This window comes from Watersipora subatra, chromosome 4 (genome assembly GCF_963576615.1).
Source record: "Watersipora subatra chromosome 4, tzWatSuba1.1, whole genome shotgun sequence".
Classification (NCBI taxonomy): Eukaryota; Metazoa; Bryozoa; class Gymnolaemata; order Cheilostomatida; family Watersiporidae; genus Watersipora; species Watersipora subatra.
In genome coordinates, this window is record NC_088711.1 from 39,035,425 (window position 1) to 39,096,372 (window position 60,948).

At 33.4% G+C, this 60,948-nt stretch overlaps 3 protein-coding genes across 3 annotated transcripts; all 3 read left to right on the plus strand.

The window, feature by feature from the left end:
• Window positions 1-31,540: 31,540 nt before the first annotated feature.
• LOC137394910 (uncharacterized) lies at window positions 31,541-35,084 on the plus strand. Its single transcript, XM_068081691.1, has 4 exons — window positions 31,541-31,666; window positions 33,303-33,523; window positions 33,857-33,963; window positions 34,795-35,084. Exons 2-4 carry the CDS (start codon window positions 33,312-33,314, stop codon window positions 34,803-34,805), a joined length of 330 nt encoding a protein of 109 aa, XP_067937792.1. The 5' UTR covers window positions 31,541-31,666; window positions 33,303-33,311; the 3' UTR covers window positions 34,806-35,084.
• A 16,029-nt stretch (window positions 35,085-51,113) lies between these two features.
• On the plus strand, window positions 51,114-60,543 carry LOC137394237 (uncharacterized). Its single transcript, XM_068080958.1, has 6 exons — window positions 51,114-51,342; window positions 52,468-53,137; window positions 56,877-57,512; window positions 57,819-58,125; window positions 58,551-58,619; window positions 60,422-60,543. Exons 2-5 carry the CDS (start codon window positions 52,504-52,506, stop codon window positions 58,576-58,578), a joined length of 1,605 nt encoding a protein of 534 aa, XP_067937059.1. The 5' UTR covers window positions 51,114-51,342; window positions 52,468-52,503; the 3' UTR covers window positions 58,579-58,619; window positions 60,422-60,543.
• LOC137393722 (uncharacterized) lies at window positions 53,132-54,336 on the plus strand. The gene is made up of 3 exons (XM_068080396.1): window positions 53,132-53,321; window positions 53,517-53,579; window positions 54,083-54,336. Exons 1-3 carry the CDS (start codon window positions 53,150-53,152, stop codon window positions 54,172-54,174), a joined length of 327 nt encoding a protein of 108 aa, XP_067936497.1. The 5' UTR covers window positions 53,132-53,149; the 3' UTR covers window positions 54,175-54,336.
• Window positions 60,544-60,948: the final 405 nt, after the last annotated feature.

Genomic DNA, 60,948 nt, shown 5'->3' on the forward strand with positions numbered 1-60,948 from the left:
ACCTTCCCTCATGTTTACCTTCCCTCATGTTTACCTTCCTCATGTTTACTTTCTCTCATGTTTACCTTCCAACATGTTTTCCTTCATTCATGTTTACCTTTCTCTATGTTCACCTTCCTCATGTTTACCTTCCCTCATATTTACCTTCCCTCATATTTACCTTCCCTCATGTTTACATTTCCTCATATTTACACTTCGTACATGTTTACCTTCCCTCATGTTTACTTTCCCTTATGTTTACCTTCCCTCATGTTTACCTTCCCTCATGTTTACCTTCCCTCATGTTTACCTTCCCTCATATTTACCTTTCCTCGTGTTTACTTTCCTTCATGTTTACTTTCTTTCATGTTTACCTTCCTTCATGTTGTTACATCTGTAAGTTGCATATGATATTTTCAATATAAACTATCTTTCTCCCATTCTAGACTAAGAGTGAATAGTTTGAATTGAGAGTGATAACGTTTGAATTAAGAGTGATAAAGTTTGATTTGCAATATTTAATTCAATCTGTGACCAATAGCTACATAAAACAACAATTTCGAAGCTTATTTATTTACCATATCGTTAGTAAAGGTAGTTCATGTTATCAGGTCATAAGTGAAATCATATTGAAAAGAAATTTTAACTCTGACAGAGTTCATTGATCTAGCTGTAATACCTCAATATCCTGAAGGGTAACTAACGCTTTGAATAAATACAAATATTCTATTCCGAGCTGTTTCCATCTTCTTCTTTGTCATTCTTCGAATGCCTCACTTTGCTGCCTCTGCTGTTTGGTCATAATGGAGTTAAAAAATTAATGATATTTTCTCACAATACTGTGTTTTTTATTTAAATTAGAAACTCACAAAGAATATTCTTCAAGCATTGTTTAACAGCAAAAAGTTAGAAGTTATTTTTTTGCGAAAAATGTTGATTAAATTTGGGCTAAACTATATAGGACCTTTGTATATGTGATACTATTATCTATTCCTATTTAACTACATTACAGTATACATTAGTACCCTGCAGTCTAGTCTTACCAACAAAAATACTATGTGGTCATCAACAAATCATCACTTCTAATACATGAAGTCTACCTTGTGATGCATCCATTGTTTTATGCTCCATTTGTACACAAAGAGCAATTATATAGTTTTCAGCACCACTTCAAAACAGGAAAGCATTTGGATGTGTAAATTGTGAAACCACTTAAACTAGACTTATTACATAGACTAGATGACTTAATAACAGTCATCTAGCTGAAGGAAATAGAGGTCTGTGATCTCTATTTTTAATAGATCTTTGGCTATAATTTCATCTCAAACAGAAATGTCTTTCAAAAAAGTTTTGCCACACAAGAATCATGAACAGAAATCGTTTATATGATTTGGTCAAGCAAGTCAAATGAATGATTCGACTACACACTCTATATCTCCAGTATGTTGAATAAAAATGTTTACTAATCTCTGAGCTAGTTACTGGCTCGGTGCAGCATTACGATTTTGCTTTTGAGTTATAGCATAACAAGATGCTGTCAAGCCATCATCAAGACAAAGGCTGGTCTATCAAGTATAAATAGTAATCCAGCTTCTTTACACACCACTTATGGTCCTCGTTAGGGCCACCAATGATTACACGAGTTGTACTTATGGTCCATGTTAGAGCCACCAATGATTGCAAGAGTTGTTCAAATCAACTTGCAAAAAGCAAATAACTAGGCTATCTCTTGACTTCTGGCTAGGTCAGTTACGTATGCACTTTAATTAAAAAAATGTGTTGCTATTTGCTGCTTATTGGAAACTCACTTCATAATAATCGTTCAAACATTTTGTCGTTAGTTGTGTATGGTTTGTGGTGTTTTCTACCAAAATAAAAGCAGTAAATTATTACTACTAGCAAATTTCTCTTAAAATGAGGTCTCATAATTCATGATGGCACTCATCAATTTGACAGTGCCATCATCAATGAGGTCTCTTAAATGATGGCACTGTCAAAGATATAATGTTGTACATTATTTAATGCAAATATCTTTTTGATGAACAATTGAGATTACGTTTTTATCTGCTACCACTTTCAGAATCACAAACCCACAAACTGATAAGCTGAAAATATCTAGAATAGCAATCATGCTTAACCTGCCCAAATCCTCCAGCAGCCCAGAGTGTGATTTTATGCCATATTTGAAATAAAAGTAACTCTTTAAACATCTACATTACAAGCAAACCAAACTTTCTTGTTTCCGGCACTGCTAGTACCTGAGGTTTAAAGGTATTTATTGCTGAGACTAATGATATAGTATAAAACAAGCTTAACACAAACGGGACAACAAATCTCAGAAAACTAGTCTAATCTGAGAACCTAAACTCGGATTAGAGTATTACCAAGGAAACAGATAAGAGAATGTCAGGACATCTGTTGTATTGATTGCAATTACTTCTTTCTGGCTTATGTCATACTGACAGCTGACATTAAAAAAGGAAATTGTGTTGAGTAGAATGACTTAAAAGTGAAAAGCCTGAATGAGGCTGTCATAAAACACCAACTTAAGTTTGTAGAGATTCAAGGAGGGAATAATTAGTTCATTCGATAAACTACCGTCTAATTATTAGACGGTAGTTATGACATTGAATAGCTGGATAGACCAGCTATTCAATGTCACATCTATTAGACTCTAATAGATGTAAGTTTGCTTAAACAACCTGATTTTTATATAACCATTGCATTAAATAATAGCCAATTACAAAAATGTAATATATAGTAGATATTACTGATTTGTGGAACATTGACGAGTGTTTGATAAAAACATGAATTCAACTTGAAGGAAATTAAAAAAAAACATTAGAAGTTTAAATGGTTTTGGTGCTTTGTAATGTTTCTACTTTAGGCTAAGTAGTTCTATCATGTATAAATTCACAGTTTAATAAAAGGTTGTATGCTCCTGGTAAAATAATTACATAAGTGTTAGCTAAGTTGCTTGGAAAAAACTACAAGTCGTCCCTCCCAGCTATAAAACATTTTCCTACCATAATAAGCTCATTACTCATCATGAGAAATAATCAAGCAATATCTCTATAAATATGTATTTCTAGAGATAAGATCAGATTATCATGACAGATTGTTTTTGCAGCTCCTTCAGGCTCTACTGCCCACCTTTCCAGAAAGTTCTGACATATTGACCAAAAGAGACATTTATGCAAATAACTGATGCCATTACTTAATGGTGTATGATAATGCAATGATGCCGTGATGCCGTGTACTATAAGTGTTATATATTATTTTAAGTTGTTTTCTGTACTAGTTTATATGTTTTATTGTCTTCAAGCTTTATGCATATTTTTTCTTCCTGTACACGTGTGCTTATATAAAAACATTCCCTTAGCAATTCGTGAGTTGATATTAGGTTGCGATAATCCCTGGCTGGTACAAGTTGTGTACATTAAAGAGCTGTGATAATCTCCGGTTGGTACAAGGGGTGTAAACTAGCAATTGTTAGAAAATTTTTCTACTTGGTGCAAATAAGTACATTTGAAGGCTATGGTAGCTTCTTGATGGCACAAGTGGTAGTATATCACCATGGTCACAACACTAGTAATATACAAAAATCAGCTCCACTAGTTGTATACAAATGATGTAGATCAAAATCTTTTGGTAATCCTTGATTTAGTACAAGCATCATACATTAAAGGTTGACTTGCAACAAAATTCACATTACAATTATTTAGTATCATAAGATTTACCATGTCTTACTCTGTTGTGTTGTGGATGCAAAATATATGGGAATGTGATTACAAGCTCTTAAAAGCTAAAAAACGAATAGTTAATCGCAGCCACAAGAGACCGCCGTAGTTTGGATTCACTTTCCAAAACGGCTCAAATGGGACGTATTTGTTACAGGATGGTTTCTGTTTACACTTTCATGCAACCTCATTCGTCGAAATATTTTTACAAATACATGTATACTTCACGCATTCAATAAAATCATGCCTATCGTGCTTACGGGTATGTTTTATTGTCATTTTAATGCTGTCACTTTTAGCACTGATATCTTATAACTTATCGTAAAAAATCGTTAAACTTTTTAACCTTAGCTCGAAGGAGTACATATCATTGTCTGATAATCATGATGAGCCTGTTGGTTACCTGGGATAATTGAAAAGTGCTGCAAAAATTGTTTGCGAAGTATTGGATCACGTGATCGGATTACGACTTGACGATTGAATAATGCCGAAACAAAACTGTATAAAGTAGCGAGTATCTATATTTAATACGGGGTATTTGGTAAAACCCGAAGTGTTTGTCATAAACTAGTGCTACGATAAGTTTTATAGTGAGCTTTTCATTGGCCTTTCAATACACGTAAGAACATCACGTGACAAGATGATAACCAAACTGTAATGACTGCGTCAGATAAATAAACAGATTCCAATCTACAGCGGCTTTTCGTTTTTGAGCTTTTAAGGGCTTGTAATCACATTTCCACGTATTTGGCACCTACAACACAACAGAGTAAAACATGGTGAAACTTTTGATACCAAATAACTGTAATGTGAATTTTGTTGCAAGTCAACTTTTAAAGTTTAATATAGCATTTTTGTATGTTGTATAATTGGTGCCGATAAAAGTATTGTAGTAATTTTATGGTTGATGTCAAAAACTATCAATCTCATGTTGGATACATATGCTGTCAATTAGGTTATTGTTGTGGCACTCAAGTTGGTATAAGTGATTTATTTTGGGTTCAGACAGGAACTATTGCAATTCTCAAGGCTGTGGCAAGTCATGCACATAAGGGTTTAATGATAATCCTTGGATGGTACAAAGTTGTGCAGGAACATTCCATAGCTGTTTGTTTCGTAATGTAAGCATTGCTATTTTGCTCTCAAAGAGATTTGTTTCCAACTCAACCAAAATACTCTTATTAATACTATCTATATTTTCTGAGTTTCGTTACTAAAACTAGAGATTCTATTAACCACAGATTACGGTAAGCGGATAAAGGGTTGCACGAGTCTGTACCCTATCAAGCAATAGCAAAATGTTTTAGTTATAACTTCTCAATCTCAATTTGCTCGATTTGATGAACTAAACCGACAGGTTTTAATGCAAATAAACAATAGTTGTCATGTCTATATAAGTCTCTAGTCATGCCACTTTTTTAAGCTAAAGTGAATTCACTTTCTTCAAATATGTAATGCGTTGATTACCAAATAACACTAGTTCTAGGACAACTGACCTGGTGAAATTACTCCTCCGGGCAACTGCCTCCAGACAAACCTTCTCCAAAACAACTGCCTCCATAGAACACCTGTCTTTATATGACAACTGTCCCTTTTTAATAACAAACTTCAAAAATCTTTTTTTTTTGTTGAAAAGCTATTTCTTCAGAAAAACTTTTTTAGTTTTCTGTTCAGGCTGCAATAATAATAATTTAGAATACAGAAAAAAGTTGTAAGCCCTTTATTTGCCAACTAGCCAAATGCCCGGCTTTGCATTGGCAGTAGAATAATTACTTAACGAATTTAAGTAACTTACCTAAAAAGCTAGATTTTTACTAATATCATTACTAAAACAATATCTGCGTTTCGAGCCAGCTCAACGATTGTTACGCGTAATGGTCAGCAGTGCTAGTTATTAACTCTGAGCAACCACTTTAAGAGTGACTACCTTAGCCAATGTAATGACTATTTGCCCAATGTATCTATGATATTCCATCTAGCTTGATAGTAAAGTCCACAGCCACTATATCTGGAGGTCCTGAGATCAAATCTAGTGACATGTGGATTTTTCAGTGGTAGATTTTAGTTACTATAACTAGACACAGGGTTGAATAAAACACAACATGGCAAAAAGACAAATATTGAAATTTATATACGTATGTAGATAGACACTAAATTAGTATTTTTGAACATTTTTCGGATAACTTTAGATTTTTTTTCGACATGTTGAAGAATGAGAAAGCGCTAACAAGTGTCACCATTGATCAAAGGATATCCACTGCCACCCTTAAAAAAGCGTTATCAAGATTGAAGTTGAAGAATAGTGAACATCGCCAAAGACTAAAACTTGCCATATATGTTAAACATTTTAAAATATAGCATACAATTTACCGTCTTAGTATTTATTCTTTTTAATTGCTATCATAACTTTGTAAACTGCTATTTATTAGGCTTTAGGCTTAGGATAGTTAGCATTTTGATTGCATTGAATGATTTTCTATGGGCAGTTGTCCTACATGAGCAGTTGCTTTGGGGCATTGTCGGGAGGCAATTGTCGGGCGGTAATTTTACTGAGGTTATTTTTCCTATGGGAGCAATTGTCCTATGGGACAATTGTTTTTGCGGCAATCGTCAGGGGGAGTTGTTAGGCGGTAATTTTACTTGGGGCACCATTTTATTTTAATTTTTTGTCCGGATACCAGTAACGCTATACCATTCATATTAAAATTTCATGTATATTTCATACTTTGTGTCATATGGTACAAAATAGCTTTTAACTTAAATTATTATATTTATTGCATTTTATATATTGTTGCGAATTCAGGACTTCCAGTTTGCACCTTCCTTTTATTCAACATGTTTGCTTACTGGCAGACCACTTTACTCTATAACTTATGCTTCAAGACTAGCAAGTACTGGCATGAACAAAAGTTTAAAAACTTAAGCTAGAACTTGAAAACTTAGACTAAAATTTGAAGTCATCTGCAGAGTATTTAATTATTGGTTCTTGCTTACTGATTTACCAATCTTTACCAATCTTTACCAATCTTCCCATAAGGAACTTACCAAAACATATATCAATATTTTTGATATTAGATTCACACTGAAGCACTTGATGACAAGAGTTACACTGACTTTTTTAACAAGCTTGTTATTTAGTTAGTAATTTAAAATGAAAATAAATTAATGAGTTGAGCCATGTCTCTGGAGAAACTTCTACTGGATATTTGTATAAAACAGGTACCTTGTGTAGCCCATTATTAAAATAACTCTGATTTTATCTGTTTGGCTGTATATTGTTAATATCATTATTCAGAAATATAATTTTCACAGTTGTTTGACTGGTCTTAAGCACCAAACAGTTATACTAACATAATTAAATACTATCGGATCGTTTTCTGAGAACTTTTCCTGTTTCTAGAAGTGCTGACTTCTGGATCGTTTTAAAAGACATGTCAGCCTTTATCTCAGCAAGATACAAGGTCAGTCAGATATCTTACGATTCCCAAAGCTCCAGCAATCATTACTATCACTTTTGGTCTTACACCCTACAGTTTTTTTAGTTCAAATCCTAATTCTTTGTACTTCTCTATTTTCTATTATTATTATTATTATTGATTCTCTCAGCCCTTCAGCAGAGTTATTGTCGGCATTTAGTTAGAACCTTTAACCTATGATTTCAAACACCATTCTTAGTATATTACTGCACTTTGTCTGATTCCTTCCTAATGTCCAGCACACCCAAATTTGGTTGCAGCTCTAAGTACTCCCACCACTGCAGGTATTACTGTTGCAGATGTTTTCCATAGTTTTCTTACTTCTCTTAAGAGTTTTGGAAATCTTTGCATCTTTTTCTTTTTTCTTTTTTGTCACTAGGTAATACAATATTTATAATCCATTTTTAATAATAATTAATAATATAATTTTTATTGACTTGCACCATGATTTCCAGTTTGCGGGCACAAATTATTATTATCATTAGATGTATAACAATGGGCACCTAATCATCTCGGTTGACTTCCCTTTACTGATATTTGGCTATAAATTTAGTGTAGGTGTAAAAAAATTGCCTCTATGTATATTGTTACATAACTAAAAAATAAGCAATATTGCAGTTGAATATTTATTTCGCTAACAAACAACAGTCATGCAAAATACCATATGTTTGGAAAACGCCTACGAAATTTATACTTGTGTGCATTGACAAAGTTACAAATTCTTCTTGTGGTTTGGTCTTAAAGTGCTGAATCACTGAGTGACGTTATTTGTTAGAGAGAATAGATAAAGTGCTGACACCGGAACACCTGACTTTCTTTCATTGTTTTGAGTCTGTTCAAGCTAGTCTATACGTCTGCTTTATAATTCTTCCCAAATTCTAAAATATTTTTATCTGTAAAATAACAGCAAACAGAGACTTAAAGTGCACAAAGAGTAATTTTGAACAGTACTTTTTTGAAGATATTTGCAAGCTTTTATTGTCTTTACATTTCATTTTACTATACAATTTTTTACTAGCTATAAAGTTATATAAATAGTTCTGATGCAGCCTAAATGTGATAAAGCTGTTACTTTGTTGCTCCACCTATCTCAGGTCTTTTAATAATTCCCTTCCTCATACACTATAAAGAAGGATTTAATTAACGCCAGAGAGAATAGTGTTTACTTGGTGTGGATTAACTTAATCACCTGTGCCATGACTATGGAAGTGCGCACTCAACACGTGATTGATGAGCGCCTCAAGTCTGTGAATCCATTTTAAGAATGTTTTGAAAGTTTAAATTTCAGCTGAAGTTGGACTATCGTAGCGCAGTCTCGATTTGTGGGATAATTCATAGTTAACAAATACATAAGGTACAGTATAGTAAAGACACATTTTAACATTTACATAAAACAATACATAAAAACAACAAAGTTAAAACAGTGACCTTAATCAACTTTATCAGATAAAATATTCACTCTTGTTCCTACCTCAAACTTTTCATCCTCAATATCTGAATTAAACAACTAAGCTGTTTTACTGCCCAGCATTCTGAGTTTTTCCTCATCATTGTCGAGTCAGACTCACTGACCAGTTGCACTTCAACATTGATGGTGGCTTTCAAGAGAGCTTTAACAAAAGAGTCTGACTTTACCATAGCCCATGTGTCCACAATCCACCCACATATGGTGATATAACAATCTCGATACTGCCCCAAGTTTCAGCTGAATCTCATAAGCTTTTCGCTTTACTAGTGCCATTGTAGGTGGGTTTGAAACTCACAAACTGCCAATAAAATTCTGTATCATCGGTTTTTTCGCAGATGCTCCTAAATTTAAGTCGATATAGTGCCTTTTAATCAACGACATAAACAGCTCCTACTTTTGTTATAAAGCCTATTTCACTTTCATAAATTGTATACTACAAAAATATATAAGAAAAAACAATTCTTACATTTTTAACAGTAATGTTTTAGGATTTTTATATATAGTTTACTTTACAGCAGTCTTTTATCTTTAATATAATAAATATTTACTATTCTCAAGATGGTCAACCTGCAACGATTGACTCCCAGATGTTGGGTTTTAACTGGGTTGCTTTGTAATTTTTGTATGTTGTGTCGTACAGGACTGGGCTCTTATTAAATCTATAAACAATTTAGTGTTCGTTTTGGTGATGGTTCAATCAGAACAAAATAGCAAAATGTTGTTGCTGTATGCTGGTGAACACTGATGCAGAAAGATTAGCAGCCAGAGCATCATATTCTAGGAAAAACCAACCTATCGAGATGTAGAGAAAGCGATTGTGATAGGGACAGTCAAGCGTTATCGCTCAGCACCAACTTGCTGGGCTAGTGCCACCACATCGCGCAATACAGTGCTACATATTGCCTAATGTGTATGAGCTTTTAGTCATACTAGCATACAATATTGTCCTAAAATGTTTTTACTATACTCTATATAATATTATCAACATTTTAATATATAAAACAGCTTGTTATCACTCCAATCGTACTAACTTTCAGTAGATTATTTTGAACAGTTATTATTGTGCCTAAAATGATGCTGACTTTCAATATAAGATATCTACACATGTAGCAGTGTTTTCTTTGCTCTAAATCATACAAGCTTGCAATGTGGTATTTTCAACAGTTACTGTAAACAAATGCATTTAATGTATTTGATTAGCTTTCCTTGGCCACATTTTGCTTTAACTCTCAAATATTTTTTGTTTCAGTAAATTCTCAAAGACTTGTTATTGCTGATAAAATTTTAAATAGCCTATTCTATTTCAATTGTTGTGATACTTGCGTATACCTTGGAAATACTAACGAGAAAATTATTTGGTTCCGGAGAATATGTGACAAAATAATTTCTTAGTCATTACAAAGCTAGTAGCAATATTGAGTAAGATTTAAGACACTCTTTAAATTTAGTTAAGGCAACGGTCTAGTTTAGATGAGGGCAGCAGTTGTTTGATTAGCTGTAGAGGGTATTTAACAAGTACCCTTTTTATAAACACATTTAAATAAAGCAAAAAGTTAATGAAGGACTGTCTGTGATATATGGGAGGGTGTGCCATAATTAAGAGGCTTTGTGTCTTCCTTGAAGGTTTAGACATTCCAGCGTCGTCCAATGGAGACCTCTTAAGGTACTTAATACACAATTCATCTTTCTAATCTTTACGGAATGTCAGTAAGCGTGACAAAGCGTTCTCGGTCATGCTAAGTAATTGGCATTTTGCTGCATCATGTTGACCATGTACAGGGTGCATTAGGACCAAGACATCGCTGTTAATGACAAAGCATAGTTACTAACTTGGTTGCTGTTTATCTATGCTTGCTTACAGTTTGTCATATGTTTGTCTAAATTAACAAAACACTCATACCTCGGTATCTCCTACAGGCTATCACTCGCAGCTATAATTAGCTACAAAATGAGCTTCACAATAGCGACAACAGTAGCAAGCAACCAGGATGCAACAGGTCTAGAACATCAGGTATAGAACACCTGATCAGCAAACAAGAAGTTTGTGGTCAATTCCGAGAAAATACAATGTTGGGAACAAAAAAGCCATTGACTCTCTAACCCCTCTCTTTCTTTCTGTCGCTTCTCTCTCTTTTTCTCTTTTTCTCCTTTTACTCTCACTCTCTCACTCTTACTCTTTCACCCTCTCACTTTCTCACTCTCTCTCTCCCTCTCTCTCTCCCTCTCTCTCCCTCTCTCTTCCTCTCTCACTCTCTCACTCATACTCTCTCACTCACTCTCTCACTCTTTCACTTTTTCACTATCACTCTTGTTCTCTCTCTCACTCTCTCATTCTCTTTTCTTCCTCTCTCTTTCATTCACTGTTTCTTTCTCTCTCGCTCTCTCTCTCTATCTCTCTCACTTTCTCACTCTCTTTTTTCCTCCTTTTCTCTTTTTTTACTCGCTTTTCATTTTCCAAATTACCAACTTACTGTAGATAGGCAACTCTGATAGGCAACAGATGCACTCTGATAGGCAACGGATGCACTCTGATAAGCAGCAGCCTCATAGGAATTTAGTGAAAAAAACTCCCTCAAGACTCAAAAGAGTATAAGAGCCATTGATGTCACAAATTAGCCTTTTAGAACTTTCTGTGGAGTTCTAAAGAGTGAATGACTTCTTCTTAAAGCAGACTTATACAAAATACTTGTAATGATTTTGCCCAAAGTCTGTGCACCCCCATTTCACACAGATAATGTTTTGCTGAATATGACGGTTTATGTTGCTGTATGAATTTATTATAACAAAAAAATTGGAAACTTTAATTATAGAGGGAGTCTTAAGTTACTAAACTTTTGTTAGAATGAGAACAGTTTAAAACCAAGCATAGCAATAAATTGGATTTCCATGCTTTAAATCAATTCATATTTTTTTACACTCTGTATAATAGAAACAGTAAAATCCAAATAAATTCGATCCTGATTCGCTGCGTAAAATTTGTCTAAAGGCATTCGCAGTGAGGCTACTATTTGGTGTCACAGAAATGCTCACTGCGGATGGATTCAAATTGAGAATACCCAGTTAAGCTCTTCTCAGTAGAAGTTTAAAAAATTCCACACATTCATCAGACTACTACGGGTATATATTCTAACAACTATTGTCAGCAATAGGTTGCTCATGCGACAATGATGAGATAACTACCTTTTTATTTACTTTATTACCTTATTCATTAATTAACTATACCTACTGATTGTGCAAATTTTCCACTGAACTAGTGCCGACCTTTTTTTAGGCTTAACTCATCTAACATAAAAAAAATTTTAGAATTGATTGTCGTTCATGCGATTTTTGAAGTAACAATTGTATATCGATTACTAAATTATGTTGCTGTTTTGTAATACAAAAGAACATTAATATTATTAATAATAAAAAATTCTGATCAGGTATCCTTGCTGAGTTAATGCAATAAGCGTGCAAAGCATTAATTAAAAAGTGACCTTGACCCGAAAGCAAGTCTACTTTAGCATGTTCTGTTTTGAGCAGTACATCACTAGTCTTGGACAAATCTATAATGTGTAACTCCGAATTGTTAAAATGGTAGGGTGCGAAATCATCGGCAGAGGTCAAATCTTAATCCATTCGGAACATGGAAACCCAGTGTTAATGAACTTACGATAGAGGCTCATATTAAAATTCTATAAAAGCCACTAAATACATGTACTTAGCATATTTAAAGGGCATTAAATCAGTTTTGATCAAGTTTTTGTTAAAAAAGATGCAACGAGCAGCTAATCATCTCATTTAAATTTCCTCTGCTGTCATTTTGGCTATAGATTTGGCTTTAAATTATAAAGAAATTCCAAAAGTTTTTTGACCCAATTTAAAAATAATGGTTTCAATTGATGATGTATAGACGTAGACTAGCAATAAGATATAAGTTTGCGCACAATATTTTATGTCTACATGCATTCATGAAACCAGTTTATAAAAAACAAGTGAAGGTTACCAAAATTTTGTCAATTTTATTTAGTCCCAAGGCTTCATTGTAATAGCTTAACGACAGACAATCAAACTTCAACAAGTTTCTGCTTGAATCTCTATGATGTAGTTCTATTGCAGAACTAAACATAGATATACTTTAGCTAGATTACCCTTTGCATGTTGATGGATAAATTCTAAGCTATAGCTTTACATAGTACCCTACAAGACAATATCATTCATGTAGATATGTTTTGAATAAGTTGTTTTGCCATGCATTTTTGTAGACTGTTTGTTTTGTTGATACGAGAATTAACTAATCTATGAATCCAGCTAGAAATAAAATGCAAAACTTTCCCGTGCATATAGCACATGTTTAACTTTTTATTTCACTGTTATTCTATCTGCGAATCAAGTCTTATATATATATACATATATATGTATATGTACTATAATATCTAAAACAGAATCATTATTGTCAATGTCATCATCTTCCGGTATTAAAGTTGTTGGGGGTGATTTCACAACAAAAAATTGCAAGAGCAACTTTTGACATGACAACGCAATGCTGAGTTTTGAAAGAACTGTGACAGCCTTGAATAATTTTGTAAATAATTGTGATGCATTAGCAATGGGCGCAAGTCCAACCCCCAGCAATGGTTGCAAAAGTGTTTAAAACTCAGCCGTGTTTATTGACTACGCTTGGCAACTAGTTTTTAAATAAGGTAAGATTTATTCTTCCTTTTGGACTAAAGAAAGCAACAACTAGTTATTTGAGGGCTTTAATTATTTGCAGGGTCGTTTCATGCAAATTCGCAAATTTTTAAATTCATCAAACAATATTATCATTTAAAGTAATTCATTTGTAGTAGCATTTGATTATAATTATCTTTCCTTGTCAAAGTAAGTTTTTGAGAGTCATTCTACCTTGTCAGAAAATTTCGTTCTGCTAAGTTATCAATCGTTTTGAGAGTCATATCTGTTTTTGAAAGTCATCCTATCTTGTCACTCTATGCCCAATTCATCTTTCCTTATTATAATCACTTGGTTAAAATCTTTGTAAGAATTAATACAATGAAAATAGGCTCATGTCATGATTTCCCAAAAATATTTTCATTTAGTGAAGCTACACTGTAAACATTTGTAGAGTTAGTCTTCCTGCATTTCAATATTTAGCCCTGAAATGCACAGTTTTGTGAGCAGAGGCCTTAATACATAAGTCAATGTTTTTTTGGAAGAGTACCCGGCAGCGTTATACCATTTGTCTGTGATTAATCATGTTATTACTGAATGAAGGGTACACTAAAAAACGTCAGATCTTGTTTCAGGGTATAATGTGTAGCAGTAAAATACATCCAGCCATGCTTGTGACAACAGCAGGCAGCAAAAGTTACAAAGCTACCATAAATATTTTGGTTACTTTGTCCTAATGACACCAACTATGTAAATTAGATCAGGAGCACATTTATAACTCCCAGATTGGCTAATTACATATTAAGCTCATGGGAATCTGGATAGTAATAACTCTAGCCCTCATGAATAGTAAATGAACAACAAGTGGTGGTTTTCTTCACATGTTCTTTACAGCAGTAACATAATCAAGTACTATCTTAGGTTTGTTTTGTAAGAGGCCAAACTTGCAGTGGTGCGTATTACTCTGTAAACTAAATAGCAAAAAATTTATTAAATTTCCATCCAAGGCCAAGATTGCTTCGCCAGGCTAAAATGTTTATATACCAACAAAAAAGTAAATGCGTAGACTACACCAAAACTTGCAGTAGATTTTTATTTAAAAACTAAAGTTATTACCACAGAGTTTACCAAACATGAAATAATATTAATAAACAAGCATATTAACTTATTTGCATTATTTTAATTAGCTCTATCATTATATTAACAACTTTTGAATGTTAACAATTTTAACAATGTTAACAATCTTTTACCTAATATCCATTCTCTTAGCAGAGAAAGTCATTTTAAACACTATTTGTCAATCTATTTATTCGATTTTAGTGGCTAACTTTTGCACTTTTTCTTTTTTTTGTTTTATTATTATTGCATGGTATAATTTGAAAAACATTTATATTAGAAATGAAATTATTGCCAATAAAATAATATGTAATATACTTATATATTTTAGTTTTATAAAGTGAGCGTAACACTTTTTTCAAATGTTAGGGTATTCGGTGAATAAAAGATACATACACACACTAATGTGACTAAAGGTTTTTCAGAGAGCTTCAAATATGAATAATGAACTACTATTATTGATTCACAAAAAGTGCACTCTTTATGATTGAGTGCAAAGACCCAACCTAAACCCCCCATTTCATATTTCTTATAATATAGATCGGCTTACTACATGAGCCACTTCTGCATCTACATTTATTTTATGTTCTTCTAGTGTACGCCTAGTTTTTCTTGACAAACTGTTTGTTTTGCAAACATGTTTTGCTCGCTCGCTCGACCGGGAACAACTCCGCAAAAAACAACAGTTTGCTAAGACAAGCTAGTGTACGCCATGATTTCAGCAATAAATACTTTGAACTATGCTCTTTATGGTTGGTTTTATGCAATTATATGTAGATTGTAAACTCCAATATAACTGTTGGTTTTCATTTGTCCCAAAACATTGATGACCTGTTTAGTTCATGGAATGAACTTGAAAGCCGCTAATCCTAATTAGATATTTTCCACTTTAGATTGAAGACCCACAGCTTTATACATTGGTCAGAAATCTAATCACATTTGTGTCTAAACATTTAATCAAACCTCACTATTAGTTGGTTGGTTTTAAGTACTAAAAATTCTGATACAAAAACTGTACATGATGTACCTGATGAACTGCATCATTTTTTGCGTGTGTAGAATGTTCCTGATGTAGCAGACAACAATAGTATTTATTATATATTTATAATTTACATAATTTATATATATTTATACAATATATATATAGTATTGTTTAAGGTTGATTGATAACATCATTAATTATATTAAGAAGTCTGGTAGAAGCATCAATTTTTTAACTTAGTAAATATGATCGCTAAGTCATCTCAACTTATATAAAACCTTGAGAAGTTCTTAAATGATTTTAATCATATTTCTATTTACTTCATTTTGTTTAGAGTGAGGATTTGTTTAATAAATGTGTCATTCCTAGACAGAATATGGAGAACCATGAACACTCAATAAAGATTATATTTGTAAAAATTACCAATTCACCCTATTCAAGTATCTTTTAACTTCTGATTGTTACTATAAGCATGACCCTTGACACATCAGAGCAAGTGTTTAGAGATGTTCTCTCAATGTTTACAGGGCCAACTTTAGGCCTTTTGCTATGAAGCTGTTAAATATAAAGGGTTTCATTGAGTTTCCTATGAGTAGTTGTCAGGATACCCAAAATAACAGCAGCTGCACACTGGATGCTTCTATCATCCAGACTTCTGTGAATCTATAAGTTGAAAGTCATGATCTACAAGATATTTGGAATGCGATACTCTATTGAGTGGTGGAGACAATCTATAAGTTTGGAGTTATTCGCTACAATATGTTTGGAATACTGAATAATTGATACATTCCTTACGTTATTGAGTGGTGGAGACTCATGTATAAACCCAATAATAACATTTTTATCATCTAATGAGTCCACCTGTTATATAGAAGTCAGCTGATTAGTGTAGCCAGTAACCTATAAATATTTAAAAGCACATTGTGTCTCATTTTAATGGTGCATAATTGAGGTCTACACATGCTGACTGTCATTGACTGTCTATGACTCAATAATAGTTTGTGATCATACACATTAAATATGTGAAAAAATATTAGTGTCATATAGATACCCAATACTCATATACCATAGCATAAAAATTTGAGAGTATGCAAAGTTTTCAATTGGTGTGAAAATAAGTCAGTGTTAGAAAAAACAGCAGTAAGTATAACATACCAGTGCCACCTGAATCAACATTTCAATTTCAGCAATAAGCTATTGTCCTATTGGCAGCATTCCCCTTAAATGCTCCAATCGTGTGCAAGCCTTTAGGTTTATATTCATTCACAATACAATAGCAAATGAACATGCATCTATGGATATGAATGTGAAAGACTATACTCAACTTTCAGACAGTTATTTCTGATAAATAAATTTATTGCGATGTGGAAAGACAAATTTTAGTTTATCTTTTAATTAGTTAACATGTAAATTGAAAAATGATCATAGTGCTATGTACAGTACTAGCAAGTAGCAATATCGCCAGCACTTGATTGTTACATAATTTTTTGTTCTATTGATGGTGGATTTTTAGATGCGTTTCATAAATTCTTTTAGCTCAGTATTCTTGAATACATCAAAAGAATATATTAACAAACAAGCTGAATTAAAACCCAAGAATTTTTTTTATTAACTTCGACCATTTTAAATGGTAGCTAGAGTTTTCTCTGAGTTGTTGAAATGAAAGGTCTTCCTTGGACAGATTAAAATTTTCATTGTAATTTCTGCTATCTGAAAGCAGCTTCATTTGAGATTCATGTAAAAAGTCTCACAGATGCTTCATTAATAAAAACTGACTTTTGGCTCAATGTTAAATTGTCAGAAATAATAAAGTGCAATATGGATGTCAAATCTGTTTTTTTGTGTTACAATAGCAGTTGTCTTAAATGTGCAAACTTTCCTGCAGTCACGAAATTCTGCTCATGTAATTAATGAAACAAACAAAATATTGACCAATATAAGTCTCTAACCAATGGCATTCAGCTTATTTGACTGAGATTCTAACCAATTGATTTAATTGGCCGCCTTTAACTGCCTCAGAATAGTTGTGCGAATCAGAAAAAAAGTTTCTTCTTAGGGTAATTGAACCCATGGCATCGAACTCCGTAGACTGACCTTTAGCCAACTGAAATTATTAGCCACTTTTCAATTCTTCAGCATAATTGTGCCATTCTACACTCTTTGTGCTTTATGACAGACAAGTGAACAGGTGAACTGACAATAGCCAATAATAATATTGATACTGCTAAATGCATGAGTGCATTGTCAAGTCAAACAAGAAAGCATACAAGTTATAACACACAATTTGATGACATCACTCATTGAGATTGATAATGATGGTGATGCAAAGTCAGTATAACAGTGTGGGTTGGTGCTGACAAAAGTTAAAGCATTTTATCATACGGACATTCAGGCATCTGCAAGCGTGTGAGAGGTAAAAAATACTGGGAAGTAATTTGTTTTATTTAATGGCTTTTTTAACTTTAATTTGTTGTAGATTCGAAGATGTTACTGCTGAACTTTCTCATGTTTATTAGTGATCAGTATATTGTGTTGTACTTAAACATTGCTATACTGATGTACAGCTACCAATTTTATTCAAGTCTGACATGAAATGAAAACTCATACTGTTTCTTTGCTCCCCTTCAATGTTCTTGAAACCACAAAAAACTATATACTCAAATTTTATTTTATTCATTTTAATATTTTAAAACTTAATCTCTTACCGATTGGAAAATGTAGGAGCTGTAATCAAACATTTTCATTCTGTCTTATTAGAGGACATCAAAGGGTGATCACTGCTAAAAAGTCTGGAACAAAATGGCTGTTATCAGCCAACCACAGTTAAGTATTTTCAAGAGAGTGAAGGTCAAACCTAAAATCTGTCTCAAACCTGCACTTACCACAAAAGCATGACTGATGTTACACTGACTGTTCATCTAGCATGTGCAAGAGAATTAAAGTGGTCCAAGTCACTTTAGTTAATGAGGCTGTTTGATTAACATTCACAACCTAGAATTTACAAACCAGATTTCGAGTAGCGAAGAAAATAGCAGATTGGTAGTGCTTTGCGACTGCAGTAGGAAACATGGATGATGAATAGCTCTGTGTAATTCATAGAACTAGCTGAAGTTCAATAGAGGTTTTTGTTGCTGGGAGATTTTCATTGTGTGTTGGTACACCTGAGAACTCTCTGTAACAAAGGTAGTAATCATACTCTCATCACAACAGACTAGCTATTCAAGTTTGATCTGGATAAAGTAATTTATACATTATCTATTATGGGACGGTTTTTTTAAGTTGATGCCTGTAAAGCTCAACAGGGGAGAAAGAGGCAGAAAGGAAAGGGGTTTGAGAGAAAGAAAAAAAGGAGACACATCATTAGCACACATCATGGAGTTTGACTATTTGGAGCTTTCTCACCATATACAATGCTGGGTGAGCTACGAGCTAATAACTCCATCTAAAAACAAAAGTGGTGTCTATTGTTTTTCTTTCTAGGTACATTTTTGGACTGTCGCAAGTAATATGTTATTCATAATCTTAGTTGACAGTCTTAGTTTTTGACCATTGAAAGAATTAGTCGAAATAACCAATTTAACAGAGACAAGCAGAAATTCAGCAGTGTAATAGTTATTTAAAAAATTTAACAAATCAACAAATTTGTTAAATTTCCTAATTTGATGGTGCACTTCATTAACCAGACACCCATATGATTCACTGATCTTGCCCAGAATGAATGCCAGTTGATCTGTTGATCTCGGGTAGTCTGTGGTCTTGTGTGGTCTGTCTGAGTTGCCATAGTGTTATACATTTGATTAGATGTGTTCTTGAAGTCATTTTTTGTCAACCTTTGAGCTAACAACATGTAGTTTTTTAGTTTTGTTTTCAATGCTGATACTTTTTTTTATTTGTATATTTTTTGTATATTTTTTGTATATTATTTTTTTTTATTTCGTTTCATCATTACGCCAATGTCATATACATATATAATCAAGAGTTAACCACAAGGAGAATCACATACTATTTAGCAATCTCTCGGATGAGTTATTAAGGTAAATGTTATATCTTTTATTTTATCTGTTCTATTTAATATGTGACCAATGGCTTCACAGAAGACCAACTGTATAATTAAGATATTTTCAATAACCATTGATCGACAATCAAATTATTGTTTGATTGTAGTTTCACGATGTTGACAAGCATAAATAATAAACTTGAATAGAATATATACAATACCTCATCGCTCCTATGTGACAACATAACCGTGAACCAGGTGATCATCTACACCAGCAATGTGATAGGAACTTTGTTAAGGTGCATTAATCCACAAAGGCCAAGTTTCATGGTAAAAAGATATTTGTTATTCTCACGGTTAGCTCAAAACTCAGTTGTATCTCGCACTGTACAAGATTTTTCTAATTAAGAGCTCAGTTAGAGATTGATTGGTTGGCACCCCATCAAGCGTTCCGTTCGCCCGTCACAAGAATAAATTATTACCTTTAATGACCTGCTACACCAAACCCGTGTGGAAATCATAACCCAATGATCCTTCCAATCTTTACTATCATCTTTACTATAATAGGACCCGTGTCCATCCATCTGTCTAAGGCCACGCTTCACGGTTCGGAAAAAACATGTCTTTCAACTTTCAGCTTGGTAGAGGGACACTCTATCACTTCCCTAATCAACTGCCTTGCCATAAATTGGAATGATTGTACTTATAACTATTACACCTAATGATCTTACACAGCGCACCAGATTGCAAGGGTACTAGTAATAATGAGGTGATAACTTCTAGCTGCAATTATCACCTCATTATCACCAATTACCGCAACTATCACCAAGAAACCTCACTACTGCTAGTTTAAAGCAATTTGCGGTAAGCAACTGATATACCTCAGGTGCTATCTACAGCAATACATTTTCATTGAATAACATTATCCTATGACCATATTTGCTCATGGTTGTTTCTGATTGACAATAAATACCAAATGAGCATGCCAAGAAAGCGGTTTTACTATCATTGGCTGTTTGATATAGAATAATTTTGTTTAACGCACAATAAAAAATTAGTACGTTTTAATTGTTTTGGTGAATGTTTGGGTGAATGCATGCAATGAATGGGTGAATGCATGCAATGAATGGGTGAATGCATGCAACGAATGGGTGAATGCATGCAACGAATGGGTGAATGCATGCAACGAATGGGTGAATGCATGCAACGAATGGGTGAATGCATGCAATGAATGGGTGAATGCATGCAATGAATGGGTGAATGCATGCAATGAATGGGTGAATGCATGCAATGAATGGGTGAATGCATGCAATGAATGGGTGAATGCATGCAATAAATGGGTGAATGCATGCAATGAATAGGTGAATGCATATCAACTTGTGTTTAGACTGGTTGATAATATAGGGTACAGAAATAGCTCATTTAACGAACCTAGAAGAATCCCGCTTTTTAACCTTTTCGATGTGAGGCTGTACTTCTTTTTTTATCAAGCATGCGAGTTGTTACTACACATCTAACAATAAGTGCGGGAGTGTGGAAACCAAGGTTGACCATTACCAGCACTTTTGCAGTTTTGTATGATATTTTCAAAAAAACCGCAGGCTTACGTTTAAAATTGCCAAACATTTTGCCTAACCTTTTCTTGCTCGCAGACGTGTTTCTCTTTAGAGATGCTAATAAATGTGAAGTATTTGTGGCATTATTGTCTGTCTTGTTTATTAAAAAAGATAGCACACAAGAAAACTTTGATGAAGTAGCAGTTTTTAGTCTGAGATATGCAATACCATAAATTATGGCATATAATTAGACCCGCCGTATAAGTCAAGGTTTTAATTTTGGTTTTAAATTCATGGTTTTTCTTTATACCTGCCATGTACATGTAAGTCAACCCTGTTTCTGGCTAAAATCGCTTGATCGCTACTAGTTCAGTCAGCATTAGAGGTGGCCAATGCATAGCCGAGGAGACAGCATTCAAAAATACTTTCAACAAAATTGCCTATGTTTTTGGTGCCATCGCCAATACAATAATTAACAATAAAAAAAGAAGACCATTCTAGTGAATACCAAAGGATACAAAAAAACAGCATTTCACCATCATATTGGCCTGTTTTGCTTGTAGAACAAAATTGCCCCCTCTCCTTCCTCTCTCTTTCCCTCCTCCCTTTCCCCCCTTACCCCAACCCCCAACCCCCCCCCTCATCGATACTGCATACATATTTAACAGAAAAACACTACTGCAAGACAGAGTTCTGTCAGGAACTGTAATTCATGTACAGAAAAAAATACGAATGGACGATATTGGATGTAAGAAATGAACTACCAAAGTACTGATTTGTAGGCAAATACTACGAAAAGAAGCATTAAACGCTAAAAAATGTTTTTCCAGAAACGAATCGTAGCAATTTGACAATTTGGATGGTGAAGAATGAGACTTTATGTTGACTTATGTTGAGCAGGATTACTAGCATTTTGCTAATTTATAGATAAATCCCTATCCCTAGATATATCCCTACCCTATGTAGTTTTGACTTGCAATGATTATTCTAACTTTACTAAAATTCAAATCATGAAAAACAGGCTGTACAAGTTGAGGATAAAATTTTAAGCTTGAAACTTGTTGTCAAATTTGCGACATATACACTAAAATTTACAGTGTAGAACATTTCACCCACAATCTTTAATTATTTTTACTTTATGGGCGTTTTTCATTCTAACTCACTCCTGTCAATCGTAGTAGCTTACATAATTATCTGGTAATTAAGTTTTTTTTAGACTTTAAATAATGGTTTAGATAATGGTAAATAGTGGTTTAAATAATGGCCTCACTTTCAGAATCGCATGTTCACATATATTCTCAATGGGATGTTCATGTTAATTACAGTCAAGAATTTGCAGCAGAACGCTGAGTATGCTCTAAACTGGAAGTTCGGTGATGACTATTATCTAAGACTCAGACAACAAATCACCTTATAAATTTTATTTCTACGGGAAGTGGAAGTCAATTAATCTAGTTTAGTTGTCAAATCAAACTTGTAGTATAGAAATTGCATTTACTAATGTAATTAATAGGAATACAGCTGATGAGTTTCTTGTGGATTAGTGGAAATTTTATTGGTGTATGCTTTTTTATTCTGACAGTCTATAAATGGTATTTGTGATATGTAGTAGAATTTACGGTATATAGAACACGTTCTAGTGCTATCCTGTTGGTGTTTTGTTTTAATATATTAAAAAATAAATGTAATATTATTATTAGAACAATCATTAAAAAGTGTTGTATTACTTAAATTGATTTTCACGGATGAGATTATTTGTCTAAAGGCTTGCTTAAAAATGTTTTATATTTTAAAAACATATTTTTCTGTTAAACTTAATGTGGAAAGAGATCAATTTGTTTCACAAAAGCTTGTTAAAAGAGGAAGTTTTAACCCAAATACTGTACGTTACTTAGGGTTTTCTTACATCGCGTGTAAACATTCTCTAGATTGGCCTATGATATAATATTATATGGTATAATATTATAACATGATACAATATGATATGATATAATATTATATGATATAATATTATATGATATAATATAATATGTTATAATATTTTGCATCTTAGCATGTTAGCTGAGTTTTGATGTTTAAATATATATTTTTTCCACTTTTTCATCAATTTTTTCTTAAAGGTATTTATCTGCCAAATAAGTTAAGCAAGCGAAATTGCTGTCCCTAAGTATGTTAGCAAATCAAATAAAACAAGTTTTAAGGACTTAAATTTAATTTACTCTATTAATGCAGCGGAAAACTGTATTACAATCACAATAAATCTTTCATAGTTGATCACGTTGATCACTTCTCTGTTCATAGATTGGCTATTATATACAAACCCTTCTATAGGTATGAGCTTAGAATAACTGAAGAATGTTTGATACATCATCATGCCACTGTAACCCAGTCTACACATTACTTAAAGTGTTACTAATAAGTAAATCAGTTAATTTAACAATATATATTACTGTAAAGGCTGATTCGCACTATACCGCAGTATGTCTGCGTTAATGCTACGGTACATTGGTAATCTTCTGTGATAACATAGTTCAAATTATTACAAACTTATCCACATTTATATCAGTGTATAGTCTACGACGTAATGTTCCAGCACTCAATCCTATTACTGAAACAAACCACTAGTCTTGCAGCAACTATCACGAAGGGAAATATATGTAGATAAAGCAATATACGACAGCCAATCACCATCGCCGAAGTGATGCACACTGTTCAGACTGATGTATATACTAGGCAAAATATGAAAATATGGAGAAGTTTAACAATTGCAATGTTTCCCGGCATATCTGCATTGCCTCGAAGATGTCGTCAGTTTAGGGTTTACATAGTCGGCAAATAATCGTCGAGAGGACAACCCTGACATACGGCGGGTACATGGTCAACCAGCTTTAGCTAAAATATGTTTAGTACAGCTCAAGCAAGATCATCTAACTTTCTGTTTTGCTTTGAAACTTTATTCGCTATGTATTTGTATTTTTTGTATCATTCATGTAGCTAAAACATAAAAACCAAATGTCAAAAAAATTTTAATGTTTTCAAAATCGTTTTAAATTAAATTAATTAATCTTTTTAAATTAATTAATTGTTTTAAACCGGGTTAAAAATGGATTATTGAAAACAACTTTCACAGCAAATAGAGGTGCAGCGATTATAATAACATTATTTCTAACCATGAGCTGTAGTCTATTCTCACTCATTGTTGTTGTAATTTTTTGTTATTTAGAGTGAGCTGCGATCAGTTTTGCTTCAACTAATTTGGCTTTAATCGCTTTGGCCTCAGCCAACTCGGCATCAACCAATTTGTTTCCAAGCAATTTGGCTAATAAAGAGAACTGTTGAGTTAGCTAAATTTAAAAAAAACTCAAACAAACGCAAACACAAGTATGAGAAAAGTATTTATTAGCTTTGCTAGTGGCACAGCCTTTCCTATATTGCTAGTGAAGTCCTTAAATTTTATAAGATTTGCTATTACTTTACTAGTATCTGAAGTTGCTTGTAATTAAAATCAAAACAATAAAATATAACTTAAATAAATTTAAATAAAATTTCTATTTATTTGCTTTTTTTAAACTGTTGATATCAACACTCAATATATCACAGGTCATATTTAGCTTTTTCAGAAGGTAATGAAGAATAAAAGTTGAATTGTCTTCTGTGCATTGCGAATCACTCTAAAAAATCACAATATTAAAAGCTAGTAGGGCCTACTGATTCTTCCATCTGTTGCTATTATAGAACTATTGAACTCAATAAATAAATAATTTTTAACTGGAAATTTTTTACTCAATTTCGTGTAAAGATGTATTTCAGAAGTACCCAACTCTCAGGTTCAGAGTTGGAAAAATGTATGATTTTTTTTAGTTGCGTTTTTTTCAATAGAGAAGCAATTTGGCAGTTGGATTTAGTTTAAGGAGTTGCAGTGTCAGCATCGAAATTTTAGTATAGCATACTAATAATGCACTATTATTCATAGCTTATGTCAATAAAGAAGAGAGAAGTTCATTTTTATACACTTCCGGCGTTTCATATGCTTAGAATAGACACAGTTCTGTTAATTCTTTAACAATTTTTTAATTGATTGTTTAAACATCCTGCCAATGATTGAATAGTTCATAAGATCTCTTTGTAGTAACCTGACTAAGCTTGTTTGCCTCAGACCTATCTGATACTAAATGTTGTAAATTTTAATAAAAAATGCTAAAACACTCAAAGTATCATGAAAAGTTACATTCAGCACTAGTTAAAAACTAAATATCGACGTTGGCCATATCGATAAAAATTAACTAACAGTAGTTTCAATAAAATTGATCAAATCTAGTAAGTTATTAACTACACAGGAAGACGGATTGCAATTAAAAGCACTAATACATATAAATCATGGACTATTAGTTATAATTTTTTTATATATTATGTAATTATATATTATATAGATTAGTATTAGGTTGTATAACAATGCTAACTACTTCTTATATGGTTTCACTGTTTTGTAATCTGGAGTTTAGCAATGTACGGTTAAATATAATAATAAGACAAACAATTCTAACAAAAATTCCTTCTCGAAAAGTTTTTTTCTTGCTCCTATTAAAATCGCATAATATTATTTGAAAATTAATATAATTTGCTAGTATCAAGCAACTTTTATTTCAAAGACAAATACATAAGATTTATAACCAGACAGATGGCTGGACCAGCTCACATCAAACACTCTTGACCATCTTTGTCAACGGAATAGCATCAGCGACACTAACAATCATATCATCTACGTAAACGCATCCTACAATATAATAATACTGAGTCTTATCAGCTTGATAGGCTAAGCCATAGACCTATTAACTATATGAACCATAGACCTATGAAGTATGAACCATAGGCTTATTAACTATTAAGTATAGTGAATAGGTCTATGGGCTGAACCTATTGTAAAGGAAGCAGCCTAGTTCCTCTACTTGCTCCACAAGGAAACAACTCATTTGATTGCAAGGCAATCTATATATTTCTCAAATATATACATTGCCTTGATCCTATGCTACCAAGGGGCTCCACCCCTCGGTAGCGTAGTCTATTCAGCAGCCAACATTTGGCCAACCGAAAGTATCAATGGGGCTGCGTCATCTGCAAAGTCAGGACTTGGTTCATTCGTGGCGTCAGTCGCCTCGGGGTTGGCTTCTCTCTTGCATCCAAGTCTGGTCTTAGCGATCGTTCACCATACTATCTTAAAAAGTTATATGCCTACATATTCAAAATTTTGGTATGATACAATACACATGGTAAAGTAAAGCACACCATCTGAAGCAGTTTTATGATATATGACTTTGGTGGGTGGCAGTTTAAACCGTTCGCATTGTAATGCTAAGAGTTGCTTTTGAAACCATGGAATGCATTTCAAGTAATAAACTATGACTTGATAGTTTGTTGAGGTCACTAATGTTATATACATATATACTACTTTTTAGAAATTCTTTTATTTCAAATAAAAATGATTTTCAAATTATGTCATTCAACAATAATAAAACAAAAGATCTGACTATATTCACTTAAAAAGGAGTATGTAAACAGAAAGAATTATCCGTGACCATTTCTCCTCATAACTTATACCTATATCGTTTCTCCTCAAACCACTGATTTATTTTTTTCACAACAAGATACTGATATTCTGTCAGGGAAGAGTTAATCAGGTAGTGAATAATTTATAGATGATGTCTCTAGATGCATGTCCTGCTTCCTGCTTACTTGGGCTTATCTATCAGATGAGATTATTTCGGTCAAACTCTTTTTGCTTCATGATATAAAAAGTCTACACCTTATGTAGTTCTTGCAGAGCAAATAAAGTGTAAGATGTGTGTATAAATTTTTCTGCATTGGTAATCATCATGCCATAAAAAATAAATAAGAAAAGACAGAAATCCAGAATTATTGAGTTGAACAAAAGTGTTTTCAAAGTTGGTAATTTAGTAGTATTGTGGAAGTCAGAGTAGGGGATTGTAAGTTGCAGTAAAAGAAACTAAATACAAAAATAAAATTATACAAGGTATAGAAACTTCAATAGTTCAATAATTTTTCAAAGATTTCTGTCTAAGATTGCTAACTGTGTGCAGCCAAAAGGGTTTTTCCTTCCCTTCACACATACATTGTATACAGCTTTTGATCATACAAGCCTAAAATATGGAGACTACTAGGTTAAATTTAATGGTGAGAGTTCAAATTTTAAGCCGCCTGCATACATATATGGCTAGCTTAGTTAAGGAGTCACAAATATACTGCCCTTGACAGAAGCAAGTTTCAGTAAGTCTATTAAAATTCTCCTAATTTGAACATCTTATTTAAGTTCTATTCTGAATGTTTCACAAAATAAAAGAAATATTTAGCTATTAAAGCAATATTTCTAACAGTTTAGTAGGTTCACAAAGTTATTGCTTTCTGTTGGATGGTATGAAAACCGTCAATAAAAACAATTTAGTAGTATTTGAAAATAGGAAGATCTACAAAACAACAGACATAGAAATATAAAACAGTAATTATATTTTCATGCTATGCGCCCTTGTAAAAGACTAACCTGTACATAGAAGTACATGTATAATGTGTTAGATGGCAAAATACAGCACTTGATATTAAGGACCATGATAGAAGCAATGTTAATGCCGGAGAGAAAAGTTTTTTCTAAGTTTAAAACACATATATAAAAGTGATGGGCAAAAAACAATATATATGGCTACGAATATGGTTAGCTTGTTGGCGTTGCTAACGTAATGAGGCAGGTAACGTTAAATGGTTTATACTCTGGCAAAATGTTTTGTGGATTGAATACTGAAATATGGAAGACACAGAGTTTACAAGTATATATAGTCAGACTAGCTAGTAACTTTGCAGTTACATTTAGATAAACACAGTCAGGTACAGTTTAGATTTACAACTTGACATTAAGAGTAATAGTCACCGTCTGCAATCCCTCATTTAACGAGTATGATGTCTGCTTGCTAGCTAATGCACTCTCAGATGGCCAATGAGTCTAATCCAATATTGGCAAACTTTAATAATTAGCATGGTAGTAATACCATGCTCAATTATTCCCATATGCAATAAGGCAGCCAATCGGTGAAGGTGATAGAGTGTTACTCTACCAACTATCTTTTTTTCACAAAGTTTACCCATATCTTTGGACAGGCGGACACGGCTATTAGTGTAGTACATATTGCTGGCAAGTTGTCATCACTATAAGCCCTACTCTGTGGGAAATAACTTAAAGGAGCTGATATACATGTATATTAACTAAAATAATCACATATGCTCTGTAACGTTTATAAATCTCATTCTTGTGTTTAGTAGGTTTAGTGAGAACTTAAAAGAAAGAAAATATATCCACCGAGTTATTGTAGATACCATAATCAAAGGCTATGTTATTGTAGTTATATTTTCAGGCCATGTTATTTGTTTTAGTAATTTTAATTGTATAGAAATACTTACCTCTCTCATCTATATATAAACCAAGTTTGCATATATATGCATGAAGGTGTTGAAAGATGGATGTTTGAATGAGTACGTGAGTAAAGATGTGAATATCGATGTGTGAGTGCGTAAAGTAGAGTATTTGCTTAGCTTGTATTAAAATATAATAAAGAGTCATAATTTCACATTATAAATATAACAAATAATAACAAAATTCAGCAATGCGTTTAAAAAAAGTTATTGTTAGAAAAAAATCCAGCTGCATTGTTACAATCCTTACAACTGAAAAACTCACCAATTTAACCAGGTAACTTGGTGATATTGGCAGCACATTAAATAAAAACTACAGTCTAGTTCTATAAGCTATTTTTAACATCTCTTTGAAGTTTTATACAATTACTTGCATTTTCACATTGATTTGAAAAGTTACCCTCAACATTTTAATAGGATTTTTCAACACAGCCATCAACTCTATCAGAAATTATTGTATGTCATTCCGTTAAAAAGCAATTAAACCAACACTTGAACCCTCAGTAGCTCAGTTTGAATCACTCGAACAGCTCTATTTTATGTATTTATTTGGAGTAATAGTTAATAAAGTCTTTAAAAATGTTTATATCTGTTTTAATATCTAATCAATAACTTGAAAAACCATCCTGCTCCATCTTTATTTACTAATTATAGAAGAGAGCATTCCAAGTTTTCCAGTCTCATCCAGTGAAGTGTGACAACTTCTTAGACAGGCTGTAACTTTATAAGTTCTTTATCTTGAAAACATTGAGATTGTATCACAAGGAATAAAAAAGTCATAAAATCTAATCAGGAAGTTGAACAAGATGGCCTTTTCCTTCTCAATGTGTTTATCAAAGTATTTTGATGACTGTTTTCTTCCTATTCTTTAGCGATGTGCCCATTGATAAGAAGGTGGTGATCAACTAACTGCCTATGCTATGCCAGCGTCTACAATTTGAGCGATGTTCTTTGTCTTGGCAGCAGCAATGTAACAGTAGATGTGCTAATCATTTTATCAAACTAAAAATGGCACAAACTTAACATTCACAACGTTTCTATGCTTCGAATGGGCACGGAGTTCCGTCCACTCTGAGTCATAGAAACAATACAATCCAAACGCTTTTGATGCCATTTTACTTTGCTAAACCTTTTCGTAGGCCCTCACTGTGAGAGCACTATTTGACATCACAGAAACCCTCACTGCTGATGGATCCTAATCAGTAATACTCGGCTATACTTTTTCCAGTGGAAGTAAAAGAATTTCAGCTCACAACTATGCGGGTCTCTGCTATAAAAACATTCTACTGCTACTCAATACCGTTTCTGCTTGAGTTTTTGCATCTGTTTTGAAAGATACATTGTTAGTATTATAAAAAATCTATAGTACAACTCCAAATCATTGAAGTGGTAGGATGCAAATTCATCGGCAGTGGGCAACTCCAAACTCAATCAAAGCATGAAAATGGCGTGATTTTTACCGGTAATTCAGAGCTGTTTTAGCAAATCATGGTGACTTCACATAAAAAAGTGATATATTTTGGTAAATTTTTTGTCATTTTTGTGTCAGTATTGCTGCTCTAAAGTTCTATTTTTGAACTTTACTCAGGAGTCAAGTGAGCATTTTTAACTGGATCTTTTTAAACTATTATCTACTTCCACAATCACTAGTTGAGGACCAAATGGAAATGTTGGACTAGAGCAAGCAGTAGGGGCAGCTGTATATACTGGTATTTAAACATCTCTGCTAGGTGTAAGAGTTCAGTTAATGTCGTCTCACTTCTGACCAAGTTTATTCAAAAATAGTTTTTATATCAATCACCAAGCTGTGAAATCTTCCACAGTCCTTCAGCTTCTGTTGTGAAAGATTAGGAGAAATTTGACTGGATTATGTTCAATGTTTAAACATCATTAATGTTATATTTTAGCACTGATATCCCATAAGACTCTCCACTCACTTTTACACGGTTTCTAAATTTTATAAAATATGTTTTTAAAGCTACCACTCTAAAGTTTTGTATATGCAGATGATGATGTGTTTCTTCACAGTGGAACGTTTATTATATCATCAAAACTAAATAAAATCATAGATTTTAGAGCATCTAGCAAATAAAAATTGTTTTTAGTATATGACAATATTAGAGAATAATTTACAATGACAAGTGGCAAGTAACAATGAAATCTAACCATTGTTAGATTTATTCAAAGGGCATCGACTATTAGTTATTTTAAGTCCATGTGACCCACTAAATGAACAAAGAATCAATAATCAAACGACTTGGTAACAAAAGCAATCAATTAAAATGTGATACAGTTCCTTGCAGCATACTAGCGTACAACCTTATTAAATAACAATATTCGATATATGTATCTAACTGCTAGGACCATTTTTCTGTTTAAAGCAATTTCAGCCAGCTTTTATAAAATAAAGTTATTACGTTCCAGTTTTCTTCTCAAAGGTATGTGATACTAATCAAGTAATGATTTATTTTGTTCTTTTTTATCCCGGCGCACCAACATACTACAGCCACCATTGTATGCTTCAATTTATGGACTCTCTCTCTCTTACTACAACATACAATTCAATATCCCGAATTCTTCCCAATGCTATTGGATGACCAACTTTTACAACATGTTTGTTCAACTCACTAAATAATTCCTGATTTATATCTTTTTTTCTTTTTGGCATATTACAAAAAAACATAATTTTCTCAAAGACTTCTAGTAGGTAGGTTTGTTTGCAAGTATTTTTGGAGAAACGCCAAGATCTCAAAGACATTAGCCAATCAGCTACTATATCTACTACACACTTCATTAATTAAGTTTATGGAGTTCCACTTGACAGAACGGAAGTCGTATCTAGTTGCATCTTTAAAACTGTGGCATGCTAGGGTAGCCACTTAACCGCCTAAAGTTGTTTCATCTATTTTAATTAATTGGCCTTGGGTGCTGACCTCTCTTCCCTTACTGCTTGTGGCAACTACGAATCTATTTCCTTGAGAGATTAATGCGCTATATGGAAGTAATAGAAATGACAAATGCTCAACTTCCATGCAGTCAAATAATGATAGCTGATGGTGTGTCTCAAGTCAGGCTCAATAAAATTGCTCATCTAATTGAGTAATTTTAAATTAAGGTAGTCAATAAATTCTGCTAATGGTTTCGAAAAAAGTATAAAAGTTGCTGCAAAAGCTCAATCAGTATACACTGCTGTTTGCACTCACCTACTCCTGCAGCCTCCGCATCTACAGTAAGTACAAGGTTTTTTAGTTCATGAGCTCAATGTAACAAAATATTCAAACTGTTTTTATATTGACAAAACAAAATTATTGTGATTTTACTTTGACTGCATGTAATTGTTCAACTCGTTTGCAGAATGTAAAGCTTCAAAACAAATTGGCTGCTCTGTTGTTCATTTGTAAGTAAAATAATATTATTTGTGTAAAGTTAAAAATGAATTTAGTGAACTTATAATATATGGTTTTGGTAAGTGAAAGTTTAAAATGCTTGCATTGTATTAGTAAGATTGCTTTTGAAACCATAGAATGCATTTCAAATAATAAACTATGACTTGATAGTCTGTTGAGGCCATCAATGTTATATACATATATACTACTTAATTAGCAACAATTTCATTTCAAATAAAAATGATTTTCAAATTATGCCATTCAACAATGATAAAACAAAAAAAGAAATATATTCTAATGTATATTTTAAATTGATTGTAAAATCTGACTATATTCATTTAAAAAGATGCATGATTGATTGTTTTGATTGTATATAAAAAAACTTTTATAAATTAATTTTAAATGCTCAAATCTTGTTCTACTTTTTTTAATAAATCCATATGAAAAATTTTCCAAGCAAGGTAAGTGTTTTCATGAAACCTTGTTTTTACAAACTTACTTGTTTATCAGTTGCAATTTTTAGAGCTTAAACAAAATTTTTTAGAAAAAAATGAGCATATCTAAATACTCTGAAAATGCCGGAGTATGTCTGACCAAGCTTGAGCAAATAAATGAATAGGGGATATAGTTTAACTAAAAATAGAGCTTTCGTAAGTTGCAGGTTGTATTTGTTGATTACTTCCATTTTGCTTTGTTTCTTTTAGTTTGCTATTTAATTTATTTATTATTAAACAGACAAAATATGTGATTTTACTTTCAAATTACGCTTACAGTACCATACAGTAAAAACTGTGCTACAGGTTCAGCAAGGATTTGGCTCATTTTTATTAAAAATTAACTCTACCTGAAGTCTGTGACTCACTAACATCCCATAAGAGTAAATTGTTCAGTTTGAGTTTTACACTGTCAATTGAATGAAGCAGTAAAAAGTTCACATAAATATAAGTTTTCTTATACTTTTGTTAGTGTTTTATGTTCTAGTTTTGAGGGAATTCGGTACTTTATTGCATAATGTCAATATTTAATGAACAAATACTCGCATAATAATATTAGTGAAAGTAATAATTACAAACAAAACTGTTTGTTTTTGAAATTCGAACAGTAATCGGTAATTCTAGGGGCAGTACAGAGAAAGGTTTTACAGTAGAGGAAGAGAGTGACACACTTTTTGTCATTGCATAGAACTTTTGTTCACTTACAACCAACTTTAAAGGTTGTGATGAAGATCTTCTGTAATCCTACAAATAATAACCATAACAATAATACATGTACTAGCATTTCAGCACAAATGTTTGAGTTGATAATAAAATATCAAGTTACCCTTGCTATTTAGTCAAAGATCACAAAGTTTTATTATGAAATTTTGGTAATTATTCAGTTTTGGTAAAACATAGCACCAGTTACCGTAAGTTGAATTTTTATTTTGCGTAATTCGTGTACTATTATTAAAAGCTGTAAACTATATTTTGTTCTTTGCAGAAATCTAAAATGAAGTTCTTGATTTTGATGTCCATCTTCTGTCTGGCTCTTCCCCTGCTCTCCAGTGCATTCTACCTCCCCGGATACAGATTTGGCGGTGGATTTGGTGGTTCATTTGGTAATCGGCAAGGTTATGGAGACTACCGCAATTATGGAGGCTTTAACAACTATGGAGGCTTTAGTAACTCTGGTGGTTTTAGGAACAACGCTGGCTTTGGAGCGTAAGTGGTACCAATACTCAGACTACAGAACCTCAATAACCATAAATTTGAACTGCGGATTTAAAAAAGTTATTGCTGTCAGGAATAATAGGGATTCACAAAAGAGTTTAAGATTACCACATGAAGTAGCCTTCCCTTGTTCTATGAAATCACTTGAAACTTAGAAACAATTTTTTTTTGTTAAAGTTGAGGTTTATAATTTGTCGTTGAAAATGGCAATACATGTATAGGTTTCGTTGAAATTAACCAACTGCTGCAGCAAACATATGAATCCCTGACATTGACCATGTACTGCCATAAGTTGGAGCTGCATCAAATAGTTTTTGTTTGCAGAGGATTCGGAGGAGGATTCGGCGGAGGACTCGGAGGGGGACTCGAAAGAGGAATTGGTGGAGGAATCGGAGGAGGAATCGGAGGAGGACTCGGAGGAGGTTTAGGAAGTAAGCATTTTTGTTTCTGTTTATATTAGTTCCTAAAGACAGTATAAGAAGGTTTAGTCTCATGTCTCTAGTCGCTGAGATATATGGTAATGAACACAACATAGTCTACTATATTATAGTATAACATGATTGAATACAGTTAGATAAGAAAGAATTGTAGCATCATCTACTAAAATATGATAATATAACACAATACAATGGCATATAGCATAATAAAGTATAATTATTATATACTATAAAGATATTTTATAACACTAAATAATATAATATATATGATATAATTGAACATGAGACAGTATAACATAGTTCAGGTGTAAATCAATATAAATAAATGCAATATAGCATATCATTATGTAAAACGGTGCAATTTAATAGTTCCTAAAATTTTAGGTAGCATCTTTTCTACAAATCTTCACCAACATTGTGCTGGAGTTGTCCTATCTTTTGAAGAGATATCAAGCGAAATAATATACATGTAATGGAATTTTAATTTTTGAGTTATTATATAATAATTTGCTTTAATTTTTTATTTGTAACATTTTATAGATATTTAGATTTATGTATTAGTTTGTTGTGTATCCTTAAAGTGTGCAATAGATAATTGGAAACAACTATCTACATGTTTATACCTGGAAACTTGTAAGAGTGCTGTTGATTTATTGAGAGGTTGAATGAACTTTAATCTTATTAACACATGTGCATTATTTAATTATGTTTAGATGCCTCTGTTTGAAACTTTTGGCATCTGTCAGATTCATCTGGCATTCAAAAATTTCTACTTAGTATAACACAGCAAAAGGCACATTTAACGTTTGCTATTGAATGTTGTAGGATTCGTTTAGAGTCTTTCTCAAGTCAATGGACAAGGGACCTCTTCAGCCTGCAACCTAAAGTTCATGCTTTATATAGATTTTGACCTCTTTTGAACAACTATATATCTGCTTAAAACCTGCTGTCATTTTGTTTCTTGTTATCCACAACACTGTTGCTATTATATGTTGTTGTCTGTTTTTAATTGTTTTATTTAGGTGTTAAAAGTTACACAAAGATATGTTGTTTTCTTGAGGCAATAAATATAATACTTTTCTGGTTAGAAAAATAAATGAGCAGCAAACTTTGAATGGTTGCGAGTTATTTGATTGGATGAAGGAGTCACACATCAGAGTCATCACAGGAGCAGTTCTAGTATAGTGTAACCTTATATAAACTTAAAATGATTAACTAAACATAGTCAGATGCATTGCATTTAGTTACTTTGGCCAGGATTACAGCTTGTTAATGAGTTTATTATAAAAAATTGTATGTGTCTCTGTTTGCTTGTTTAACAGGGTTGAATGTGAGGAACGCATCAGAAAAGCTTCATTTTTCAGTAATAAGTTCATGCATTCTCTTTTATCAGATGACTTTACGAAATAAGGCCGTCTTATTATAACTCAGTTGCATAGTTCATGCAGGATGAAAGGCATTATAGGCAAATACCGTAAAACCTTTATTCGAGCACCATGGCGCTTTACTTTTCAACTCTTTTTCATAAGTGACGCTTTATTAGAGGTGACGTTTAAATAGAGGCTGGCATTGTATTTTTTCAAATAGCTTGTCAGAATTTTGGGAAGATAAATTTAAACCTTTCACGGGCAAAGCAAATGTTGCCTATATTTTGCACTCTCCTTCGAGCGAGTGTCATTAACCTTTTTTAATGCTTTTTAAAATTTGCATTAGGGAACTGAGTCATATTTCTACTAGTTGGTATTTATTGCTTGCAATTGTCTAAGGGTGATCTTGTAGCTTGCGTTGAAACTTGTTGGAGCCTTCAATTTCTTTAATTTTTTTTCCAAATTTTTAAGGCATTTTTATATTTTACAACTAAATTTAAAAATATTGTACAAAAGCTCATTGCATTTATGAATATTTTTGCTACAGTTTGCCGCTAAAACTGGCTTTTTATGGGCAATAGAACAGGAGTTACAAGCGCCGATCCATTGTAAACCAAATTCATATATCCGCAATGATGCTACCAAGTAATATGCTATAAATCTGCAAATTCACAAGTTATTTAATAATAATCTATCAAATGCTACAAATATATATTCAAGAACAAGTGCTATTATAAACAAACCACATTTATATTACATGCAGAAACAAAAATTGGTATTTTTGAAACGAAAATCGTTTGTGTGACCGGTTATTGTTTCTGGATTGTTATTGTTGCTTACGTACGGAACCCTTTAACATTTAAATAGTGATGGCATTCAAATAAAGGTGGTGTTTGAATAAAGCTTTAACAGTTACAAGTAAGCTGTTTGTATCACACACAAAATTTACTACCAGCATTTGAAAAATACATTCATTGTACAAACGTTAAACAGAGAGGCATTTCAGCAAGGTTTTGGGAGTTAGTCTATTGACACTATTCCATGTTGCATGGGATAAAATGCATGGACTAATCTTGGCAATGAATTTCTGACTATCGAAAGAACGGTTACCTTCAGTTCATACATTTTTAATAGCAGCAACACTTTTATGGAAACAATCGTGGATTGGAAGTTTAAAATAAGCTACTACTATATGATAAAGATTTTTGTACAAAATAGTCTCTAACAAGTGTTGTCTTCTCTTTCTACTCTGTTTTTTTATCTCAACTAGATCAATGAAAAATAAGGTGCACTTTAGACTAACTTAATGCAAGAAGTAAAAACCAGAGCTGAGTATATGATACCATGAACTACAATAGTTGTTAGTAGGTAATGTATTGAAGTCCATGTAGTTATTCAAAGAGTGGCAGTTAGTTGAACAGAGGTGAGCAACTCTGATATGCTACGTTCTCTCTACCACCAAAGGAACTATAGTGCGCTATGTCTGTTTATCATGGAAGCAGCTATGGTGTGGTAGGAGCTCTGTAACATTTAGGTAACTGAGATGCTCCAGATTGACTCTATACTGTGCAGTTAATCATATGTACTAGGTCTTTTCTACATCACACATATGGTTGTGCCATGTAATTAATTGAGTATTTCAACCGTTATTGTAGAAGTTTAAATTTTGCAACATCAAATATTTAAGTTAATACTCAACCAGAATTAGGTTGGTTAAAAGATCATCAAAGTTTTCCTTGCTCTTGTTGACCATGCAGCTAGTGTGTAACGGGTTTAAGCTATACTGAGTTTTGATTTTAAAAAATCGCAAATATACTCTACAAAAACAATTTGTTCAATAGTATCAACAATAAATATATATCTATGTAAAGTGACTTCAGCAGAAAAATGAAACTAGTAAAGGTACCTGTTACACATCTTTATCTGCATATTCAGCTCATTGGTAGTCTCAGGTGTAACAGCGCTAACAGGGCAAGCACTGGTACACGTTGTCAAAGTTTGCGTATTCTGACCCAAACAATAAGGAGATACTGTAGAGCCATGCAACTTCAGTTGCAGATGATATCTGTATAGCAATGAGTGTGTTCTTTATTTACATGTATCTTTACCAACACGTCTCATTCTGTTACCCACATTTCCTATGCATCCATTGATAAGTTTGCTATACACTAATGTAGGAGAAGAGTAGGATACATGGACATGGAGGTTACTTGGACCACCCCCTATATCTAGACTTGTGCCCTTTTATCTTGGTAATTGCTGCCATAATCCGTCAAGCCAATCAGCATAAAGGTCACGGTTGCCATCTTAGGTCAAATCATACAAAGACTCTGAGCTGTGGAGGTAGGTTGTCTTATGCAGGATATTTTTTGTTAAATTTCTTGATTTCAAGATTGTGTACACACTATAAAACTGATGATAGTGATTAGACAGTGAAGTATATGTTGGAACAGTTTGTTAAAATTATATTTTTACTAGATTGAAAGCTGTTGGAATAAATTGTCAAATTTTATTGCTTATTGAAAATCACATGGTCTGGGGATACATGGGACATTTTTGAAAAGGATACATGGTCCAACCGGTCCATGCTTCCTCCTCTATTGGTTCTCATAAGAGGATACTTGGGTCAAATAGCCCAACCAACCTCTTGCAGTTGTTATGTTTTTATATTAGCAGATAATGTCTCAATTCTACAAAAAAAACTGATCGCTGTCATCTTCCACATGAGGAGATGAAGCTGGCTGTACAAAAGGTAGTAGAGGACAAGGAATCATTGAGGAGCGTGTCAAAAGCGATGAACATTTCGCGTTCAACTCTCAGTAGGTGAGTTACTAGAAGTGAGTACAATTTTTGTCTGTAGGCCTATAGGCCTACTTTCACATAGCCCTATGGCCTACTGTGACTACTGACAATTGGCCTTCTGGACTTGGCGTCGGTATATTTAGCGTAGTTCCCTTTTTTATATTCACAGAACCTTGTAAGTGTGAAAGTTATATTGGGTTGCAGATTATATTTCAATGAATGCTGCATTGGTGCCTCATTATCAAGCTGTGCGTTTGAACAGTCATTTTCACATGATGCTATAGATCAATTATCAAATTATCATTTCAGATATGTGGAAAAGTACGAAGCCAGCAATTCTTCAACTCTCACTCTAAATTTTCACCAAAGAATGTTGTTCTCCATGGAACGGGAAACTACAATCAAAGAATACCTTATCGACTGCTCCAATCGGTATTATGGTCTCACTCGCGAAGCTACTCGAAAGTTTGTTTATGATTTGGCCAAGGACAACAACATCAAGATGCCCAATTCCTGGATAACAAACAAAGCTGCAGGAGAAAAATGGCTGGTTGGTTTCATGGCGAGAAACAAGGAGCTATCTCTGCGACAACCTGAAGCAACTTCCATTGCCAGAGCAGCGGCCTTCACGAGAAGAAATGTCAGTAGCTACATCGATTCATTAGAGAAGTGCACAAACGTACAAATGTTGATGGCTCTAGAATATTCAATTTTGTCGAATCCGGGTTCACCACCGTACAAGAACTACCCAAAGTCATATCACCAAGAGATCAAAAGCAGGTCGGGCAACAGACAAGTAGAAAGAGAGGTAAACTGGTCACCTGTTGTGTGATAGTCAATGCAGTCGGTAACAAGCTGCCCCCAGTGTTGATTTTCCCAAGAAAAAGGTATAATGAAACCTTCATGAATGGAGTACCAGAGGGAAGTCTTGGTCTAACAAACACCCTAACAGGATCTGCATGGATGACATCTGATTTGTTCATCAGAGTTGTTGAACATATCATAAAGCATGCCAGGCCAACAAAGGAAGCCCTGATATTCTTGGTGATGGATAACTATGCAAGCCATTGTGGCTACACTGTGCTGAAGATGTGCAAAGATAATGGCATCTATATCGTCACATTGCCTCCTCATACTTCAAACAAAACCCAGCCACTCGATCGCTCGGTTTTTGGTCTGATGACCCAATATTTCAACTCAGGAGCTAACTCATGGCAGATCGCGCACGCAGGGCAGCCAATCACCATCTACCAAAGTGCTCAACTTATTGGATCTGCGTACACTCGAGCCTGCAGCGCGGAAAATATCATAAGTGGATTTAAAGCAGCTGGAATTTGGCCACTCAACAGAGATGTCTTTACTGATGTTGATTACCTCCCATCCACAGTGTTTCAGAATGTCCATACAGCTCCTACACCTGACCAAGAACAACATTTTACAAGTGGTGCAGGTGGAGCATCAGACTAGCAACCTTTTACAAGTGGTGCAGGTGGGGCATCAGACCAGCAACTTTTCTCGAGTCATTGCAGGTGGAGCATCGGACCAGCAACCTTCTACGAGTAGTGCAGGTGGAGCATCGGACCAGAAACCTTCTACGAGTGGTGCAGGTGGGGCATCAGACCAGCAACCTTCCACGAGTGGTGCAGGTGGAGCATCGGACCAGCAACCTTCTACGAGTGAGGTAGTGACTAGACCTCTGCAAAAGCAAGGCGGATTTGAAAACCCGCCCTCAGTTGTCAGATCACTTCCAAAAAAGATGGCTGTTGCTAGTTCAAAACGAAGAAGAAAACTGGCCAAACATGGTTACATTAATTCAACGCCATCCCTAAAAAAGAGAAAGCCTGTGCTCCATGATGACAGTTCCTATGGGGACGAAGTTGATGATGTTGTACCACTTGATTCTTTTGGGGATGAACTTGAAGAGCCTCCAGTGGAACTCCCAGAGGTTAGTGTGTTGTGACTTATGTCTAGTTGAATCCATCAATACAGGCTAAAGGACTTGGGAACTTGGTGCAACTTCTTAAATACATAAAGCATTTTTATAGCAGCGGGGTGAAGGGGCCCTATACAAAAGTTATTCATGAAGGTTTTTTTTTTTTTCATTTCAGGAGATCAAAGCAGAAGTTGGTAAATACTACGCGGTACAATTTGATACAAAGAAAGTTCAGGTGTTTCACATGGGAAAGATTGTTACTCTGGTCGATGATTCCAGCGTAGAGATGATATTCTACCGCAGAGGAGCTGATGGTATTTTCCGACTTCCTGCTACAGAGGATCTTGCGACAGTCAGCATGGTAGATTTACATACCATGCTCCCTGAGCCCACCAAATTATCTAGAAGTCGAACCAGGCAGCAGAGAGGGCTCAAATTCGACGTAGAGTTTAGAAACAAACTCAGATAAATATTTAGTAACCTTTCATTCAATAGTTTAGTCATAGTGCAATACACTATATGTCAAATTTCATATATTCCATGACCACAAATATAACCTAACATGAAATACAAACTACTGTAATTTTCATATTTGAACAGGATACTTGAACCGCCCATGTCCAAGTATCCTTGGTGGCGGCCCATGTCTCCTACATGGTGGCTCATGTATCCTGATTTGAAGGATACATGGGCCACCACTTTGGTTGGCAGATTCTGTGAATACATTTAGTTGCACCATGCTGCTATTTGCTGCTCGGGTAGACTTTACGTAGGTCTATTCCATCACTGATTTTCAATCATGTACTTAGCAAGGCTATTTAGATATTAGCGTCTAAAGAAAAATGCCATTTCCGAGGCCCATGTATCCTACTCTTCCCTACATGCAAAATGAACTCATCTTTGATATATAACAGCTGAATGTCAGGCATAGCACAGGTAATAAAAAAGGTTTGTGCGCAGCAAATTTATTTTTATTTTACATATATAGCATTTACCATTCTAACTTTTAAAATAAAAGTGTTTGCTTACTTTTGTGTGTGTCTGACCAATTGCATAAAAATAAATGAAAATAAAAGAAAAAGCTAGGATGAAAAAGAAGTACCATCACTCCATCGCTAATGAATATAAAAAAGTGGAATTACTGCAATGCAATGTTAGTTTAATATTACGAGTTTACTGAAAAAAACTTGCACCAACTTGACATACATTATTTGTTGCTTACGATTGAAGATTTTTCAAGCTGCACACTAATTTTTACAGTCTGAACCACTTTAGACCTCGCATGAGTCAAAAAGACACACCAACATGCATGAGATAAAGTATATATACTACTATATGTACGTACGCCTTCAACATGGTTCCTAATCTATAAGCCAATTGTGAGTATTGGTAATTGTGCTATCTTTCTTAATGCTGACTCAATTTTTAAAGAGTCTCATTTTAATAGTTACAGCCCAGCAAAACATACAAAATAATTTGAGCGATGTCAACAAAGGCATTAAGCTATTGAAACACTTTTGGAATCAACGTCTTGACGATTTCCATGATGTCTTCTGGCTGCCAAAGAAACACTACTGCTGAAGAAGGGTAATTAAATTTTTACTTAGCATCTCCACCTGCTGTAAAAGTCTATCCTATTGGAGAAATGAACAAAAAAACATACAGAAGCTTTTTTGATTGCATGAGAGCCTAATCTTACAGAGATTAATTCATTTCTAATTTCAAGAGACTATCATTTTGTAAGATAGATAAGATTCTCTAATTCTATCCGTAAATCCATTAAATATATTCAAATTAGATAAATAAGATTATAAGATTAAATAAAATAATCTCCAAAGTGCCATCTTGAGTAGCATGGCACACCAGTTGGTCTAGAGCTGAACACAGTAGATGCTCCTACAATGTAAATAATCTGTTCCATGAACGTTTACGTTATAGAGATTTTACCTTATTCGAACAGTAAACTACATGTAAATTGTCTAATTGATTCCAAGATCTTTTTAAACTCACTTCATTGGCTATACAAAAAAGAAAAACTATGCTTGAATTTTTAATTTGTGAGCTATTTCGTAACTGCAGTACTATTGGTTTGCAACGATAACTTTTCTCCTTTTGCTGATCAATTTCATCGGCTTTATACAGTATTTTTGCGATAATTTTACAATACGTTGATTGCGAGCGCATGCCTTTGAAAGTCATTTACAATTATTTGTTTTTTTTCTAAACAGCAAAGTTTATTCTGTAAAGAAAAACTAATAACAAACATTTTATATGTCTACAATAAAGCAAAACAAAAATATGTTTTTACTATAAAAGAGTGGTGTCTATTCGTTTGTCATCTATCTGTATTCAAGAACCAAGGTTAGGATAAAAGATAACTTTTAGGGATACTTCAACTCAAGATATTCAGATTGGTAGACCGACGCTGTAACACCTGTACCAATTGATCGCCTTCAAGTATTTCTGAACAATTGTGCAGCTATCCTATTATCTGTTATGTCGACACATCTGACGATCTATCACAACAAACTAGAATGTCATGGAAGATGTAAATATATAACGCTATATGTACATCGTTCTTTCACAAGTGCGGCAAGATAAGTTAATGTTCAAATCAAATTTGAGAACTTGTTCAGACTTGACACTTTACATTATATAAAATTTTGACATGGTACGAAGTAAAGCCTTCACATAAATTATTTACATAATCTGGAATTTACATTATAGGAGGTATACATTATAAGAGCGTGTACTGTATCTAGTAAAGATACAGAATTAAGTCTTGACTGCGTTACACAAACCTAAAAACTCTAATTAAAACATACATGTATACCATAATTCCCCAATAATAAGACAAGACTTGTATTATTCTTCGTCTAAAATGTGACATGAGAATTTACTACCAATTGGACAGTCGTGTGCTTAATCAGAATGTTGATGATGGAGCTACTACCGGTAACTTCAACCTGCCCATATTGATTTTTAAAAAGGATCTTCAATGTATAACAAATGCATCTCACTAAAGCAGTTTGAATAACATTTATAGACTTTCTGGTTTGTTTTCATTCTTTCACCATTATTTACTAGTCTATTATGATGTAAGGGTTTATACAACAACCAAACTTAAAAATCATACAGTCTTGTTATCTTGTAAGCTTTATTACTGAAGAAACACGGTAAGCACACAGGTGTTGTAGCATGAGACCATTGACCTATATCTGTATCACTGACCTATATCTGTATCACTGACCTATATCTGTATCACTGACCTATATCTGTATCACTGACCTATATCTGTATCACTGACCTATATCTGTATCACTGACCTATATCTGTATCACTGACCTATATCTGTATCACTGACCTATATCTGTATCACTGACCTATATCTGTATCACTGACCTATATCTGTATCACTGACCTATATCTGTATCACTGACCTATATCTGTATCACTGACCTATATCTGTATCACTGACCTATATCTGTATCACTGACCTATATCTGTATCACTGACCTATATCTGTATCACTGACCTATATCTGTATCACTGACCTATATCTGTATCACTGACCTATATCTGTATCACTGACTGCAAGGAAAATAAGCAAAGACAGAATCAAAAGGCTAGGTGTTAAAAAAAATTTTATTTTATTTAAAATATGAAAACTTCAACTAAAATAGCAAAGGCGACTCACCTGTCAACCCTTTTCATAAAGGATTACTTACCGGTGAGCACTTGCTGCAAACTGTCACTAACTTGTGAGAACTTGTTATGATTGATCATTCACTTGCAGCACTGTTTCAGAAGTGTCACTTCTCCTCACGTTTTAGGCCCAAAGATTTAAGTAACGAGCCACTGTGTCCAAATAAAAACAGAACAGTAGCATTGACCAAACAACAAGAATCATATGAGAAGACACATTTATTAGCAAGTATATTACGATCAACAAGAATGAAGAAAATAATTATTTTGCCAAAAAGCCATCAAATGCAATGTAGACAAATATGGTTAGCTTTTTGGGAAGTAGCCAAAATTCAATCACGAAGTTTCATTTAGATTGAGATTAAGCTCACAATAGACATGCTGCCATGATCTACAAAAATCTGTGTTAGCTTTTAATTACTTAAATAGCGTAACTTTAGTCTTATATCAAAATAATAACATTTTATTTATTTTCTGAAAATCTGAAAAAAATGAAAGTTTAAAGTTTTATTTAGGAAGAATTTAAACTAATATAGGGAGTGGAGAGACCTGTTTCAGAATGATACAGCATACATTAGATCGATAAACTTTATCGGCATTTGCTCATTTAATTAGATTTAGCTGATGGCCATTGCATCGAAACGACCAGCGGCTGGTGGCTTGAAACTCTGCCAACAAAGCTCCTATCCTAGCCAAATTATTTGACATTGTGAAACTGCCATAGTCTTTTTAAACCAGTCAAGTGTGGTCACACATAACTGTTAACTATATAGCCACAATTTATGGTAGATTAACAATTCTTCATAATATATTCTTGCAAATCAACTCGATATATTTGAGGTGTGCACTGATTTGTCCTCACCAGCAAGTTTGTCATTTTAATCAGTCAATGCTACATTGTTGTCAGTAGCAATTTCTCATTCACACTTGCTAATTGTTTGGGGTTTTCAAAAGTGATGTATTCTTTAAGGAATGCCAATAATACCTGCCATAAAAAGTTACATTGTTCTAATTGGTGGACTCTATGTCTTTGTCAAAGTTTAATGTTTGTGGCTTGCTAATTTTTTACTGTTTACAGCAAACAAGTATTTCAGTAATTTAGATATTAGCCACTTTTTCTCAAAATTGCCAAAACACTGTTGTTATGGTTGCTATCATGCCTTAAGTCTAGCAACAAAGTAATTTCAGAAAAATATATCAAACTTTCTCAAAATTGTTCTACCAACTTGACCTTTTATTGGCAACTATTAAAAGTTACATATTTCAAATATGTGAATCCAAAGTGTGAAAGTCCATAGTTTGGCTAATGCTTTATACGTGTACAGATGACAAGATACATGGCTGTTTGGTATCCAGATCAATTATAAGGCAAGATCTGAACTAATACTTGATGTCTAAGCAAGAAAATTAACTACTTCATCAAACTTTGGATTACTCTAATCTAAGCACTAAGTAAGTTGACCTGTTTCAGGCCAACTCAAGATTAGGAGCTTCTGAGCCGCCTGTTAAAAATGTTGAGTCATTATTCACGTCTACAGCTTATGTAAAGCAAACTTGGGGTCAGAATAAACATCTAATAAATTAAGATGCAAGCGCTCATTAATGTCATCTGGCAACTTCAAAGTGTTCTCACCATTAAATCAGCTTACTAAAGATTACCTCTGTACTCAAATCAGTTATACAGTTTTCAAACCGTCTAGAAAGTAGCAGGCAAGGCCATATTAAATTTGTCAGTTTTTTCTTACAGAGGTTTTGTGATGATTGAAATAGGCGAATAGATTTTTAGTACGCTTCAAAGTATAATTTACTTTTTGAAATTTTTTAGATTAGTTTCATGTTCAACAGTTTTGGGTTTAGAATGCAGAAAAATATTTTGATACAGATTGTTGCTATTTGAGGTTTTGCGAATTTTGCTTCATTGGAGCTAAGACTAAAGATTGTGTTTATTTTTCATAATGTTACGGCCTAGTGGCGTGACCAGAGTCATGGTTGAGGAACAACTGATGAAACCGATTAGAAGACCGAGTGTAAAAGAAAGAGAATAGTGGGCGGAGCTTGAAACAGAAGAAAGCATAAATAAGAAGCAAGATTCGATCATTTTGGCAGAGCAGTATGCGCACACTCTCTGTATGTTTGAATGTAGTCTATTGCCTGTCACACATGTATGCTTACCATAAAACCTCTAATTGAACGCTACCTTTATTTGAACACCCCCTCTAATTGGCTGCCACTGAGAGAAGGGTTGAAAAATAGAGTGCTACCCTTTAATTGGACGACACCTCTATTTGACCGCCACTTTGACAATCTTTAATCTTTACGAATCCATAATAGCAAGTGATCAGTAGAAAAGCGTTCACAAAATCGTATTAATAATGAATATTTTACATCAATAGCTCTAATAATGTCAAACTACAGAGGTTTTCATTTTTATCTCATTAAAACATTGAAAGCATTGCCATAGAAATACTTAGTAACTGTCTCAGGCTAATAGTAGTTTTTTTATGCTCTCTTGATACTTCAAAGTATATAAAAACATTTTACATTTATGATGGTATATGAGCGACTAGTTTCAGGTTAAAAGTTGTGCTTAGCGAGCAAAACTTTTACGCTTTGTATTTTTGCAAAATGCAGCGGCAAAAGTTTTGCTCTGCTAAAATAATTGTTTTGACGATAGTATCAGCTAGTTATGCAGTGCAGAAGAAGATTTGAGATCAGAAGACATTGTGGAAAGTATTGAACAGTCAGAAAATGTTGTTCCATTAAATGCAACAATCAGAGCGCAGTTGGCTGAGCAATTGATGCTAATATTTTTTGTTTTAAAGTTGTTAATTTTTTTCTTGCATGTATTATAAGTATGGTTTGTTTATATCGCTTGTTCATGAATATATATTTGTAGCATTTAATAGATTATTGTCATATAACTTATAAATTTGCAGATATATAACATATTGTTTGATAGAAGTATTTGCTGTAATCTAATCTACCAATGGATTGACAGCTGTAACTCCTCTTCTAATCCACATAAAAAACTAGGTTGGCTGCAAACTAGCAAACATACCATTGAGTGAAATAATTTTGTATGCAACGCTAGTAAATATAGATATAAAATATGTTTTCAAAATTATAATGAAATAAAAATTTAAAGCTCTACCAAATTGCAAAGCAGGACACAGGCTATAGTAACATCACAGTTTAATTGCAAGCAATAGATAGCAATGCATATTTATTAAGAGAGCTTTGAGACGTTTAGGGTATGTTAGCAGATTTATTGCGTGCAAAAGGGTTAGCATCGCTCTACCAGTAAAAGAAGGCCAAAGTTTAGGCTGCATTCGCTTTGCCGTAAAAGGGCTAAATTTATTTTCCCCAAGTTCTGGTGAGCCATTTTAAAAATATGTTGATAGCCTCTATTTGAATGCCACTTCCAATTTACCGCCACTATAGAGAAAGAATTGAAAGATAGAGCGCCATGGCGTTCAGTTAGAAGTTTTATGGCATGTTCATTTATTTATTAAATATATACATGTATACATATATACATATCATTGTTGGCTAACACTCGGTGTAGTGGCTTGACTGTCTTGTGTAGAGTAAAGAGAATCAGCAATTTCCTTTACAGTGACTCATAAAAGATTATTCAGTATTCCACCACATCGACATAAGGGTATGAACGTGCTGTGTTTTCTATAGTTAAATACAATAATAGGTATCAGTCGCTTGAATTTTATTTCTAATCACACATTAACAAGTATCAGTGGTAATTCTTTAAAAATTTTAAAGCGAGCACTTTCATTTTGAATATTTAACAAATGTTATAAGCAGGCGAATGGTGTAACAGAATATTTTTAAATTTCTGGAAATTCTCCAGAATCAATAACATTTTAGAAAAAGAAAACTAACAAGAAATCCATCAGACTTATGACTTACTTCAATTGCAGCTATTTTTTCAAAGCTCATGGAGTGGCATATCAATTCGTATAAACACCAAAGTTTGTCATTAAACTGCGGCTGACCCTCATCAAACCAACTTTAAATAAAATCTTCAAAATGCTGAATTAAAAAGTAAACCATTGTCTCTCATGACTTGTGTTAACAATCATTTAGATGTACTTACAAAAACAAGTCATCGATGTCATCGATTAACATTATTGTACCAGGAGGGCACATATTTGCTGTCACACAATGAACTCTGTAAATGGTCTTTTTAAAAGTTATCCTTCTAAAACTGTGCCTATGCAGATGATATTGCATTCTTAATAGTAATGAACATCTTACATTACTAGAACTGAGCTGAACAGTTATCTTCCGTTAATAAGTTGTTGGTGTAAACTGAACCAAATTCAATCAATATGACACAATCTAACTTTCTTTTACATAATATTCAAAAAATTTTAGACTGTGACTTACTCATTAGCACTAGTAAAGCAACCCATACTCAGAACTAACAGCATATGCCTCTTCAAGTTTATTTTTAGTGTTCTTCAATAAAACTAAAACAAATGCCACCTGTATGTGCATGTCAGAATACCTACACAAACTGCACCTTAACATGAACAGTTTGATACAATCATCAACATATTTGTGAAAATGTTGTTTGAACGAATGAGTTATGTTACATCATTTTATTGCATGTTACACCATACTGTCATGTTATCTCATGATACATTATTCTACACCATGTTGCGTCATGTTATCTCATGTTACATCATGTTATCTCATGTTACATCGTGTTATCTCATGTTACATCATGTTATCTCATGTTGCATCATGTTATCTCATGTTACATCATGTTATCTCATGTTGCATCATGTTATCTCATGTTGCATCATGTTATCTCATGTTGCATCATGTTATCTCATGTTGCATCATGATATCTCATGTTACATCATGTTATCTCATGTTGCATCATGTTATCTCATGTTGCATCATGTTATCTCATGTTGCATCATGTTATCTCATGTTGCATCATGTTATCTCATGTTGCATCATGTTATCTCATGTTGCATCATGTTATCTCATGTTACATCATGTTATCTCATGTTGCATCATGTTATCTCATGTTGCATCATGATATCTCATGTTACATCATGTTATCTCATGTTGCATCATGATATCTCATGTTACATCATGTTATCTCATGTTGCATCATGTTATCTCATGTTGCATCATGATATCTCATGTTACATCATGTTATCTCATGTTATTTCTTGTTACATTATGTTATGCCATGTTAGGCAATTGTAAGGACTGGTTCAAAAAATGTTGCATCTCAAACAAAAAACAATTGGCAGTTTCGTAATAGCACAAGTAATAAAACCAAAAGAGGCAGCTTGACTGTACAATATTATTCAATGCTGACTAGCAAACTAGGTTGGTTCTAACTTTTAGTTTAGTTTGTAACGAATCAATAGATGCATACAAAACCATAAAACTACATATGGCATTTTATTGTAAGTGTAAGTTACAATAATGATGTATTGAATGTGTTTTGAAGATACCAGCAACTCCTGCAATTTTATCCATCTCAGTACTGTTAAGCAGTTTTTACAACATCAATTATTGTGAATTTTATTAGTAACTTGTTACTAGCATTGAAAAATTGATGATTTTCTAATTGAGACCTCATTGTTTCATGTGGAAATATGTTACGAATAAATAGTTTAAATTAAATATAGTTAAAAAAGGCTTTTCACTAGATCAAGCACAAAGCATTTTCATGTTTAACTAAATATATTTAATGCAGTTAATCAATTAAAATTTGCCTATTTCATAGTATTCAATAATTGATTTTATGATTTGAACAGAATCAAATGACTTTAAGCTTTCAAGTTTGTATAAAGTCAGTGTAATGTCCAGTGAATGTTATTTACACATTTGCTTGGTAAATTTGCATAATATAATTTAGAACTAAAGGCAGCTAAAAATTAAAATTACTCAATCTTTTAAAAACTGCATGCATATTGAAAGTATTGAAACAAAAGAGCTATGATTTAAAGTTTAATAGAAGCTCATGTTATTTATAGTTCTGGTAAAACTTTATTTTTAATTTTATCAACCGAAACCCCTTTTCTACACACTATTATATCAAAATTCATAAAATTGTAAAACTTTTATCCCATTGTAAGCATGTTTAAAACTATCGCTATTTCTAGTTTATAAGTTAGATTGTGCAAATACTGGTCTGTGACTTTCGGGCGCAAGACTTTTTAGCAATGCTATTTTTACACCAAAGAAATTATTTATGGTTATTTACAGTAAATAAATAATTTGATGAAAATAAATGAAAAAAACTTTATTTTCTTTATGAAATTTTACGCATAATACCTTTTGCTTCAAAACACATGACAAAAATAAACTGCAATATTATTTCCGTTTGGTGTATTTCACTTGCTTAGTTCAGTAGTTAACTTAGTGTTTTATTGCACATTTTAAGTGAGCAACATCACTGGACATCATTTTTATTCTAGGCACACAGAGACAGAAGCAACAGGCAAACATATAGAGATGTATTTGCATAAACAGGATTCATCATTAAAGCTGACATGCTATTTTAGAAAAACATTTCCTGGCATCAAATTCTATATATTGTACATCATTGTCAGACTTTGAATTCTAAATATTATTGTTTTGCATTCCAAAATTACTCGCATGTAGATGATAATAAACGTAACTAGAATTAATGTATGTTGAAACGACTAGATATGACATAGGAATGGAAAGATGCTGGTATGTTGAGGGATCTTAGTAGACAAAAACAGAGGATATGGGAACAGAGATGGTGAGTTGGTGGTGAACAGAGAGGTGGTTTGATAGGGAAGGTTCGAGTATCATCTATCCTTGAAATAGATAAACATATCTCACAGTAGATGGAAGACTGATTGACTGACTACCAAATGGGTAACTTGCATCTTAACAATTATAATCGTGGTGGTATGAAGAGGAGAGGACTAGAAAAGGCTTTTACAATATAAAAGCTTGCATTCCTCTTTTGAGCTAAAAAAGATAATCTAATTTTTGAACTGAGATGAAAAGGAGCAATTAAGAATGTCAAGTGCTTTTAATAGAAGTCGAGAATGGGTGGTTGCCATTTGCATAATTTTAAAATTAAGCCTCAGTGCACCAACTTATCTAAGAATTACATGTACATGCCTGATAGTTACTACAACAATTTTGATTTGGCTGACCTTGCCTAGGTTTCTGCTGATTGGTCCTTTCTCCCAATTAATGATCACAGTACCCTTCCGGGACTGGCACCGATTTCTCGATGAGTCATTCTAGTGAGCAATCTACGTGTATCTGGTAATCTAGGATTAGGTTAATTGAAAGTTTGACATGGCATAAAGTGGTGGAGAGCTTGAGAGATTATAAGATTATAAAACAAGATTCACAAAGCAGCTGAAAATTGCAATTACAAGGAAGTCCTTTCAAAATACTGTCTATAATTTTGATATATTATATTTAAATTGATTTATTAGGCAACATTGACTAATCCGTAGAAGCATAAAATGGTGAACCAAAATTGGTGAACACAGTTACCAGTCAACAACTCTGACTTGAAGGTTCGTACAGGTGAGTGCTTCTTGTATTTATTTTATTATCATTAGCTAAATGTTACACTGCTTGTATTTCTTTTTAACTATTCGAGTTTTACTGTAGAGCATTCTAAAAGTTTTGTATACTTACAAGCGCATGTGAATTTTAAAAACCCAAAAATACACTTGTACATACATATATGCATGAACATGCATGTATATGAAAAGTACTATAAGCTAGTTAAAAAAGCTTTGCAATGCAACCATACATATTATATATAATAGTTTTTGTTTAATTCAAGCAGTTTTCAGAACTGTGAACAGAGATACTAGTTATTTGATATCTTCTATGACATTGTCTATCAATTTGATATTATGCCATAAGTATTAAAATATATATTGTATTATATTATTTTGCGTTTTGGTAGTCGATGCTATCTTTTAATATATGGCATTAGGTTATGTTATAGTAATATAACATTATGTAGTGATATGTTACTATATATTACTTTATGTTCATTCTGTTTTATTATTTTGTATCATGATACATTCTACAGCATTATATTATCAACAAGTATTTCTATTACGGTATAATATACTGTTTCTTAACATCAATTTATATTATTTTTTATAATAATACTACATTATTACACTATTATGTTTTATAAATATAATAATATAATATTATGTATATATATTATATCATTATAAAATATTTTTAAATTATACCATGCGACATTGCGTAATATCAAATTGTATATAATTATAATGTATGATATTTTATTATATACTATAATATTATATTTTATTATATTCTACAATATATGTTTATATTATAAGATATATATTATAATATATTATAATATAAAATTATAGAATATAATATTATAGAATTTAATAAAATGCATTATATACTATTATGTCAAATAGTGATACAACATATTATATTAAAGGTTATTATGTAGTGTTATATTGTAGCTTATATTTCATTAAATTATATCATAGTCTATCTTGTGAGCTTATCCTGTATTGTATCATGTTATAACGCTTTACATTGTATGGTAATATATTGTGTTATAGTAGAGTGTGCAGTATTTTTAGTGGCTATTTTCAGTGGCTATGTCTAAAAATAATTCATAATATTTTATAGTTATGTTTACAGATAATAATACAAAGAAGACACAATCACCCCTCTGTCATGAAGTGGAGCATCGGGTTTGTGTATCTTAGCATAGTCTCTGGTTTAGTCTGCTCGATGCCATTAGGTGGTGGACTCGGCAATGGTCTAGGACAAGGTCTTGGAGGAGGATTAGATAGTGGACTAGGAAACGGTCTCGGAAGTGGGCTAGGAAATGGGCTTGGAGGTGGGCTCGGAGGTGGACTAGGAAATGGACTTGGAGGTGGACTAGGAAATGGACTTGGAGGTGGGCTCGGAGGTGGACTAGGAAATGGACTTGGAGGTGGACTAGGAAATGGACTTGGAGGTGGGCTCGGAGGTGGACTAGGAAATGGACTTGGAGGTGGACTTGGAGGTGGACTAGGAAATGGACTTGGAAGTGGCCTTGGAGGTGGAGTAGGAAACGGACTTGGAGGTGGGCTTGGAGGTGGACTAGGAAATGGACTTGGAGGTGGACTTGGCAGCGGACTAGGAAATGGACTTGGAGGTGGACTAGGAAATGGACTTGGAGGTGGGCTTGGAGGTGGACTAGGAAATGGACTTGGAGGTGGACTAGGAAATGGACTTGGAGGTGGGCTTGGAGGTGGACTAGGAAATGGATTTGGAGGTGGACTAGGAAATGGACTTGGAGGTGGACTAGGAAATGGACTTGGAGGTGGACTAGAAAATGGTCGCGGAGGAGGATTTAGAAGTGGACGAGGAAATGGACTCGGAAGCGGGTTTGGAGGTGGCGTGGGAAATAGTCTCGGGGGTGGACTTGGAGGAAATTCAGTGGGATTCAGCAACAATAGGGGAAATCAGAATGGTGGTTCAGAGGTGTTTCAAACAGAATCAAGAAGGTAGAATATTTATTACAAACAAGTATCTTAATGGAGTCTAGAACTATTCGTACTTTCTTATTACGCTGCTACTGACTTTGATAGTACTTTGCTATTGTGACTAAGCTGTGTTCTGATTATCTCTTAAAATATATTGTATGATAACAAAACTGCTACTATGCAATCTTTTATCATTATATTTTATGCATTTTGTAGATATGTTGATGGACAAAGAGTGCAGTAACTTAGCAACAAGAAATCTGCATAGACTATGCTTAGGTGAGTATAACAATCAAAACATATTTTAATATAATGCCAGTTTTAGCAAAACTAATAGTACAGTATATTGTTAAAATTCTATAATTAGTAGTTGTTTAAAAAATTATAAAATATACTAATATTTCTGTAATAGCAAAATAGTGGTTTACAAAACTAATCAATAATTTTTACGGAGCAAAAATCTTCATGATTGAACACATTTTATCATTACTGGATACTGAATATCCATCAATTTTGTATTATCTAAAGTCTTTGTTAAGTGGCTTAAGATAATACAAAGTTGATGGATATGAATTTTGTATTATCTTAAGCCACTGTGATAAGATGGCAGTGGCTTAAGATATACAAAGCCATTGCCATCTTAAAATTTCAAAACAGTAACGCTAAAAAGGAACATTATTTGGCATTGCCAAAGAGAAATATCACTGCTGTAGTGAGATTAGCTTGATGTTATCTGGTTGTCCCAATGAACCAAGTAAACTCACACAATGTTGATGTTGTAGGTATGGAAAGAAAAACAGCTACTGGCTTCAACACAGCGTCTGTCTCATCAATCAACAATCACCTCAACTCTGTACCGTATATCAACATCTAGTGATTTTTATTCTGAATGAAGGCAGACAATATTATTTCATGATATTATAAAATTTGAAGATTTTGCATAATTTATTTATATACAATATTTTTTTTGGGATTTATTACATACTACTGTTTTAAATTTTAAGCTTGCAGAATAAAGCAAAATACTGTACATGAATACTATGTAGAAATGACACAGAATGCAAAATTTAGACTTTGTATTTCAGCCTTATGACTTGCACAGATATATCATTTAAAAATATGCTTTAAATTGTAACTTGATAAATTCATACATGTCCAAAAGTAAAGGCTTAGATTTACATCTGATATTGCTATTCAAAGGTAGTGTGTACCTTATAAACATATAGTTCTAGCTGTTACAATGAGATACAATTGACTACCTCAATGTTACTTTTGCCATAAGAAATAACGTTGTACAAGGTTTAAACAACCAGAAAATCTAGGAAAAAACTGTGTCATTGCAGCAAAAAAGCCACATGGAGACAAAGGGATTTTTCCACAAACTTTATATTGTTATCACTGCTACCTTTCATCAAAAACCTTACTTATCCATTGAGCTTTAAAATATATAGAGTTGTGAAGTGTATGAGGGCTTTTGTACCTTTCGTTCTTTTAAAACAATATTTTACATAGTTTGCAAGGCAGCTATGTTGGCAGTAGAAATGTAGAATCATTTTATTGTCATGAAATATAAAAAATACCTAAATGACCTGGCAAAATATTGAGCTACAGCACATTTAGTGCGGTGAAAAATTGTATTAATCAACTTCATTCAATCTGCATGAATCAGCAATATTGGAATTTTTGAAATCATATCAATCTTCTCAAACTTATTTAGACCCTACTATAATCCGTTTTACAAAAACAAGTTGTGCTTGCCTGAAATCTTGTAAACTTGCACCGTTACAATTATCCGCTAATCTATGGCACATCCTAGCACAAATAATTATGCACAAATCTTACGTAGGTTGATGCAGTTAAGTCATACATCTGAAATGATTGTGGTTTAGTTTTTCAGTTGATCTAACATGAAACTGATTAGCTATTTTAAAAACTTGAAGACATATCCATAAGCTGCTGCCTGTCTCCGCCTACTTAATCTAAAGATGATCCTGATCGTTAATGAGGATTAACAGTTAGTAGACGATAAGAAGTAGACGTCAAAAAGGCCTAACAAAATGAAGGTTGTACTGTGATATTAAGGGTAATCTCCATTTATATGGTTTATAGCAAGTTGATATATCACCCTAATCTCGGGTATATAACAGGATTCACGTGAGCCGAGTACAGTTGTGATTGCGGGTCAATCCATCTGAGCTACACTTTATCCAGCTTCTTTCTGTCGACTATATTACCTCTTCCCACACTGTAAGTATACTATGCGCTTACTTATGCGCTTACTTATGCGCTTACTTCAAATAATCTTTTGATTAAACTTAAAAGGTTTTTAAAGAAAAAATAGCTGTTTTTATTGCTGCTGCTAACCTTGCAGCTTTTTAACAGAAAGTATTGCAAAGGGAGCTATAGTTAGCATGATATAGTCACCTTGTAACCTGTTTATAGCCTGTATGTTATACTTGTAGTGTAACCTGTTTATAGCTTGCATGTTATACTTGTGGTGTAATCTGTTTATAGCTTGCATGTTATACTTGTAGTGTAACCTGTTTATAGCTTGCATGTTATACTTGTGGTGTAATCTGTTTATAGCTTGCATGTTATACTTGTAGTGTAACCTGTTTATAGAATATATGATACACTTATGGCATAACCTCCTTATAGTGTGTATGTCATCATGTAGTGTAACCTGTTTGTAGCATGTATGTTATACTTGTAGTGTAACCTGTTTATAGAGTATATAATACACTTATGGCGTAATCTCCTTATAGTGTGTATGTTATACTTGTAGTGTTACCTGTTTATAGCTTGCATGTTATACTTGTAGTATAACCTGTTTATAGAGTATATAATACACTTATGGCGTAACCTCCTTATAATGTATATGTTATCATGTAGTGTAACCTGTTTATAGCATGCATGTTATACTTGTGGTGTCACCTGTTCATACTGCACATGCTATACTTGTTTGTAATATTTTTGTAACATTTGGAAAAAATTTTATATGATTCAAAAACCTTTGATTTTTGCAAATCATGATATTATCATATTGTTTAAAATACAATTTTATTGTTCTGTCGATTGCTTTAGATCATCTTATAGGACAGAGTGCAGTATGTTTGTACAAGTTAAACTCAGCTATGTCATAACTAATAGAACTTACTTATACATGTATACTAGTCAATATTTGCTTCCAGGAAACGTTAATATATTATTTTCATATTTATTTCTATTATTATATTCTATATTAATATACTATTACCTTATTATTGCCCTATTAGCTGTTTTTCCACATAATTTGCATTCGAGTTTACTTCGTTTTAGAACAAATCTGAGTGGAAGCAACTTAATTAGTTTAGTGATTTTGTATATGTGATTAGTTGTTGGCCTCTGCGACCGCATCTAGTAATAATAGTTTTATTACTTTGATTCAGTTATAGCTTCTGAAGAACAGTCATAAAACAAGATACACGATGAAGTGGCTTATCACCTTGATATACATCAGTGCAGTATTGCATCGCGCTACCACAATGCCTCGAGGACCCAATTATGGTCCAGTTGCTGAAAGCGAATATGGTGTAGGCGAAGGTGGTAATCAAAGAGGAGGCTATGAAGGTGAAAGTTTTGATGGTGGAGAAGGCAGAAGAGATTCTGGAACAAGACAAAGGGGTTCTGAGGAAGGGTTTGACCAAGGGCAACAAGGTGGTAATGACGAAGGTTTTGGAGAAAGTTCATCAAGTGTAGGAGATGATGAAAATCAAGGAGGGCTTGGAGGTGGTGCAAATCAAGGAGGGCGTGGAGGTGGTGCAAATCAAGGAGGGCGTGGAGGTGGTGCAAACCAAGGAGGGCGTGGAGGTGGTGCAAATCAAGGAGGGTTTGGAGGTGGTGCAACTCAAGGAGGGCGTGGAGGTAGTGCAAATCAAGGAGGGTTTGGAGGTGGTGCGAATCAAGGAGGGCTTGGAGGTGGTTTTGGAGGAAGTTCATCAAGTGTAGGAGGTGGTGCAAATCAAGGAGGATTTGGAGGTGGTTTTGGAAATGGAATTGGAAATCTAGGAATTGGTCTGGGCAATAATTTTGGAGGCCAGTTTGGAGGGTTTGGAGGTAGAGCTGGAGGATTTAGCGGTGGGTTTGGAGGAATTGGAAGTGGAATTGGAGGTTTTAATGGTGGATTTGGAGGTCTCAATGGTGGGCTTGGAGGAGGTCTCAATGGTGGGTTTGGCGGAGGTCTCAATGGTGGATTTGGAAGAAGTCTAAATAGTGGGTTTAGTGGAGGTCTCAATGGTGGGTTTGGAGGAGGTTTCAATGGTGGATTTGGAGGAGGTTTAAATGGTGGATTCGGAGGTCAGAGTGGCGGATTTAGAGGGGACTTCAATGGTGGATTTGCAGGTTTAAATAGTGGACTAGGTGGAGGTCTCAATGGTGGATTCAGTGGTTTAAACAGTGGATTGGGCGGAGGTCTCAATGGTGGATTTGGCGGAGATCTCATTGGTGGATTTGGTGGAAGTCTCAGCAGTGGGTTTAGAGGGGGTGTCAATAGTGGATTCGGAGGTCTAAATACTGGATTTGGAGGTGTTAATGGTGGGTTTAGTGGAGGCTCAAATGGTGGATTTGGAGGTGTCAATGGTGGATTTGGAGGTGTCAATGGTGGGTTTAGAGGAGGCTCAAATGGTGGATTCAGCGGGGTAACTGGTGGGTTGAATAGAGGTTTTGGTAGTTCCACAAGTGGATTTGGAAGAAACATCGGTTCAGGTACCGGATTTTCAGGTGGTTCTGGAAACAACCATGGAGGTAGAAACTTTGGTGAAAGTGTTGCTGAAAGCCAAAGCGTCAGGTAATAAATCTATTAACAAGTTTGAATTTCTAGCTTCTATCTTATGGATGAATAATATGACTGATTAACCTTCTGATTAATGATGTATCAATTTTAATACCTTTTATTAGAGCCTAAAGACAGCATACTGTATACTTATTCTACAACTTATTGATTTCCTAATGCTCTATTTCATTTAGATCGGTAGAGTAACACACATAAAAGGTCGATCTATAGTTTTAGCAGAGTTACATCTTTTAGGGCTGATGTAATACTGCTAAGTCGACATTAAAACTAAAACTTATCTTTTAGTTTGTGGAATTAATAAATACTTTTTATTTGTACTCTACTCTTTGTAACTCTTTCTCTTTGCTACTGCAAACTAAAAAAAAAACAATTTGAAATGTGTTTTATTATTAACAATGTTTTGAATTTCGTTTTCACAGGTTTGAAAATGGACAACAAGTATGGTAAGCAGTTGTGTTCAACAAAAAAGATACATTCCTCATACTAAGGTTGGTAAATATTATCACAATAATCTATTGATTTTGTATTTTATTTTATTACAGCTAATAATCCTTGACATATACATATAAGTGTCAACTTATAATGAACACCTAAAGAAGCTACTACATAGCAGATTGCAGACTCATTTTGAAAGACCAATCTGAAAAACTTTTTAGGCTGGCAACATCATACACCTCAACACTGCATAACTTCAGTCTCTTTCTAAAATTTGCTTTCGCTTTTAAGAGCACACGTTAATGCAACAAAAAAATTTTCTGTACTTATTCAGTAGCTTAAATCTCAGATAAACTGGTTAATATGGTTTCTACTGTCTAGATGGTAAAGAAGTTACAACATATCTAAGTTTGTCGGAACTAAAATACACTCAAATTTAGATGATGCCAAACCAATTCATGAGATCAAATGTTGTTAATGATCTTTTTGTGTGACCAACATGTTTACAGCAAAATCAAATGCAGATTTAAAGCTAAAATTGCCTTTTGATAATACCATATTTGTCTGCTGTATTTTATATGAAGTATACTTAAATTTGATAGGCTTACACTAATATGTTTGCATTATGTTGTTCAACCCATACGTTGGCCAATAAAATCCTGGTATCTCTTTGCAATAACTGAACAAGACTTTAGCAGCGTGCAACTTTTTAATCATTATTAAAAAGTGTTTCCCATTTCAGTATAATAATAAATAATAATAATAAAAGAAATATAATAATATAATAATATAATAATAAAAGTATAATAATAAAAATTTTGTTTTATTTTTGTTTGGATTTTTCTCATCTAAAATCCATTGCGTAACAGAAATTTAAACAATTCCTTTTTGTCAAAACAATTGTAGTTAGTTTTTTTAAGTGCTAAAGCAATTTAAAAAGCATAATTTTGTTTAATAGTATAATAATGCCATAAAAATATTTTTCACAAAAAGATTTTAAAAGTAATTCTGTAATTGATAAGTTTGATATAGTTTAACTGTTTGTTGGATGTTTATGTTGACTAATAATAATACGAGCCTGTGGTCCACAAAATGCATTATGCATTTAGTTGATCATAAGCATAGCATGTAAAAGGTATGTTAAACATGTCAAATTTTTGATTTGTTAGCTAAAAACTTGCAGTCAGCCATATCATAGAACAGAGTCAACCCTTTTGTCTATTCTCACCGTTGATACACTAATGAGTGCTTGAGTAGATATATGTAAAATTATTTAATGCAAAAATTAGTGGTTTTCATCTTGTTTCAGTTCTGAGTGAAGCAGAATTATATGAGGTTTCCTAGTAAAATCTTTTGGTTATTAGTTTGACTTTTCAGCTGGTGTCTACTGTAACAAAACTGGTGTCTGCTTTAACAAAACTGGTGTCTGCTTTAACAAAACTGGTGTCTACTGTAACAAAACTGGTGTCTGCTTTAACAAAACTGGTGTCTACCATAATGCGACTGGTTTTTCATTTATTTATTTAGTGTCTACTGTAAAGTAGCTGGTGCCTACTGTAGCATAGCTGGTGCCTACTGTAACATAGCTGGTGTCTACTGTAACATAACTAGTGTCTACTGAAGCATAGCTAGTGTCTGCTGCAATGCAACTGGTATTTTCATTTACTTATTTGGTGTCTACTGTAACTGGTGTCAACTGCAATGAATTGCAATGTAGCAAATATCCACTGTTATGAGTGATTGTAACTTCATTAAGTATACAAACGAATCTAATGTTGCTTTCTAACTAGTTTATAAGTGCATCTGCACTACTCTGAACTTATATTGTTCGTTTAAATGTTTTTTTCTTTTCTAGGGATATGGTGAAAGGGAATTTAAAACAGATTACAGTGGAATCTGACGTTGCACTCGATTCCATCTGTTCTTGTGGCATTTTGTAATACTTGTAAATAGATCATATAATACTATTACGAAGCATTATATTTTTTAATTTCACATGTATATTGATAATATAGTGCTAATACAACAACTGATAGCTTTTTTAGCTTTCAACTTGAGTGAAACACTCTGTTTTGAGTCGTAACGCATGTTTTTTATTTCACTATAACAATGAGAGCAATGGCTGAGGGTGAATATGCAATCACTAAATATTTCTACATGTTATTTTAATAACTGATTCAAAACTGCACAGTTTCAAATGACTCGCTAACTAGTGCATTGATCTTACAACTTAGTATACGATAGAATACAACGCTTCCAATGTTGGAATTCAGTGACTGAAATGTAAGAAAAAAGTAGTGAAGATATAAAAGACTGCCTGAGTTACATACATCCTAGAACATTCTAGAATAAATGCAGCAGTTGCAATTATTATTAATAGTA

Coding starts and splice junctions, on each gene's coding strand:
- LOC137394910 (XM_068081691.1), top strand. CDS start 33,312: ATGAAGTTCTTGATTTTGATGTCCATCTTCTGTCTGGCTCTTCCCCTG. Junction 33,524..33,856: donor AACAACGCTGGCTTTGGAGC/GTAAGTGGTACC, acceptor TTTTGTTTGCAG/AGGATTCGGAGGAGGATTCG.
- LOC137394237 (XM_068080958.1), top strand. CDS start 52,504: ATGAAGTGGAGCATCGGGTTTGTGTATCTTAGCATAGTCTCTGGTTTA. Junction 53,138..56,876: donor ACTAGGAAATGGACTTGGAG/GTGGACTAGAAA, acceptor AATATGGTGTAG/GCGAAGGTGGTAATCAAAGA. Junction 57,513..57,818: donor AGGTCTCAATGGTGGGTTTG/GCGGAGGTCTCA, acceptor GTGGGTTTAGAG/GGGGTGTCAATAGTGGATTC.
- LOC137393722 (XM_068080396.1), top strand. CDS start 53,150: ATGGTCGCGGAGGAGGATTTAGAAGTGGACGAGGAAATGGACTCGGAA. Junction 53,322..53,516: donor TTTCAAACAGAATCAAGAAG/GTAGAATATTTA, acceptor TGCATTTTGTAG/ATATGTTGATGGACAAAGAG. Junction 53,580..54,082: donor TCTGCATAGACTATGCTTAG/GTGAGTATAACA, acceptor TTGATGTTGTAG/GTATGGAAAGAAAAACAGCT.